Raw genomic sequence first — 72,089 nt, 5'->3', positions numbered from 1 at the left:
AGCCTATTGTGACGTATTCGTTGTGGTTTTGGTGAGATTCGACGTGCGAGGGGGGCGATTTGAGAGGAAAGGGCATAGCGAGCTAGAGTTTTGGCCGGCTTGAGGTGAGTAATGATTTTAAATGATGTCTTGAGGGTTTGAAACCCCGGATTGCACATCGTAGTGCTATATTGAGGTAAGATACACGCTGGATGACGAGTGTGGGGTCGTTTACTACTGAGGATTGTGACTTGGTCCGTCCCGATTGATGATTTTTCCGCGTATTTGACTGAAATTCATTTGTTATCATCATGATTTGGGTTGATTGCCATATTTGGGCTTCGTGCCAACTATTTGAACCCTTCAGGGATTTTTATCACCTCACTGCTTGACTTATTATTTGAACTCAGTCCTGTTGATATCTACTGTTTTACAAACTCAGCCATTTTTACTCAAATTTGAAACTTAAATGATATTTCTACATCATGTTTTGGGTTGAGAACTACTGTTTTACTAATGCCCAAGGGGCTTGTGATGATTTTTGGACTGAGTGAGGCCGAGGGCCATATGTGAGGATATGCTGAGTGATATGAGGCCGAGGGCCTGAGATACTTTATATGCCACGAGGTGGCTTGAGTGATGTAAGGCCGAGTGCCGAGTAATGTGAGGCCGAGTGCCGAGTGATGATGCCACGAGGTGGCTTGATATAGCGCTTGTGTCGCAAGGAGCCCCTCCGGAGTCTGCACACCTACAGTGAGCGCGGGTACCCATTATGATTTGAGAGTGAGCCCGAGGGGCTGATACTGTTTTGAGTGATTGATACTGAGCCCTAGGGGCTGATACTGTACTGAGAGTGAGCCCGAGGGGCTGATACTGTTATGAGCGATTGATATTGTGCCCGAGGGGCGGATTTCTACTTGTTATTTACCTGTTAAATTACCTGTTTTACTTGTTTTTAAAAAGGAATATCATTTGATTTCTTCACTGATTTCCTGCTTTAAGTGATTTTACTGCTTGATATAGAATTTCTTTGTGCCTTTACGTGTTTTCACACTTTCAGCCATTATTTATAATTATTACTCACTGACTCGGAGTACTCACATTACTCCATGCACCATGTGTACAGATTCAAGCATCGCAGAGCCCGCTCCTGAGTGTTGATTCTCCCAGTTCACGCAGTGATTCAGAGACTACGAGGTAGTTGTTGGCGTTCGCAGCCCCGTGCCTCCCTTATCTTGTCATTTTAATGTTTGTAGAACTATTGTATCGGATTTAGTGTTCAGTAGACTTGTATCCGGATTTCTTAGTTGCTCATGACTTGTGACACCCCGGTTTGGGCTGTGTCGGGATGGTTTCTACTGTTGTTATTGTTAATTCTGTAATTTATAGATATTATATCATGCTTTAGAACTATTTATGATATTTAACTATTTAAAAGGGGTGTTTTGTTTGGTCTGGCTGGCCTTGTATGCACGAGAGGCGCCATCACGACCGGGTTCGGGAATTGGGTCGTGACATTCATAGCTTTGGTAAATTCAAAGTTTAGACCCTTTATGTTGTTGGTCTAGCAAGCTTGATTTAGGCTTATTTCCCACTGATTATTTTAGATTTGTTCCTATATCGCTTGAAATACAGTACAGAGGTTTTAGAGTTGTCATTTTGCTCATGTAAACCTTGAATCTTAAAAAGACTTTCGAATGGGATTTGAGTCTGATTTTTGACTTGAAATTTTCAGATTTGGATTAACTCTTTATATTTAGTTTTCTTCATCAAGTTTCGATGTCGGGTGGTCTATTTTAAATGTGCTATATTTGAATTAGAATTTAATACGAGTTGGGGGCCTTTGAGTTTTGTTGTTAATTGGTGAATAATTTATGTAAAGGTCTGTTACTGCAACTAGGGATTGTATCTTCATTTTAGAACCTATGTAGCATTAAAATGTGCTTTGCATTTGATTCAAGGATTACCAGTATTTGTTCAACTCCAAATTTTCTTGAATGATATAATTTGCTTCAAACGTTAGTGCTAAATCGTGTATTGGGCTTCCATTATTGGCCCAATTGCTATTGTTTTTCCCTTCAGCGATCTGATTACCAAGTTGGGCTTCATGTTGAGACCAGTTGTTTCTCATGCCGGCCTGCAGTAACGGACAATCAGCCTTTGGCTTATGACCAGCCTGGGCTTTTCCACAATCAAACATGGGTTGTCAATTGCTAGCCCATTGATTATTAAATTTTAGCTTAGCTTTTGGCATAACATAAGTAGAAATCCTCCACGTCTTTTAATTAGACTCGAGGTGCTCCATAAACCAAACTAGATAGCCCATGGCTATCGGGTAATTAACTTTGACTCTTTAGAAATCGAGGTATGCCATTAGTGAATTTTCCATGGCCCTCGCAAATTTGAAAGTGCGTAGTTGTTTTAGGCGCGCTATTTTAAAAATTACTTTCCTAAGCTCAGGTGTGCATTTCATGTGACCCAACTCCAAATCTCAACGACGTTAAATAAAATGTGTCGCGGGCTGCAGGTGCATTTCATGTGGCGTGGTCCAAAGACGTGTTTTAGATAATGTTGAATCTTCCTTAAAAATAATTAAAAGTGGTTGATAAATTAAGATCTACCATAGGCTAAAACATGTTTTAAAATTAGATAATAAGCCAATAATAACAGTTGAGCGACCGTGCTAGAATCACGGACCCGGGAATGCCTAACACCTTCTCCTGGCTTAACAGAATTCCTTACCTGGATTTCTGTGTTCGCGGACTGTAAAATACAGTCAATCTTTTTCTTGATTCGGGATTTTAAATCTGTGACTTGGGATACCATAAAATATCCCAAGTGGCGATTCTGAATTTTAAATGAAAATAAATCCCATTTCGATTGTCACTTTAATTGGAAAAAACTCCCTTATGCCCCTCCCGGTAGTAGTAAAAAGGAGGTGTGATAGCTCTGGCGACTCTGCTGGGGATCGAACCCAGAATCTCTGGTTCAGGGTTCAAGAATTCGAGCTTGGAATATTTGTTATAGTTGGCTTTATTTATTATCTAGTTTTATTTACATGTTGGGGCCTAATATGCTAAATGTTGCTTTTTACCACTTTGATATTGTTGAACTGTATATAAATTGTTGCAAAATCCTCCTCTATTTGAGTCTTCTAAATCATCTGGGAAGTGTGCACTTTGTGTGACTTCTTTTCTGTTAGAGTCATATCCCAATTTTAGAATGAGGTTCGAACAAGTTGCAAAGCCGGTGAAGCTTCTATATTCCCGGTACGCTGCCCCCTCGGCTCGAGTTGTCTGCTCGGGTAAGCCAGGTCTAGAACAGTAAACTCAGGTTTTCAAACCTAGCATAACATAGCCTCATACCGGATCCCTAGTAGGAACGCTTGTTTGCATCATGTGCATTTTGACTTTGGGGACTCAACACAGGGGTTGGGTCCGTCTAGGACAGGTGCACCTGAAATCAAAAGACCATCCTAATGCATTTTGCTTGCTACGTGCGCATTTATTTGATTCGGACTGCATATTGACCGGCTTCTAGAATAAGGGAAAATTGAGAAAAACCAAATTGAGGTGAGAGAGAGGAATTTACCCATCTGTGAAAAACCCAGTGTCCAAAAAACCCCGAAACTCTGCCGAATTTTCTTAAAAAAAAGAGAAAAAGTTGTTTCAAAAGTTTATGTTTTCTGTTGCATCAAAATTTGCCGAACTACGCAAGTTTGATTCTCACCGGATGTGGAATACGTAGGCAACCCACATCGGGTCCAACTACTTTTGCAAAAATAACCCAAAAATATATGAAATGTTGTTGTTTTGTCATGAATAATTAGGTGGCGCTATTCTTGTCCAAAATAGCCAAAAAATGCCCCAAAAGGTGCCGGAAGGCCTTTTTGCAAGAACAGCTACTTAGGGTCCATTTTCAAATTTTAGTTGACTAACAAAACTAGCCCTAAAATTGTTTTTTTTTATCATGATCTTGAGGTGCTGAAGGGTTGTATTCGCAAGAGTGTTTTGTTTTAATTTTTTTTGAAAATGAGTGTTTTTCTCTGGAGTCAAAGTAAATCACAGTTTTTTAATCAATCACCTTAAATAAATGTGCAGGATGAGCACAATTCAAAATGAACCTTTCTCAGTCCGCGAGGAAATCCCATTAGAGCTACATATGTGGTGGCATGATTTGGGGGAGGACAGCAGAAAAGTTGTGATAAAAGCTTTGGGTGGTCTTGTTGGGCTTCTGAAGATTAAACCGAGGAAGGATACAATTGAGGCCCTGATACCTTTCTGGGACCCAGCACATAATGTATTCCACTTTGCTCATTTTGAGCTAACTCCTACGCTTGAGGAAATAGCAGGCTACGCTGGTTTTAATGGGAATCTTAGAAATCAATACCCGGTGGCACCTAGAACAGTAACTTCGCACAAATTTTTGAATCTGTTAAGCATCAATTGGGAAATTCAAGACGAAAATTTGGCCAATGGATTTTGTACCTTCTACTTCCTGTACCGACATTACGGTAATCCCCGCAGTTTTGAGATGCCAGATATCGGTCTTATTCACTAGGGAAACAAAGATAAGTGGGAGGCTCGGCGAGGATTAGCTTTTATAGTGGCATTCCTGGGTGTTTTAATTTGTCCCAGAAAAGATGGAAACATAGAGTTGGGGCTTGTGGGGATAGCCGACTTCATGACTAAGAAGGCAAATGGCACCATTGTACCAATGATCTTGGTAGAAATTTACCGAGCTATGACCCTCTGCCGAGAAGGGGGAAGGTTTTTTGAAGGATACAATATGCTTTTACAACTATGGATGGAAGAACACCTTTGCCACCACTCGGGGGTATATGAACTGTGGCATGACCGGTCTTGAATGCATTGAAAAACATGAACAACGGGTGGAGGGTTGTGAGTTCCCAGATGGTATGGAAGCATGGTATGTGCACTTGAGCTCCTTGATTGCAAACAAGATTGAATGGACATTCGGGTGGCTCACGGTCAGTGAACTCATTTATATGTCGGTTGAGGTGTGTTTTCTTCTACTGATGGGCCTCCAGAGCATCCAGCCTTATCCCCCGCATAGAGTTCTATATCAGCTAGGCAGATACTAGACCATCCCACACGATGAGGATTTGAGTCGGCAGGTCATTGAATTGGAACCGAAAGCTGCTTTCCCAGAAGAAAGGGTGCATCAAATTTGGCATCAATGTAGGTTCTTAGATCCCAAGACTCAGGTACGAGACCTATCTAGAGGAGAGTTGGAGCCTAGTTACACAACTTGGTACGGTAAAAGATCTCGAGTCCATCAAGAGCCCGAACGGCCCGCAAAGAGGCCTCATGTCCAACAATTCACCGATTGAGCGCAGGTGCAATGGGATTGGTTAGCCAAAGAAAATGAGTATAGGGCTACCATAAGCATGCTGGAAAAGCAAGTCAAGGATCTTCAATTTGAGAATGGTTTGCAAGCTACCGCAGATGAGGGTGAGAAGAAAAATCTAGCCAAAGAAAATGACGCCCTTCGAGCCCAAATTCGGGAAATGAAAATAGCAACCGAAAACCCCGTCAGAAGTGCAAAAGATGGAAAGCTTATATATAACCTTAGACAGAAGGTGAGTGAGTATGGTTTTGGTCTGAACAAGGCAGAGGGTGAATTAGCGAGGGCCCGAACAAAATTGGCTAAGAATGCGGAGGAACGGGCGCGCTTGGTTAAACAGTTAAAAGAGAAATACGACAATGAGGTTGTGGGGTTGGAAAAAAAAGATCACCGTCCTTGAGAACAAAATGATCAAGCAAGAAAAAGACTTTAAAGCAGAAAGAGAACACTGTTATGTAGCAATGGCACAGTTAGAAAGAGACCTGCAACAAGTTCAAGAACAAAATCATGCAGATGAACAAGCTTTGAAAGCTAGGGCCCAGCAGATTGGGCGTTTATTGCAAGAAAAGGGCATCATAAGAGAAAAGGTCAGAAGGATCGCCGACTACATCACAATGAAATGCAGTGAGTGTGAGGACATGACCAAATTCATGTTTTTCGCCACCGTAATGACCTTCGTCCACCAGATAATGGAAGATCTCTATCATCTCCCAGGATATTTGGCGTGTAGGCCCGTGGTGAGACTGACTGATGTCCTGTGGGCCCCCGGAGCAGTTGAGGCATTGATGTATTCATGATTTTATTTGAGTCTGTATTTTCGTCTTTCTGTTGGAGTCTGTTAGTCTGTTTTCGAGTCTGTATTTTCATTTTTCTATTGGAGTCTGTTAGTTCCCCTTTTTTTGAGTCTGTTAGTTTTTATGATTAAAATCGGTAGGATGAGTCGTTGTAATCAAAAAGTTTTTATTTTATGAAAATTTGAAAATCTCCAAAATGTTTTGTTATTTATTTATACACTTATCCCCCAGAACTATGCTTGGTCTGATTCATGCGCGGTCATGATACTTAGGCAATCCATATAGGATCCGATCATAACCAAAAAAACAAGAAGAAAAAAAAAGAGGGAGAAAACAAGAAACGGTGGGAAGGAAACAATGGCAAAACAAGAGAGAAAATGAGAGAATAGGGAACAACGAGAAATCAAGTAAAGAAAGGCAGAAAAAAAAGTTGCAAATTGGAAATTAAGGAAAGCCGGGATGACGCAAGCAATCGATCAAATGCATAATAAAAATGGTTAACTGTTTAGGTGCATTACATCCCCAATGTGTGATTGCCTATCTGTTAAGCTCTAATCACTAACAAGTTTGTTGTTGAAAAACAGTACATGCAGGTGGTTAGTTTGTTTGCATTCTTGTAACTCACTCGTGCAACACCAAATCCAAAAACAAGTTGATCATTGCTAACCAAGAACTGGATGCAAGTGTTATTGATCCGTTGAGAGAAGGGGAAGAGTCTGATATTAGTCTAAAAGAGGAAGTGTATAAACTAAAACATCAGATGGCAGAGATGTACCAGGCATGGGTGAAAGGGCATCCACCACCATCCCACCCTGCCAACCCTGCTTTCGTCCCACCGTTGGCTCAATCCCAGGAACCTCCCACTGTTGATTCATCTCCAAGCTTTCCCATTTACCACCATTACCACGGCACCACTTCCCAAACACCACAAGCTCTACCATCCAAACTAGTTCCATACCCTCCTCCACCAGTCACCCCTGTTTTTGTGGTACCTCCACCCGCTACACTCCACTGATCTTCCGGTGAGCCTTTATTCCAGACCCAAGATAACCATAACTATCCCCCAGATCCCACTTTCAAGGACCCAGAACCTTACTCCTACACTCCTCGTTTCGACCTCCCTGCTGAAATTGAGAAACCACCTAAAAATCCAGAACATGAGGAGATGTTCAAGAAGGTTAAAAGCTTGGAGCAGTCATTTAGAAACATGCAGGGATTGGGAGGCCAGGTGAGCGTGGTACAAGGATCTGTGTCTATCTCCCGATGTTCAACTGCCAGTAGGATTCAAGATGCCCAAATTTGATATGTATTACGGACAAGGAGACCTGGTGGCCCATTTGAGGGGATTCTGTAGTAAAATGAGAGGAGCCAACGGGAAAGAAGAGTTGTTGATGGCCTACTTCAGTCTGAGTCTAAGCGGTGTGGCATTGGAGTGGTACACTCGTCAGGATCACAGCAGATGGTATACATGGGATGATTTGGCCCAAGCATTCACTTGTCATTTCCAATACAACCTTGAGATTGTTCCAGATCGTTTGTCTCTAACTAAGATTGAGAAGAAGCCTAGTGAAAGTTTCAAGGAATATGGTTTTCGTTGGAGAGAACAAGCGGCAAGGGTTGACCCTCCAATGAAAGAGAGCGAAATGGTGGATTACTTTCTGCAGGCCTTGGAGCCCACTTACTACGGCCATCTGGTATTGGCCATAGGCAAGTCCTTCAACGAGCTAGTGAAGATGGGTGGCATGGTATAAGAAGGGCTTAAGTCAAACAAAATCCTGAGTTACTCGGCTATTAAGGCAACTACCTGATGTTAGGCTAGAAACCCGTGTTTTAGCCGTAGTATTACATGCCAATGACTGCATATTTTACGTGCGTTTGAGTTCAAATGATAGTGAATTGCACTTAGTACGTGTTTTATGCCTTGCAGGAAGTGATCCTGAGCTCAAAAGTTAATTTCGAGCTAAATTGATCAATTTAGAGCTTTGAAGTCTGAGTAAAAGCCCAATACATTAAGCCGGGATCGTGTTCGGAGGTCGTGTACCAAGTCTGGATGTTAAAAGAGGACGAAATAAGTTCACTCTAAGAAAATTACACTGCCGCACCACATGGGGAGCTGAAAGGCACGGCGCAGCAGTGTAAAATGCTTCCTGATGCGAAAAGTTGAGGCTACTAATAAAATGCACTAACGCGCTGCATAGTGCGGCGCGGCTGTTCAACTTTTACAGAGCGAAGTCCTAGTTCGAGAAGGAAAGGGTTTTTTCGTCTGGGCCCGACCCTACTTGGTATAAATACATGTAAAACACTATTTTGAGGAGGTTGGACATACTTTTGACATAGATTCGACCTAAGGAAGCAGAGACACAATAGGAGCAAGGCGGGAAATTCTTCTACGAGTCTTCCTCTTCCTATTTTTCATTGTTGGTTATGACATTTAGTATTGTAATTTTACATACTATTATGAATAGCTAATTTGTTATCTAGGGTTTTGATGGAACCTTTTGTAGGATAAATTCTTGTTATGTTTTTATATAATTGAGCCGCAGTATAATCTCTATTTGTTCAACTATGTTCTTATTGTAGTTAATTGATAGGATCATCAATTAGTTGTGCCTATTCAGTATGTATTACTTGGGAGAGAGTACATATTTAGGTAGTTGTTGAACAACATCACTCCTGACGTATGTGAGGAATCAATAACCAAGGGTTTAAAGGTGGGATTAGGGATAACGAAACATTGAGTGCGATCTAAGTGAGCTGTAATTAAAGCCAGCTAGCGTAATTCGGGAGAGTATGTCTAGTAAATTGTCATAATTACTCGGGAGATAATTACAACATGCAGAGCGCTTATGATCGGTAGAGAATACTTAGGCGAAATTATAGAAGATATAGCGGGAAGGATTTTGACAATTGGGAAAATCATAACTCTAGATCTCCTTAATCTTTTCTTTAACCCTTAGTATCTTTAGTTGTTAATTTACTATTTTAATTTGTTAGTTAATTAGTTAAACACAAAAATCTAAATATCTATAAGTTAGGAATTGTTCAAGCTTGTCTTCTTGGTAGCAGTGAACAGTTGTAGCTAAACCTTAGTTCTCTATGGGATTCGACTCCGGACTTGTAAACCAGATTATATTTGTAAACCAAGGGTTTAAAGGTGGGATTAGGGATAACGAAACCTTGGGTGCCATCTAAGTGAGCTGTAATTAAAGCCAGCTAGCGTAACTCGGGAGAGTATGTCTAGTAAATTGTCGTAATTACTCGGGAGAAAATTACAACACGCAGAGCGCTCATGATCGGTAGAGAATACTTAGGCGAAATTATAGAAGACATAACGGGAAGGATTCCGACAATTGGGAAAATCATAACTCTAGACCTCCTTAAACTTTTGCTCTAATCCTTAGTATCTTTAGTTGTTAATTTACAATTTTAATTTGTTAGTTAATTAGTTAAGCTTAAAAATCTAAATATCTATAAGTTAGGAATTGTTCAAGCTTCTTCTTGGTAATAGTGAACAGATGTAGCTAAACCTTAGTTCTTTGTGGGATTCGACTCCGGACTTGTAAATCGGATTATATTTGCAACGACCGCTTAGTCCTTTTTATAAGGCATAGTTGGGCGTGATCAAATTTTGGCGCCGTTGCCGGGGAACTAACGGTGTAGTTGTAGGTGTACATATTGCTAGGTTTCAAGTTTGAACTTTTATTTTATTTTTTAGTATTTGAGTTTTTATTTTAGTTTTTTAGTTTTATTTGTTTATTTGAGAAACATGGCATCATTGAATTATGCGAATTTTGATGTTGGTAACTCTACTTTTAATCCTCCTTATGCGTATTGTGAAGGAAACCACCCAGGGCAAAATTATCAAAATATTCCCGAGAGCGAGTTTTGTGCACCAACTCAATCTTATGTGTGGAATGTGTGTGATATGTGTGGTGGTCAAGATGGTCACTTTCACGGTTGTGCTTATATTTCTTACCTTCCCTCAACCCCTTACTTTGATGGTTCTTCTTTTTCTGGTGAAGTTAATAGGAACAAAGAACCCAGGGAAGCTGACCTAAAGAAGATTGACGATATATTAAAATGCATTTTTGGAATAACAAAGTAAATTACAACTGCAGATAGAAAGGCAGGAGGAAACTATTCACAATTTGAACATTCACATGAGTCAATTGGTTGAAGATTTTAATGCTCAACAAGCCAATATTGTGAATAGTATCCAAGAAGAGCATGAATTAGATACAAGAATTGAGGAGCTAGAGGAGAAGGCCAGAGTAGAACACCAACAATCAATCGAACTAGATTTTGAGGATGCCGATGTTGTAGAAGAGATACTAGAGTCAACCAAGGATATTGAGGATACATATTTAGTTGACTCTATTGTCATTAGTGTTAAGAATATAGACAGTCCCAATGTTCTTGTAGTTGAGCGCATTGGTCCGCACTCCAAGCATTTTCCCACATTGTGTTTGGATGATGATATGGAAATAGAGTCGTTTGAGCCACTTGAGGAGTCAAGGAATGAGGAACAAGGTGCCTACATTCTGGAATGCTTCTTGCCAGAAAGTCGGAAATACACATCTCATCCAAAGGCCAAGAAATGCAGAATACTACATTATTTTATTAGGCCAGTCAGATTCGTTCCACCACCCCATGAGCATGATCATAGAGCAGAATCAAAACTTGGGTTCCAATTCATAAGTTCAAAGTGGAGGCAAAAAGTGATTCACATCGTATCGCAACGTTAAATCAAGCACTTATTGGGAGGCAACCCAGCTTTACTGCTTTGTTTTATTTTTTTTAATTGTATTATTTTTGTAGTGTCAATTTTTTTATTTTCTAGGAGCATGGAAAGCAAAGTTATTGGAAGGATTCAATAGAAAATTAGATGGTTGGAACTAAGTGTGAGGTACCCGCACGAAGGACCAAGCTCGAGAGAAGTCTGAGTACCACATGAGCTGCTAGTGCTTCGGCCTTTGGCCTACCAGAGAGTTTGTAGGTGTGCATTGGGGACAATGCACAATTTTAAGTGTGGGGTGGGAAGATTGTCTATGTGACTTTCTATGCTATTTTAGTTATGTTAGTTTAATTGAATATTTTTTTTACATAGTAAAGATTGGACTTTTCCCGACGATGGATATCCTAGATAATTTTCTTGAGGGATATAAGTCTAAAGAAAAAAGGATAAAAAGATTTTCTTTGTAGGTAGTGTAGTAATTCCCCCTTGATTTTTCTTTGTGTCGCAGTTCTTTTCCAAGGGTTTTATTTGAACCGGGTGTAGTTAGTTTTTTTTTTTTGGAGTAGGAGCCATTTTATTGTGTTTTGAAATAAAGCAATATCTCTTGACTTTGTTATGCCTTGAGAATAGTGAGTACTTTGGTTGTGACGCTTAGGCTCGATTTTTGACTCTTGTATAAGTACCTTAAATTATATGATTTTAGCTTTGTTTAACTGCTTTGACTAGAGTGTCTTGATGAATCCAATCCTGAGTGAGTTATGTGCCATGTGTGTATAAGGTTTTATGTTATTCAGTGCATTGCATTTGATGTCTAGAACTTGCCCTGTGTGTTTGCAAAGCAAAATAGTAGTTTTGTTCAGTCTTGGAAGTGATATAGGCGTTTCTTTGTTGAGCCAGATATGTATATTTTACCCGCCTAATTGTTATGTATCGTAGTTAACCTCTTTGAGCTTGTAATCTTGTTTCTTTGGAAACCACATTACAAGCCTTACCCATTTGTTTGAATTAATCATATATTTGAACCTTTTCACCTCTCATGAGCACTTGAATTTTTATGAACTTTATAAAAGTTAAAGTGTGGAGTGGTTGGTTTGGCTTTTGAGTGGAACTAATGAAATAAGAAGAAAGGTGCACTGTTTTAAAAAAGTAAGAGCCACTTGAATTGAAAAAGAAAGAAAAGAAAAAAAATAGTTGTATTGTTGTGAAGAATATTCCTTGTGGTGGTGGCTTTTGATGTAATTGTGCTTAAAGAAGTATGGAGTTAATATACATTGATGTGAAGGTGGAGTTTTGGTTTGACCTAAGTGGGGTTTTAAATGTTAAATGTATGTATTAAAGTGCTTAGGGAGGTGTAGCCACTCTTATATCTAAATGTATCCTGCCCGTCCCTCAGCCTACATTACAACCAAATAAAGTCCTACTTGATCCTAGACTGAATGAGCTCGATTAGTAGAGTAATACACTACGGGCAAGCCTATGGTGCATCTTTTGTGGCATATGAATGTTATTTCTGAGAGTGAGTGAATTCTTTCTATCTTGAGTTCCTAAGTGCTCTTAGATTTTATTGTGTGGAACTACTCTATTTTGTTGTGTGAGGGCACTTGATTCATGAAGGAAAGGTAATGTCAGTGATCTCTACGTTAGAGTAAGTGGGTGAGTTACAAATAATGCGTGGTACTTGTGAGTCAAATCTTGAGGTGAAGATGTTATGCTTTTGTGCTTAGTCTATTTTAAATATTCTTGGTGTGATGAGTTAGGAGAATTGTTTAAAAAGGTCGTGTCTATATAAAGTGTAGTTTGATTGCTCGAGGACGAGCAATGGTTTAAGTGTGGGATGTTGATATTAGGCTAGAAACCAATGTTTTAGCCGTAGTATTACATGCCAATGACTGCATTTTTTATGTGCGTTTGAGTTCAAATGATAGTAAATTGCACTTAGTACGTGTTTTATGCCTTACAGGAAGTGATCATGAGCTCAAAAGTTAATTTGGAGCTAAATTGATCAATTTGGAGCTTTGAAGTCTAAGTAAAAGCCCAATACATTAAGCCAGGATCGAGTTTGGAGGTCGTGTACCAAGTCCGGATGTTAAAAGAGGACGAAATAAGTTCACTCTGAGAAAATTACACTGCCGCGCCACATGGGGCGCCGTAAGGTGCGGTGCAGTAGTGTAAAATGTTGCCTGATGCGAAAAGTTGAGGCTGCTGATAAAATGCACTAACGCTCTGCATAGTGCGGCGCAGCCTGCGGCGCGGCTGTTCAACTTTTATAGAGCGAAGTCCTAGTTCGCACAGGAAAGGGTTTTTTCATTTGGGCCCGAACCTACTTGGTATAAATACATGTAAAAACGCTATTTTGAGGAGGTTGGACATACTTTTGACATAGATTCGACCTAAGGAGGCAGAGACACAATAGGATCAAGGCGGGGAATTCTTCTACGAGTCTTCCTCTTCCTATTTTTCATCGTTGGTTATGACTTTTAGTATTGTAATTTTACATACTATTATGAATAGATAATTTGTTATCTAGGGTTTTGATGGAACCTTTTGTAGGATAAATTCTTGTTATGTTTTTATATAATTGAGCCGCAGTATAATCTCTATTTGTTCAACTACGTTCTTGTTGTAGTTAATTGATAGGATCCTTAATTAGCTATGCCTATTTAGTATGTATTACTCGGGAGAGAGTGCATATTTAGGTAGTTGTTGAACAACATCACTCCCGACGTATGTGAGGAATCAATAACCAAGGGTTAAAGGTGGGATTAGGGATAACGAAACCTTGGGTGCGATCTAAGTGAGCTATAATTAAAGCCAGCTAGCGTAACTCAGGGGAGTATGTCTAGTAAATTGTCGTAATTACTCGGGAGATAATTATAACACGCAGAGCGTTCATGATCGATAGAGAATACTTAGGCGAAATTATAGAAGACATAGCGGGAAGGATTCCAACAATTGGGGAAATCATAACTCTAGACCTCCTTAATCTTTTCTCTAACCCTTAGTATCTTTAGTTGTTAATTTACTATTTTAATTTGTTAGTTAATTAGTTAAACACATAAATCTAAATATCTATAAGTTAGGAATTGTTCAAGCTTGTCTTCTTGGTAATAGTGAATAGTTGTAGCTAAACCTTAGTTCTCTGTGGGATTCAACTCCGGACTTGTAAACCGGATTATATTTGCAACGACTGCTAAGTCCTTTTTATAAGGTATAGTTGGGCGTGATCACTACCTAAGCTATTCAAAACGGTACTGGGGGAGTAATTGGAAAGAAGAAGAAAGAAGATGTGGCAACAATTGATTCAAGATCATGGTTTTGACTCAGGGGCCCGTCACACCATTATACTCAGCCTCGACCCCATCACCAAACCTACACCCAAACCCCGTATAATCCACCCCAGTATTACTTCCCATCACTGGACCCTCATTTTTCTGTCCATCACCCCCAAACATATACTCAACCTCCTGCCCATGTACAATGACGTGCGCCAGCCCCACAAAATACCTACCCAACTCCACAAAATGCTTACAAACCCCCCACGAGCCTACCGAAACCCTGCGGGCCCATGTTTCCGGCCCAATCAAGCTTTTAAAAATAAGAGGTTGCAGCGGAAGAAAACCTTCACCTCGTTGGGAGAGTCCTATACTAGTTTGTTCCGCAGGTTGAGGCAATTGGATATGCTGAGGCCAATTGAGTCGAAATTGTCAAACCCTCATCCAAAGAACCTTGATTACTCTGTAAGCTGTGAATGTTGTTCTGGTACTCCGGGGTATGATACGGAGAAGTGCTGGCACTTGAAAAGTGCTATCCAAGAGCTCATTGACACAAACCGGATTGAAGTCCAAGCTCTAGAGGCACCCAATATCAACCAGAACCCACTACTAACCCATCAGAAAACAAACATGATCGAAATAGTACATAAGGGAGGGGATCCTAATAAGCCTTCACAGACCGTCATGATGATTCGGTCCAGTGGGGTCAATCCAGTTAAAAAACCAACAATTGAGGGATCAGTGAACAAGTTGAGCGGGACAAATGGTGAACCATCTGTGGTAGTCGAGAAAGGGTCCCCAAGTGATATTGCAGCAAAACAAGAAAAGTCAAAGGTGGTTGTGCTAGGAGTGGCAAACAAGCCTGTCATAATTATAGAGGGTGCCTGTATGGATCTTGTCATCATCAAGCCTATAACCCAGTTGCCGATAGTCAACAGCAAGGCTATCCCGTGTAACTATGAATGGGTGATAGTGACCTACAAGGGAAAGGAAGTGAAAGAAGAAGTCAATGAGGCCCATGGGTTAACTCGTTCGGGGAGATGCTTTGCCCCAAAAGAGTTAAGAAAAGCTAAAACCTCCAAAGATAACCCAGTTCTAGTGAAGAAAGTTGTAATTGAAGAAGAGGTGGAGGAGTTTCTGAGAAAAATGAAGGTACAAGACTATTCCATCGTGGAACAGTTGAGAAAGACGCATGTTCAGATTTCCCTCTTGTCATTGTTAATCCACTCAGACGAGCACTGTCGGGCCTTGATGAAAATTCTGAACGAGGATTACGTTCTCGACAAAATCTTAGTGAACCATCTGGAAAAGATCTCCACCAAGATATTTGAGGTAAACATGGTCACTTTCTCTGATGATGAGTTGTCTGTGGAAGGTACTGAGCACAAGAGATCCCTCTATCTTACGGTGAAATGTAAAGATTCTGTGGTTACCAGGGTATTGGTTGACAATGGTTCCAGTGCAAACATTTTCCCTCTCTCTACTCTGAACAAGTTGAAAGTGGATGATGAGAGGATTCACAAGAATAGTATCTGCGTTCGGGGATTTGATGGTGGAGGGAAATATTCAGTTGGTGATATAGTGCTTGAGTTGACAATAGGACCGGTTGAATTCACCATGGAATTCCAGGTGTTGGATGTAGCCGTCTCCTACAATCTGCTGTTAGGTCGACCTTGAATTCATGCCGCTAAAGCAGTCCCGTCCACTCTGCACCAGATGGTCAAGTTCGAATGGGATAGACAAGAGATCGTCGTGCACAACGAGGATAACTCGTGCACTCACAATGATGTCGTTGTCCCGTTTATTGAGGTTGAAGATGAAAAGGGGCCTTGGGTCTATCAGGTTTTTGAAACAATGTCGGTCGAGAAAATTCCAGAAGGGAAATGTGTTCCAATTCCAAAGGTAACCGCCACATCAGTCATGGTGGCCTTCGAAATGCTGAAAAATGGCTTTGTTCCTGTTAAGGGTCTGGGTGCATCTCTGCAGGGTATCATATTGTCGGTGTCTCTCCCTAAAAACTTGGGTACATTTGGTCTGGGATTCAATCCCACAGCCGCAGATGTGAAAAGGGCTAGAAAGTTGAAACAAAGGGCGTGGGCACTTCCAAAGCCAATCCCACGTCTCTCCAGGTCGTTTGTCAAGCCTGGTGCTAGGAAATGCCCAGTGGCAGCAGTTCCCAGTTCTATGGTTAACATTGATGAAGAGTTAATTGAAAGGTTTGAGAGGTTGTTCGACGATATGAACATGGAGGAAGTTAGAGAAGGTTCTAGCAAAGCAGATGTGCAGTTTGTTGGGCCGAGTGCAAAGCTTAACAATTGGGAGACTACTCTTCTTCCTACCCGGAAGGAGTTTTGGTAGTTTTGCTTTAATTTTCTTTCAGTTTATCTGGATTATTCCAGGGTTGTAATTCAGATTCTATGTTCCGTCCGTTTGGATGTATAAACCTTGTTATCTTTATTTTCAATGAAATGCAATTTCCCTTTTCCATCATTCCTGATAGTTTTATTTTTGTTTTTCTTTTCATCCCTGTACAGTTCTTTTTATGCTGATTTCAATGACATGACATGTATGAGGAATCTTCGGCCCAGTCTTAAAAGTCAATCTCATTTTGAAATAATAATCCAAAAAATAGAGTGTGATGATGAATCAGAATATGATGAGGATAAGGCCTTTGAAGAGATTAGTAAAGAATTAAGCCATTTTGAAGAAAAACCCAAGCCTAACCTGGATGATACAGAAGCAATCAATTTAGAAGACCCAGATAATGTCAGAGAAACTAAGATAAGTGTCCATCTTGAACCGCAAATCAAGAAAGAAATAATTAAAGCATTGTTCGAATACAAAGATATTTTTGCATGGTCATATGACGACATGCCGGGTCTAAGCACTGACTTGGTGGTTCACAAATTTCCCACTGACCCGGCATTCCCTCCCGTTAAGCAGAAGTTGAGAAAGTTCAAAATTGACATGAGTGTGAAGATTAAAGAAGAGGTCACAAAGCAGTTTGATGCAAAGGTCATTCGAGTCACACGGTATCCCACTTGGTTAGCCAATGTTGTGCATGTGCCAAAGAAAGATGGCAAGACCAGAGTGTGTGTTGATTACCATGATCTCAACAAGGCTAGTCCAAAAGACAACTTTCCACTGCCAAATATCCACATTTTGATTGATAATTGTGCCAAGCATGAGATTGGGTCTTTTGTGGATTGCTATGAGGGTTATCATCAGATCTTAATGGATGAGGAAGATGCAGAAAAGACGACATTCATCACGCCATGGGAACATATTGTTACCGGGTCATGCCTTTTGGCTTGAAAAATGTTGGGGCAACTTACATGAGGGCAATGACGACCATATTCCACGACATGATACACAAGGAGATCGAGGTTTATGTGGACGATGTGATCATAAAGTCCAGGAAGCAGTCTGACTACGTCAAAGATCTGAGAAAGTTTTTCCAGAGGCTCCGCAGGTAAAATCTTAAGCTCAATCCTGCAAAGTGTGCATTCGGTGTTCCATCGGGGAAGCTGTTGGGATTCATAGTCGGCCGGCGGGGTATTGAATTGGATCCATCAAAGATCAAAGTTATCCAAGAATTGCCACCTCCAAGGAACAAGACCGAGGTGATGAGTCTGTTAGGGAGATTGAACTACATCAGCAGGTTTATTGCTCAGCTCACGACAACTTGTGAGGCTATCTTCAAGCTGCTGAAGAAGGACGTTGCGGTTAAGTGGACAGATGAGTGTCAAGAAGCATTTGATAAGATAAAGGGGTACTTGTCAAACCCACCTGTGTTGGTCCCACCAGAACCAAGGAGACCATTGATTCTGTATTTGACGGTCTTGGACAATTCATTTTGTTGTGTATTGGGTCAGCATGACATCACCGGCAAGAAGGAGGAAGCCATCTATTATCTCCGCAAGAAGTTCACATCTTATGAGGTTAAGTACACTCACCTTGAAAGGACATGCTGCACCCTAACTTAGGTAGCATAGAAGTTGAAGCACTGTTTGTCATCTTACACTACTTACCTCATTTCTTGTTTAGACCTGTTAAAGTATATCTTTCAGAAGCCTATGCCCACAAGGAGGCTCATAAAATGGCAGATCTTGCTCACAAAATTTGTCAACGTCTATGTGACTCGGACTGCGATGAAAGCACAAGCATTGGCCGACTATTTGGCTAAGAACCCGGTGGATGAAGAATATGAACCTTTGAAGACTTATTTCCCTAATGAAGAGGTGATGCACATTGACGAGTTGGAACAAGTTGAAAAGCCAGGTTCGAAACTTTTCTTTGATGGGGCGACTAATATGAAAGGAGTTGGGATAGGAGTTGTACTTATTTCTGAAACAGGGCATCACTACCCTGTTACGGCTCAACTTCGTTTCTACTGTACTAACAACATGGCTGAGTACGAGGCATGCATCTTGGGTTTGAGGTTAGCTGTAGACATGGGTGTCCAGAAAGTCTTGGTCTTGGGAGACTTGGACCTTCTAGTGCACCAGATTCAAGGAGAATGGGAAACACGGGATTTAAAGCTCATACCATGTCGACAATGTTTACATGAACTTTGTCAACGGTTTTGATCAGTAGAGTCCAGGCATATTCCAAGGATCCATAATGAGGTTGCTGATGCTTTAGCTACTTTGACATCAATGTTGCACCATCCGAAAAAAGCTTATGTTGACTCTCTACATATTCAGGTCCGCGATAAGCATGCTTACTGTAACATGGTGGAAGAAGAACTTGATGATGAGCCGTGGTTCCACGATATCAAGGAGTATATCAGGATGGTGGTGTATCCAGTACAAGCCACAGGTGATCAAAAGAAAACAATTAGTTGTTTGGCAACTGGATTTTTCTTCAGTGGAGGAGTTTTGTACAAAAGAACTCCAGATCTTGGATTGTTAAGATGCATATATGCTAGACAGGTCACGGCTATCATGACCGAAACATTCCGGAGTCTGCGGACCGCATATGAGTGGCTATGTTCTAGCAAAGAAAATTCTCCGAGCGGGTTATTATTGGCTCACCATGGAGCGAGATTGTATCAGTTTTGTGTGCAAATGTCATCAATGCCAAGTACACGGAGATTTGATTCATTCTCCACCATCTGAATTGCACACAATGTCTGCACCATGACCCTTTGTTGCTTGGGGCATAGATGTCATTGGACCAATTGAGCCAACAACATCCAATGGGCACAGGTTCATTCTGGTAGCCATTGATTATTTCACCAAGTGGGTTAAAGCTAAAACTTTCAAGTCTGTGACCAAGAAAGCAGTGGTCGATTTTGTTCATTCAAATATCATCTATCGGTTTGGGATCCCAAAGGTAATCATCACAGATAATGGTGCTAATCTTAACAGCCATCTGATGAAAGAAGTCTATCAACAGTTTAAGATTACGCATCGCAATTCCACCCCATACTGCCCCAAAGCGAATGGAGCAGTTGAGGCAGCCAACAAGAACATAAAGAAGATACTTCGGAAAATGGTGGAAGGTTCTAGGCAATGGCATGAAAAGTTGCCCTTTGCGTTGTTGGGTTATCGTACTACTATTCGCACTTCAGTATGTGCGACTCCTTATTTGTTGGTATATGGCACAGAAGCGGTGATACCTGCGGAAGTTGAAATCCCATCCCTCCGGATTGTGCTGAAGCCGAAATTGATGATGATGAGTGGGTCAAAACCCGCTTGGAGCAATTGAGTTTGATCGATGAGAAAAGATTGGCAACAGTATGTCATGGCCAGTTGTATCAAAAGAGAATAGCAAGAGCATACAACAAGAAGGTACGTCCCCGGAAATTTGAAGTGGATCAGCAAGTATTGAAATGCATCCTGCCACATCAGGCCGAAGCAAAAGGCAAGTTTGCCCCAAATTGGCAGGGGTCGTTCATTGTAACAAGAGTGTTGTCCAATGGTGCATTGTATTTAACAGATGTAGAAGGTAAATGTGTAGACATGGCTATCAATTCTGATGCAGTCAAAAGATATTATGTATACTTTCTTTGGTTTAAATTGTATTTGTTTGTACTTGGCATGTTTTGAAAATTGGAATGACGAAGACATTTTGTTCTGCTATCTAAACACTTTATCCGTTGTTACCCCTTTGAGCCTTATTTATTTCCTTTCATACCCCTCTTTTGGAATCAGTAGCAAAGTTCAGAAACACGAGCACAAAAGGTGAGTAAAAAAAGAGAAAGTAGAAGAGAAAAGAGAAAGAAAAGAATGGAAAAGAACGAAAAAAAAGAAAGAAAGAAAAAAAAGAGAAAAGAAAAGAAAAGAAGAAGAAGAAGTAGAAAAGAAAAGAAAGGGAAAAGAGAGAAAGAAAAAGAAAAGAGAAAAATCACAACAGAGTAATTTCTATGACATGAACTACATTCGACCTGATTCGTTTTAAGGATATGTAGGCAACCTCACGGTTCGGTCCCATCGAAATAAATTCAAAAAGTCCCCAAACAAAGAAACTAGGGCATAAGTTGTGGTTGTTGTAAGAAATCTGATTTGAAAAGTTTTAATTTTTGAACCCAGTTGAGTTGTTTTGAGCCTTTTGATATCCTTTCTTTCTATCCCTATCCAAAAGCCCACATTACGGTCCAAAGAAAGACCTTTCGATCAGTCTTCGAGAGAAGCCAAGTCGAGCAAGTAGAGGTGATTCATATCAGGGGCAACACTCCGGTCCAGGAAGGAAATGAAAAATGAGAGAGTCTTATTGGTAAAAACCCTCACGGGCACCTTAAGGCGAAAGTGAGCTGAGAGATGAACAAATGAGAGAGGTTTGTTGGTAAAAACCCTTCAGGGCACCGCAGGCCGAACAAGGTCAGTGATTTGGTGAAGAAATTGGGTTTTGAAGATTTTGGGGCATAAAGTATGACAACTGAAAGTCGATTGGTTGAACAGACTGGCCTGACTAATCCGAAATGCATGTCGTGATCATTGGTACCAGCTGCTCCACTCAGATAAGTCTCTTTTCTTTTCCCCTTCAAACAGTCATTCATGTTTTGGATTTTCCTTCCTTATTCCTAACTCTCAAGTCATTGCATTTCATTTCTTTCGGGTTTATTATATAAGATGTTTTCAATGTTAGTTGTGTTTAAGCAAATAAGAAAGTATTTCAAAGCTCACTACCAACTTTCAAAATTGCACAAAGCATAGTGTGGCCAAAGCATGCCGGAGATAGTAGGATATAAAGTGGGACATAAAGTGTCAGTGAAAGTTCTAACGTTGGAATGGTTTAGTAATTTCATGGGAGAAGCAGCAATTCTGATATAGGGGACGGAAGTGTAATACAACGGTTTGGGTATAGAGCATTTGGGTCATCCAGGGTCCTACGGTTGAGGGTCAATCAGAAAGTCAAACAATTCGGGCCAGTTCGGGGCAACCAGTCAAAGCAAAGCACGGCAACGGAGAGGCCACCTTCAGCAAGAATGCCACAAACTAACCACCACATTTTAAACTGACAAGATTTTTCTTTGATTTGAAACAGGGGCAGAAAGTTTCTCTTATTTCGGAGAAACCCTCCCTAAGGAAAAGCAAGTTTTAGACAGGTTTGACCATAAATTCTCAGGACCTCCCTGGACAATGGGACCTAGTTTAAAATTTAAAACATTCATGAGTAACAAGATCTAGCATAAGTCTTACCCTAGAGAAATAAAAGTTGGCTTTGAAGTTTTCATTCTTAGGATAAGATTCAATTCAAAATTTTCAGGACCATCTTGAATAATAGGACTTAGCTTTAAGACCTCCATTAGATAACAAGACTTAGCGTAAGTTTTGCCATAGGGAAATATAATTTAGCCTTAAAGTTGTCACTCTTAAGATGAGATTTGATTTTGATTTTCAGGACCCTCCTGGATAATGGGATTTAGTTTTAAGACCTTCATAGATAACAAGATTTAGCGGAAGTCATACCTTTAGAAAATATAATTTAGCTTTAAAACTATCATTTTACTAGGAGTTTTCAGGACCCTCCTAGATAATGGGATCTAGCTTTCAAATTCTTGGTGATATTTGGTAACCTGATTCAATTAACACTCACATATGTGCCCAACTACCAAACTGGGGCAGGAAATTTTCTTTGTTTTGTCTATTTTGGTAAAATCAGGCACTCACGAACAACACGAGTTTTAAGGATAGAAAGCAGTTCAGGGTCGAGCAATCAAGCACCCATTTGGGGAAATAAGGAAAGATAATTCAAAGGAAAAGCAGTCGCAAGAGGAAGCAATTCAAGTATTGGTAGTCAGGAGCCCACCTATAGAACGAAGGGAGAAGCAGTTAAGTATTGGTAATCATGAGCCCACTTGGAGAACGAAGGGAAACTGCAAGGTTCAAAGGAGTTCAGCAATCAGGAATCCACCTGAAAAACGAAGGGAATAAGTTTAAGTTTTGTAGCGCAAGTTTTGGTAATCAGGAGCCCATATGGAGAGAACAAAGGGAAATAGCAAGGTTCAAAGGAGTTCAGCAATCAGGAGCCCACTTGAAGAACGAAGGGAAGCAGTTCAAGTTTTGCAGCGCAAGTGTTGGTAATCAGGAGCCTACCTGGAGAACGAAGGGAAGCAGCAAGGTTCAAAGGAATTCAGCGATCAGGAGCCCACCTGGAGAACGGGGGGAAGCAATAAGGTTCAAAGGAAGTTCAACAATTAGGAGCCAACCTGAAGAACGAAGGGAAGCAGCAAGTCAGGTGTTGGTAATAGGGAGCCCACCTGAAGAACGAAGGGAAGCAGCAAGTCAAGTGTTGGTAATTAGGAGCCCACCTGAAGAACGAAGGGAAGCAACAAGTCAAGTGTTGGTAATCAAGAGCCCACCTGAAGAATGAAGGGAAGCAACAATTCAAGTGTTGGTAATCAGGAGCCCACCTGAAGAACGAAGGGAAGCAACAATTCAAATGTTGGTAATCAGGAGCCCACCTGAAGAACGAAGGGAAAGCAGCAATGTTCGAAGGAAGATGGTTCAAGTTCGGCAATCAGGCGCCCGCCTGGAGAAAAAGGGAAAGCATCTCAGATTACAATTCAAGTCAGCAACAAAGGAATTTCACCTAGAGAGTACGAGTCAACAGAGCAACAGAAACTGCAAGATCAAGTTTGAAGATATAGATAGGATTCTTGTAATGCATAGGTCGTAGTTTAGTCTAGCTTCTTTCATTTTGTCTTGATGTAATAAGGAGTTCAGTAAGCAGTAGCAGCAACAACAACAACAGTGAAATCACAGCTTCCTGGTAGTCTCAGCTACCGAAACTTCCCGAAATACACTGACTTGATTCCTTTATAGCCAAAGATATGTAGGCAACCTCGGAAGCAGAGTGCGGTCAAATCTTTCAAAAATGCTTCCCACAGAGTATTCAAACGGGCAAAAATCGCTCGTATCTGCTCACTTTATCTTTGCACGAAAACTCTCCGTGTTTCCGAGCAAAGAGAGGCAGCTGTGAGCACATGATTTTTGCCTTACATGAATTATTCCCATAAATTCAAACAAAATAAATTTTTCCCATCGTTTGCAATTTCGTGATATTTTGTAGCATTTTTTGTTAATTGTTTGCATTTGTCTGCGCATGTTTAATTTTGTTTAATTCATGAAAATACAAAAAAAAGCATTGCATTTGCATGTAGGACTTAATTTTACATTTTAGATTAATTAGTAAATTAATTTGTTTGACAAAATAGAAAAAATCACAAAAATAACTCATTTTTGCATTTAGCTTCAAATTTTGTAGTTTCTTTTAATTTGATAATTAATTAGTTGTTGTAAATATCTTTTTTGGTAATTAAACTAATTTGGTAGAATAATTTGGGTTCAAAATTAATCTAGGTTTTATTTTAATTCAAAAAAGAAAAAAAGATTTGAAATTGAAAAGAAATTGGAAAGATAAAAGAAAGAATTGGAAAAATGCTTGTCTTGTGAAATTGGGTCACTTTAATTAAAGACCCATTCAAATCCTTCCCAATCCAGTCCCAAAATCGATCCCCACCCGGTCCAAATCAGTTGGTCTTTCAGACCGTCCAAACGACGTAGTATAAGGCCGGTACTACGCCGTTTTGAGTTATCTAACTAATTAAATCCTGGCCTTTCATCTTAGTGAATCCAACGGCCGGGAATACTTCCCCCACTTTAATTAAATGTCTGAAGACCTTCAGTTTAACCTAGACTTCTGTCTCTCTCAAACACCATCTTTCTCATCGAACTAGTGTTGCACTAAGGAATTTCTACCATTTCCACCGGCGAGGGAACTCCAAGCAACCCCAAATTAACATCACACTCTCCCTATAATCCCTCAAACACTAAACCACCATCAATTTTCCCGAAATCCTCTTTGTTTTTCATTAATTTCAGATCTTAAGACGGAACCCTAATTCCTTCCTCGCCTCTGATTCATCATTTAAGGGTCTGGTTTGATTGTTCTCCAAGCCTTGAAGATTTTTTGACTTGAAACAAGTGTTAGACGAGTTGTTCTCACAAGAAAAACCCGAATAACACTCATTTTGGGTTCAAATCGAAACTGCCGAATAATCCGTTCAAACCCATCGTCCATTTATCTCTTTCAGGTATTTCAGGTCCTTTGGTTTTTTGTTGTAATTTCATTCCAAGCTTCGTTTGATTCCTTCCTTTCTCTGATTTTTCTATTTTTTCACATCACGCCTGTTAATTTTAGTTTATTTTTTTTTTTCAGTTAGGGTTTATCTTAGTTTGTTTGATTTTGTTTTCGTTTAAATTCCCCTCCCATTTTTGTTTTAGTTGAAATCCTTGGTTTCAAGTGTTCGTATAACCCTGGTTGCCCTATTATTGAATTTTTCTGTTGGGTTCTGGATTTGTTAATTGGGTTCTGAAAATCAGAAGCCCAAAGAAGAGGGTCAGTCCGAGTGGCAGGCCCAAGGTTTGGGCTTGAGTCTTGGGTCAACTTGACCCAGGGTCTTGAGGATAAATAACCTAAGCTTAAAGGGTAATTCGAGGTTTTTAAGTAGGAGAATCTTCAGTAACTGATTTAGGAAGCTACTAGGAAGGTGAGTTTGGGGCTGTTTTAACAAATAACTTTTCAAACTAAGGACTCAATAACAAAAATGAAAATTGAAAAAGGATTAATGAGCAAAGTTTGAACTCATTTCTGCTACCCTAAACTTCCCTATAAAAGGCCCTTACTTCTAGTCAAGAGGGAGGGGATCAGACCTGGAGAAATTAGAGACGGCTAAAAGAAAATACTATACACTGAAAAGGTCTGAAAAATCAGGAGAAAATACAAAAAAAACACCACAATACACTGTTACATTAAAGCTTTGTGTGTATTTCTTTGGGTTTTTAAAAGTTGGAAGTAATCGTGGATTCATTCTAGGTTTGAAATGGATTAAAGAAGCTGAATTTGCTGTTGTCATTGTGCTGGAGTGTATATGTTTCTACTGTTAAACTTCTCATTCTTTCTTCTGCTCTAATTGCACCAGGTACTCTTCTGAAACTATGGTTGGAAATGAAGCCTGATTGAGTTTCGTGTAAAGATCTGTAAATCGAGCTGAAGTTGAATGAAAAGCATTAGTCCCTGTTGTTGGTTGCTGCTTGATTTTGCCATATTCTTATTCATGTTTTAGTCTAGCTTATTGTGAATACTCCATTTCCTGATATACATTTGGTTTTGAGTGCTGGATTTAGACCTTGTGTGAATACAGCTGATTCAAGAGTGTTTTGGACTTGGTAGAATATGTATTAATTAAGGACTATGATTCCTAGTTTAATTAGTTAAGGCTGGCTGGTTTGGATGTATGTTTCATAGCTTTGGTAAATTCTAAGTTCAGACCCTTTATGTTATTGGTCTAGCAAGCTTGATTTAGGCTTATTTCCCACTGATTATTTTAGATTTGCTCCTATATCGCTTGAAATACAGTACAGGGGTTTTAGAGTTGTCATTTTGCTCATGTAAACCTTGAATCTTAAAAAGACTTTCGAATGGGATTTGAGTCTAAGTTTTGACTTGAAATTTTTAAATTTGGATTAACTCTTCATATTTAGTTTTCTTGGGCAAGTTTCGATGTCGTGTGGTCTGTTTTAAATATGCTATATTTGAATCAGAATTTAATACGAGTTGGGGGCCTTTGAGTTTTGTTGTTAATTGGTGAATAATTTGTGTAAATGTCTGTTACTGCAACTAGGGATTGTATCTTCACTTTAGAACCTATGTAGCATTAAACTGTGCTTTGCGTTTGATTCAAGGATTACCAGTATTTGTTCAACTCCAAATTTTCTTGAATGATATAATTTGCTTCAAACGTTAGTGCTAAATCGTGTATTGGGCTGCCATCATTGGCCCAATTGTGATTGTTTTTCCCTTCAGCGATCTGATTGCCAAGCTGGGCTTCATGTTGAGCCCAATTGTTTCTCATGCCGGCCTGTAGTAACGGACAATTAGCCTTTGGCTTATGACCAGCCAGGGCTTTTCCCCAATCAAATATAGGTTGTCAATTGCTAGCCCATTGATTATTAAATTGTAGCTTAAGCTTTGGCATAACATAAGTAGAAATCCTCCACGTCTTTTAATCAACTAGTCACGCTCTTTTAATTAGACTCTTGGTGTGCCATAAACCAAACTAGATAGCCCATGACTCTCGGGTAATTAACTTTGACTCTTTAGAAATCGAGGTATGTCATTAGCGAATTTTCCATGGCCCTCGCAAATTTGAAAGTGCGTAGTTGCTTTAGGTGCGCTATTTTAAAAATTACTTTCCTAAGCTCGGGTGTGCATTTCATGTGACCCAACTCCAAATCTCAACGACGTTAAATAAAATGTGTCGCGGGTCGTGGGTGCATTTCATATGGCGTGGTCCAAAGACGTATTTTAGATAACATTGAATCTTCCTTAAAAATAATTAAAAGCGGTTAATAAATTAAGATCTACCATAGGTTAAAACATGTTTTAAAATTAGATGATAAGCCAATAACAACAGTTGAGTGACCGTGCTAGAACCACGGAACCCGGGAATGCCTAACACCTTCTCCCGGGTTAACAGAATTCCTTATCCGGATTTCTGTGTTCGCGGACTGTAAAACAGAGTCAATCTTTTCCTCGATTCGGGATTTTAAACCGGTGACTTGGGACACCATAAAATATCCCAAGTGGCGACTCTGAATTTTAAATAAAAATAAATCCCGTTTCGATTGTCACTTTAATTGGAAAAAATTCCTTATGCCCCTCCCGGGGGTAGTAAAAAGGAGGTGTAACAGTACCCACTTTTTCACGTAACTTCAGCATACGAGACTGAAGTAGCAAAGTTAATTACGCAAAACTTCAGCATTCTAGTAGACGGGACTAAAGTAGCAAGTTTTTGTTTTTGTAACTGGCGAACTTCAGCTCTAGAGCTGAAGTTTTTGTTTTTGTAACTGGCGAACTTCAACTTTAGAGCTGAAGTTTTTGTTTTGTAACTGGCGAACTTCAGCTCTAGAGCTGAAGTTTTGATTTGTAACTGGCGAACTTCAGCTCTAGAGCTGAAGTTTTTGTTTTTGTAACTGGCAAGTTTATGTTTTGTAACTGGCGAACTTCAACTCTAGAACTGATGTTTTTGTTTTGTAACTGACGAACTTCTAGAGCTGAAGTTTTATAACCCCAAATACTCTCTTTTTTCTTTCTATTTCTACTGCAACTTTTATCACACATGGGTCAACTCCATTTCTTCTTCTTTCCTTTTATGGCTCGTGGCCACATGATTCCTACGTTAGACATGGCCAAACTCGTAGCTTCACGTGGTGTTAAAGCCACTATAATCACTACCCCTCTCAATGAATCTGTTTTCTCCAAATCTATTGGAAGAAACAATCATTTGGGGTTCGAATTGGATTGTAAAGGAAGTTACAATAATAAATACCAGAAGAGTACAATGGAAATAGATGTTGGTGGTGGTGGCAGTTCTTGCCCTAGTTTGTTGAGATGAACTTCAACAAACAATGGGATGTGATCATACTGGTAAAGATCATTGTCTTTGTTGCTCCATTTTTACATATTCTTGGCTTCTCTCAGAAGGGGTATACGTATCACTATAGAAGAAGAAGAAAACGAAGGAGGAGAAGGAGGAGGAGAAAGAGAGCTGAAATTGTTTAAAAAGTGGGTACAAGTTAAAACTTTAAAAAAAATTGGTATAGATTAAATGGGGGCGACCAAATAGGGCGCCCTGTACAATTTTTACTAAATAATGTGCCCGCTTTTTAAGCCCAATTTGTCATCTTTCTAAAGGCCCACTTTACGCGTAGGGCCATATCACTTGACACATGACACTAAACTGTGTCCGTAGGGAGATGAAATCTTGGATTTAAAAGCGAGCTCATCATTTGTAGCCTAATCAAAGAGGCTAGCCCAATGAATTTGGACTTATTCATACATACTAAACTCGTATCATTAATACCATTATATAAGCTCATGCTATTTATTAACAACCATCCTAACGAGCTGTTAAACTCGAAAAATATAACGCTCCTCCCACTAACAGACCCGCTTGGAGTAAAAGAGGAGGGAAGGGCTTAAACAATTTTCAAAGCCCCTCCCCACCCACCCCCGTCAAAGTACCCCCTCGCTTTCTGCTTCAAATTGAAGCTGTCTTTTTTTTTTTTCCACCCTTCTTCGTTCTTCAAACATATAATAGAGAGAATACATGCTTCCTTCACTCTAGGGTTCCATCCGTACTGTTCCTGGGAGTTTTTGAACTTTTGGACTTGTAAATTTCTAGGGTTTATCACTCTTTGAAATCTCTCTCTCCATGGCGGCGGAGAAGCTTAGGGATTTGAGCCAGCCTATTGATGTTGCCTTGCTTGATGCCACTGTTGCCGCTTTCTATGGAACTGGATCTAAGGAAGAGGTAACAACATATGCATCTGCTAACTCTCTTATTGCCTTCATTCTCCACTTCATTTGCTATGTGTCACTAATGTGGCTTAATTCTCCAATTTGTAATTTCCAATTGCTTACCAAACTTTTTTGACTACTAGAGTTTATTTCAGTACAGTTAGCCACATGTTAATTGAACCATCGGAGAGGAATGAAGAATTTTTGGATGGTTTGGTATGTGGAAAATTGTTTTGCTTTACGGATTGGTGGTTGGATACAAAAGTTTGTGATGTATGGTAATTGTACAAGGTGAAAGATTGGGTATACTAAGCACCCAAGGATGTGGCCTAGTGGTCTAAAGTAGGAGGAGAACCATGAGGTCTCATGTTCCAATCTCAACGGAGGCAAAAAACATTAGATGATTTGTTCCTGTCGCCTAAACCTTGTTGGCAGAGCTACCCAGTACCCGTGCTGGTGTGAGGTAGTAGATAACTAGATATTCAATGGAATAGCCGAGGCTAGCACAAGCTGGCCAATAGAGTATAATGATAGTGTTTTGAGGGTACAAGGATAGTGTTCCACTGATATTATTGATTATTTGAGGGTTGACAAAAATGTCTTAAGTGTCTCCGTTGAAGAAAGTGATGTGGAGTAGGAGTTTGGGATATTTATAAATTAAAATGATTTCTTCCCATAGGTGAATGAAGTCATTTTACTCTTTTTGAGAAATTCTTACTGATTTTTCTGTTTTGCGCTGCTAGCTCTGCATTTTGTTTCCGATTGAGGGCCAAGGAGTTTTGTATTCTTTTGGAGCTGTTTATCTCTCTGTATCCCCCCTTTTTCACCCCTGCAATTCATGGGCATGTGTTTTTTTTCTCTTTTTTCTGGAGTTGTTTTATAATTATTCTTTTGTTTCAAAAGTTATTCTCTAATGTTTGTACCATCCTGAGAATTGCGAGTTTCAGAAGCTTCTTATTGACCTTCCTCTCCCTTGCCCCCCCGCCAAAAAAAAAGAAAAAGATGTAGGGGGGAATAGAAAAACTGAAGAAGCAAAAGGCCACTAAAGTTTGTGGAGAGTCGGGTGAGGTATTGTAGTCCACATACGTGCAATGAAGAATAGAAGCTTAGTGTGAATGTGGTTCTGATGAGGTGTTGCCATGATCCTTAACTTCTTTCAGCCTGAAGCTTTATATATATATATGTGTGTGTGTGTGTGTGTGTGCGCACAGATTTAGGAATATGAACTCAGAGACACCACAGTAGAAGGAAGAACATATCAGCAATTGATTCTCCATTTTGGAGAGTGAATAAAAGAGAAGGGTTGAGATCTGTAGTATTTAGTTCTGGACCTTCTTTCAGCAGTATAGAATTAGGTTTGGTAATTTTAGGGTATGCATTAGTTACTCAGTTGGTGTATAATGGCAACTTGTTGCTAGAGCACATCAGTGTACTTGCAATTCCAATCGTATTCCACATCCTATGGGCTATGCTTTGTTTGAAATTTGGAGGATAATTTATTTTATCTGTATTAGGTGAGGTTCGCAAAAATAACTGTTTACATTCCCTAGCATGAATTGCATTTCGCTCATTAGTGGCTCAGCTGCTCTAAAAACCTGTGTGATTATGTGACCAAACAAGTCTACTTCTCGTGCATCACAGATTTGGGCTATTTTTGTTTAGGGGGTTGTAGTCGGACCCAGTGAAAGGTGACATTTGGCGTTATATTGATATGCTTAGTCAATTTTCAAGTTTTAATATGTTTCCTGTTTGATTTGAATGTCATAGGAAGCTTATTGTTTCTACACATCAGTTGATATCATGGTAAATTTTCTTGTCTTAAGTAGACTTGTGATCTTAGATGGTAGCGGTTAAGAAGCAGAATGGGATGAAGGGGATAGGAACATATATGACTCTGAATGGTCTAGCTAGAAGGCTGAGTATGGAAATTTTTTGGCTTGCAATATTAGTACCTAGGCTGAGTGAGTTGACTAGAATAACAATTATGGTAATTGACCTAAGTTTCCGTCCTTGTACTATAGTGAATATTATATCCACTTTCTTTTAGCAACCATTTACATGCACACGCACAACTTTTAGTAATTATTGGAAGTCAAGAAACTCAGTGTTATCAAAAGCGAAAAACGCAAAAAAGCTCTAAGGTCTGTTGGGGCTTTAAGTGCAAAGCACAAATAAAGTGCGGGCTTTAATGAAAAAAGGTACAAATGGAAAAAAATAACAAATATGTATGTGTAGTCCAAGACTAATATCTATAGGCATGAATACCAAGTATATGGACAAAGAAATTGAAGAAAATTTATGATAAAGTGAAAGTATCAATTGCTTAGTGTCCCTCTTCAGGATTACGCTCATTGGCAAGGAAAAATATATCTTAGAGCCTTGATGACAACACTGAAGCGCCTGCTAAGCAAGGCGAAGCGCTCAACATGTTTTGAGTCTCGCTTTAGGGCTTACATACGCCTTTGATAACACTGATTAGAAACTGCAAGGATACATACTCCCATATCAATATAGAGTATAAATTAATACTCGCTCCATTTCAATTTAGATGATGTAGTTTGACTTGGCACAAAGTTTAAAGGAAAAAAAGAAGACTTTTGAAACATGTGTTGATAAATGCTTAAGGGGCAAAATCTTACTGGGACCATAATATTTGTGTGGCTATAAAAGCTTCTCATTAAGGTAAAGTGGGTAGAATGAAAAGTTTAAAGCTAAATTGTTTCTAAATATAGAAACGTGTCATTCTTTTTGGAATGGACTATTAAGGAAAGTGTATCATCTAAATTGAAATAGAGGGAGTATACGTTTTGATAAAAAAGTTAATATTTGTTTGAATAAAAGGCACTTCATAGATTCTTGAAAAAGAATGAACAACAAAAGATGCATTGGCCAAAAAGATCATATGTGTAGGCGTAGCTTGTTAATTGATTCCTTGTACCATTTAATTATCACACAAATTTTTTAGGACAACTAGAATTAGCTTTAAAGCTGTTCTTGTTCTCCATTTTTTACTCTTCTGTCGCCCACTTCTATCTATTTTGCTGTGTAGAGAGCTGCAGCAGACCATATTTTGCGGGACTTGCAAAATATCCCAGATATGTGGCTTCAAGTGGTTCACATTTTGTCGAGCACGCAAAGCCTGAACACCAAGTTTTTTGCTTTGCAGGTCAGTTTTTGGAAGTAATTCTATTCGTATTTCGGATATATAAGTTTTACTTGCATCTGTGTTTATGGGCTCTTTACCTCAGCGATTAAACATTTGTATACATTCTTACTAATATCAATTTCATGCTTATAACTTGGGCGAGCATGTTTAATATATTAGGTTTCGTTAATATAGTACAAACGTATGAAAAGTTGTAACTGAGTACTAATCTTTGATCCAAATTGGATGTTCATATTTTATAGAGTATGTCTCAACTGTTATGCTGATTTTAACAGTGTGTTTCTTTTAAAAATGACATGTGAGTATAAATTTACCTTTTGATTGTTTTAAGAATAGAAAAGAGTTATAATGAAGTTGACATTTGATCACATCTAATAAAAGGGAAATATTCAATTTAGCATTGATGAAGAGTATTGCTTTTCTTGGTATAGTTATGTAAAGATTCAATTTTGCACTATATCACTTTTCTTGGTGTAGTATGTATTGTTGTTTTGAACAAAAGCCAAATGACATTAGCATTTTAAGTCGTTGGACAGTGAGAGTATTAGAAGCGATCCAAAAGTTTGATGTTTCGTTGTGTTCTTTTAATTGATATTTGATACTCCTTCTATTTGTTGCTTGTCTTGGTTTAAGTTGGCATGATTTAAGATGAGAGCTAAGTTTGGAGTTTGTTCTTTGATTGTGAAGGTAAAGGTAGGCTGTGAGACAACCCAAATTGTGATTTTTTTTTTTTTTTTTTTTTTTGATGAAGTAAAAGAATTGCATTAAAGGCATCAAGAAGATGCAAGAAGTACAAAAGAGAGATACATAAAGACATAGTCAGCTCTACAGACAAAAACTAGGCTAAAGCTAAGGAGCCGACGAAGTCCAAAAGATTAATAGGACAATTTGCAGGAGCTAAGTTCTGCCAACTATATAACCATAAAAGACATCTAGCCTTAAGTGCGTAGGTTGGAGTGGACAATTTACAGGAGCCAAATTGTGAATTCTTCGGATGTCAATAAGTTTAAAATTGAATCAAAGTAGAGGAAGAAATTACTAAAGGATGCTTTAATATTGTCTTGAGAAGATGGATATTTTATTGACATCACTAAAACACAATATGGCGACATGTTCTCCGTATTTGCCCAAATTTAAAATTAATTGTTTTTGGTCACTGTTTGACGGGATTAGTGGATTACTGTATTGGCTTCATACCTGCAGGTTCTAGAAGGTGTTATAAAGTATAGATGGAATGCATTACCTGTTGAACAAAGAGATGGGATGAAAAATTACATTTCTGAAGTTATTGTAAAGGTATAACTACACAATTGATTGTCATATTGGGGACGTTGAGTTGGATTTTCTCATTTCTTCTGATTCTTTTAACTATTTCATGTATGTTTATTTTCGTCTTGATCTCAGCTTTCTAGTGATGAAGCATCACTTAGGCGGGAAAAGCTATATGTTAGCAAGCTAAATATAACTTTGGTTCAGGTAGTTTTAACATTGCAAATACTGAGAGTGACTGTCACTCAAGCTACACATGATTTTAAATGGTTTAAAGAAGGGGTTTTATTCTTGAATATTTGCATCTGCAGATTTTGAAGCATGAGTGGCCAGCCAGATGGCGAAGCTTTGTTCCAGATTTAGTTGCAGCCGCAAAGACAAGTGAGACTATATGTGAAAATTGCATGGCCATATTGAAGGTCTTTGCGCACCTCTTTTCTTCCTTCCGGTGAAACTTAACAATCAAGTACACACTGATGACAGAAAATTTTATTCTTCAGCTTCTTAGTGAGGAGGTATTTGATTTCTCGAGGGGCGAAATGACTCAACAGAAAATTAAAGAGCTTAAACAATCTTTGAATAGGTACTTCCTGGTGTAATCCTTAGTTTTTCTATCCAATTTTAAAGCTCGTTTGTTTATTTCAATCTAGCACATTTTTCATTTTAATATTTTGCTGATTGTATTGTATTATAAGATTGTGGATACGGGGTGTAACTTGGAATACCTGGTTGCACATGCTTATGTTTTGTAGCATAGGAATTATATGTTAGAGTGAATATATAGGGGAAAGTTGTAGGGTAGGGGAAAGTTGTGAATATTTCTACAGCACAATAGAGTGAGACTAGCCAGTTAGGAGTTAGACTAAGAATGTCATTGGTCGTCTGTTGATGCAGGGCTTTACCTGCTAGTTTTACTATACCAGCCATCTATTTCGTATTTCGTATTCTGTATTTCATATATCTTATATTGCTGTTATTTTATTATGCATTTTTATGGTATTAATATATCGGCTCATGTTGCTTTTTTGAGCCGAGGGTCTCCTGGAAACAGCCTCTCTACCCTTCGGGGTAGGGGTAAGGTCTGCGTACATATTACCCTCCTCAGACCCATACTGGGTCGTTGTTGTTGTTGTTGTTGTGAATTATATGTTAGAGGAGAACATTTCTTCAGCGCTGGTTTTGTTTTAATTCTGGAATCTAGGGAATAAAAGAGAAAAGAAGAGAAAATAAGAAAAGGAAAAATGGAAGAGGAGGTGGAGTCTTTCCTTGGTTTGGTTGGGATAGAAAGTGAGATGGGGAATAAGAGTTTTCCTCATTTTGGGAACAACCTCGTGATTCCAAGAAAGAGATGTCTTGTCCTCTATATTTTTCATTCTCTTTCCATTTTGCCACCAAAAGATAGAAGAAAATTTTCTCTCCTCTCCTTTTTCTCCTTTCTGAACTAAGCATAATCACGCTGGATCTTTTCAATGAATATGTAGTATCTGATTCTTGAAACTGGACTTGTGCTTGGTATGTGGTCTAATTTTTTGACATGCATTGTCTCTTCTTCCGTTTAGATCTCCTTTTTAGTTTTGTGTTCTTTGTAATCGGATGCCATTGGAACCTGACTTTCCTTTTCTTACCATGCCTTGCAATTGGTTGGTTTTGAGACCACTTGGATTCTAATAACAATAGTAATGAGGAATTGAAAGATGGTGCACACTGTTGAATGAATTTTAGACTCGTTCAAAGGATTGATACAATTTTTAATCATTTCAGTTGCTTGATCGTTTAATATAACTATTATCTTGCTATTAACTAGGATTAAAGTTCTATTTTATATATGCTTAATACAAAATGCCTATATTCTTTGATACCAAGATTGTTATTTTTGGGACAAATTTTACTGATAGATTCTTTCTTCTGATCCCAGCGAGTTTCAACTCATCCATGAGTTATGCATGTATGTGCTATCAGCATCCCAAAGAACCGAGCTTATCAGGGCTACTCTTGCAACATTGCATGCTTTCCTTTCATGGATTCCTGTGGGCTATATATTTGAATCACCATTGGTTTGTATTCCATTGCTACGTATTCTTTATCTTATTGATTGAAGCTTGTCACTATATATGTTACCTGTTGTAATGTGAATGTCTTTGAGAAAAAAGATTGAAGTCTGTCCTGTTTGTTTTTACAGCTGGAAACACTGCTTAAATTTTTCCCTATGCCAGCTTATCGGAATCCCACTCTTCAGTGCTTAACAGAGGTATATCATGGGGATCTCCAGAAAAGTTCCTTTTTCTGATGCTTGATGTGAAGTGATTCAGGACACTTATTGGCTAGTTTGTATATCTAACAGGTTGCTGTCCTCAATTTTGGGGATTTTTATAACGTCCAGTATGTCAAAATGTACAATATATTCATGGTGCAGTTGCAGGTGAGTGAAAAGGAGTGTAGAATTTGCTTGTATGGTTTTTAATTGATCTAAGTCTGTCTGTAGCATTAATGAAGGAAATCTATGATGTGCAGCCATGCGTTCAGTATTCTTTCTCCCTTGTTTTTCGTCTGACTTGATAGGAATACATAGATAGCTCTACACAATTGTTTAAGCAAATGGTGGTTACATGGTTATGTGGTTTTTGTCCAAAGCTACGATTATTCTTTCTAACTTGTCAAAAAAAAAAGAAAAGATAAAGCTTTTATTATATTTGTCCTGCTTAAGTATAGTTTACAAGAAATCATGTTTTTTCTTGGGCCCAAGTTCTGTAGGAGAATTTTCCAAAGTGTTTTTAAGCATTGAAGTGTTGTTATTTTTGTGTGATTATGCAAGAGAAAATATGTCTTTCACTTCCTATTTGTCTAAGCAATCATACACGCTACTGCTACAAGCAATGACTCTCGTGCAACTGTTGCGCCCTTGCTTCTTGCCTTTCTTGCTTAGTAAAGCAGCATTTTGCTCTAGTATTTTCTTTTTGCCCATATTTTATAGTTCAATTTCACTGATAGTTCCCGAAGGTGAAGTTTATCTTTGTGTCTTCTAATAATTTTTGTAGAAACATTTGTATATTTTTTTACTTGAATCGATACTATTCTACAAGTTAAAATTTTAAGTGATGATGGATGTCAATCTGAAGCAACGCCGACAACTGCATTTCATTCCCAAGCTTGTCGGCGTCAACATGTGAGTCCACACTCTCTATTTCACTCTATTTTGATTCATTTCATGGAAATATTAAATAATTTGAGGTTTTGAATCACTAGAGACTCTGAATTTCCTATGACATCCAAATCATTGGACAAACTAAATACTCCTAGCAACACTAAGCATAATGTAAGTTTTGTATCATGACTAAGCGTTAATTCCGACTAGTTTGATTTCCTAAATGGTTCTTTTGTTTCCATTGATAATATTTTTGTTACATCTACATGGATTGCTAGAGATTAAGTAGGCGTTTGGCCATAAGTTTTGGAAGTTTTTTTAATTTTTTTTTTCCAAATCTGTGTTTGTTTATAGAATTAATCTAGTTTTTGAGAGATTTTGAAAACCAAAATTTCAAATCCCAAATATAGCTTAAGACCTCTTTTTGGGCCAAATCATGATCATTTGGGACTTTTTAACATGTCAAAACTTGTCCCAAAATTTATATCTAAACACATTTTCAATTTCAATTCAAACTTCATCCAAATAAGTTTTTTCAAAAAATATTTGGGAATCTATGTCCAAACGGGTTCTAAAGATCTTTTGCAACAACTTCCTATAATGTGATTTTAGGTCTGCCCTGTTCTTTTACCTCATCTCATTTTGTAGGTGTATGCTATTTTTTTCCTTATACTCCCTCCGTTTCAACTTATGTGAACCTATTTGATTGGGCACGAAATTTAAGAAAAGAGAGAAGACTTTTGAACTTGTGGTGTAAAATGACGTATATATATTTTGTGTGGCTATAAATCATTGCATAAAGGTAAATTATTTCCAACTAAGAAAATGGGTCATTCTTTTTGGCACAGACTAAAAAGGAAATATGTTCACATAAATTAAAATGGAGGGAGTATCAGATTAGATCATTCCTAATCTTGTCTAATCTTGTAAGGATTTATCAATTTTAGCATTTGCAACCGTCATTTTGTGAATAAATTGTTCCTTAGAAGCCCTATACGCCCATATAACATTGGTGGTCTTACAATCGTTCTATGGAACTTGCTTTCCACTTTTGTAGGATTCCTTACATCACTTTCCACAACATTCCTCTATATCATCCATCCTATTTTAATTATATGTGTTACATCTTCATCCATCATACCATTCTCCTGGAGTATAAAACCTAGATCTGAATTTTTTGATAGGTAAAGCAAGGTTCTGAATTTATTTGCATTTAGGCAGCGAATCTCATCTAATCTTACCTCAATATCCCGGTTCTTATGTTGGCGGAACATGCAACATGTATATTCTGTCTTACTTCTACTTATCCTAAAACTCCTACTTTCTAGAGTGGTGCTCCATAGTTCAAGCTTTTGATTAACACTTTCGCAGATTTCATCAATTAACACAATATTGTTTTCAATAGCATACAATACAGGCTCTCATCATATATACTATCCACTAGCGCATCCATAACTAGGATAAATAAGTACTGGGCTCATTGCAAATACATAGTGTAAACTCGTAGCTATGGAAAAGTCCTACGTATCTCCTACTACTATTTTTACACGTGATGACGTCTTCGTACATATTTGTTATGAGCTTTATATTCTTGATATGCTTTTTTTTTCTTCTCCAACTTCCACCATGGCACTATAAGAACTTTCTTGGTACCTTGTTGTACATTTTTTCCCGGATCAGTGAATATGATGTGTAACTGCTCTTTCCTCTCACTGCAAACTTGTGTCAACATTCTGAGCCAAACTGGTGCATTCGTTGTAAATCAACCCGGTTCTCTGTCATCCCTATAACATCCTCAAGTTTATGTTTTACCATACTTTCTTGATGTCGATCAGTTCTTTCCATGATAGTTCACAAAATTTTGAATATCTTCTTTTGTTCTTATCTATTGGAATTAAGATACTCTTCCTCCACTCGTTTGGCTTCTTTCCGCCTTCTGCCTTTAGTAATTTCTTATAACACTCTCCTTTTTGGCGTTAATAACTCTTGGCATCTCCTCATTCCCCACCTATATTTCTTACTGTTGATGTCTTGGGCCTAAAGACACATCTAAAAATTCATTATTAATGCAACCTGACATTTCCTTTCACATGGTATTTGCATCCTCTTCTGAGTACCATGCTCCCTCCTTTGGTAAATAAGTTTGAAGAATAACATTCAGCTTGTATGGTGTAAAGTAGAAACTTCAGTTTAGAAGAGTGGACAATGTTGAGGATCTTGAGGGAGGTAGGATAATTGAGTAGGAGAAATATTTATTATAGTTATGTGTAGGTCAAAGGTGGTACTGCGGTAGCACAAAGGCTACAAGCTATCATTCACTTGTTATTTGAATTGGAGCTGTCTTCACTTTCTCACACCGATCTTCTCTGTACGCTTGCTTGTGTCCCCTTTGTCCATGAGTAGTTGCTATGATGAGTCTGAGCTTGCATTTCAGTCAGTTTATCTGAATCAGATCTATTTAACGTGTCAAAAGTTACATTAATTTTGATCTTAGAGTTGGCAAAACTGTGTAAAGATTCTGTTTCGTGGAACATAAACATCCTAGCGTGTGGATGACCTTGATTTTTCTGCCGTCCTTGTTGTTAGTAGTTTGTAGAGTTTTTTTCCACCATACCTTATTGTATGAGCCATTTGTCTCTGATAATAGTGCTCATATATGTTTATTTTTCTTCCCATGTAGACTATTCTTCCTCCCAATACGAATATTCCTGAGGCATATGCAAATGGAAGCAATGAAGAGCAGGTTTGTTAGTTGCAACAAATGATTGGTCACTTAGCTTGTGATATTAACACGTAACCTCATCTCTCTTTCCTTTTTAACCAGGCATTTATTCAGAATTTGGCGCTGTTTTTCACATCATTCTTTAAGGTAAGTTTCTTCACCTTTTGATTTGGTGCATAGTAGCCTTGATTTTACCAGTTTGACTTGAGACGTATTAGTAAGCATATTCTCTAATGAGCTGCTTCACGTGCAGTCTCACATACGGGTGCTAGAAACGTCACAAGAAAATGTAAATGCCCTCCTACTGGGGCTTGAGTATCTAATTAACATCTCATATGTGGATGACACTGAGGTTTTCAAGGTATTATATCTACTTTTGGTTCTTGATAAGATATCTCTAAATAAGTGTCTCATTGTTAAGCTGTGGTTGCACAGGTTTGCTTGGATTACTGGAATTCCTTGGTTCTTGAATTATTTGAAGCACATCATAATCTAGACAAATCTGCTATGACTGCAAGTTTGATGGGGCTTCAGGTATGACAAGTTACTTGAATCCCTTTTGCCTTCATGGAGCACACACACGTGCTTCAGGGCTATTTAGCCTCGTAGGTTATGTACCCTAATTATCTAGAACATAAGTGGATATCATTTGTTGTGCTTTGGTAGGAACACCTTAGGTCACCAGCAAAATGCATTTACTTGGATGAATTTGGTTAATGTCACGACCCCAAACCGGCCCGGTCGTGATGGCGCCTCTCGTGAAGAAAAGGCCAGCCGACACAACACTCACCTTAACCCTTTAAGCATTAAGAGTCATTTTAAGTCTTTAAATTAAACAATGTTTCATAATAAAATCCTAGAATAACAGTGCGGAATAAAATACCAGTCCGACATCGGGGTGTCACTAGTCATGAGCAACTATCAAGGTCTGAATACAACAAAAGTCTAAAAATGTACTAAATACAGTAACAACAATGAGGGGAAGGAAGTGGTGCTGCGAACGTCATGCAGCCACCTTGCTAACTGTGATGACTCCGCGGCTGAACTATCAATACCCGCTACCTTCCTTTCAAAATTGAATTGCGACCTTACATATGCCAATCCCCGCCCTACACAACATACCACATATAACATGCCATCCTATGATAAATATTAGAACTTTAAAATCCCTTTCCGAGCCACAATCAACTACATATTCACTAGTCACGAACCTTCCATTGGTCCCACCTAGAAGGAAAATCACTATACATCCCATGTCCACAGAAAATATAAATTCCCAAACCGCGGTAAAACCATCAAGAACTTTCCGAGTTCTCTTTGCACAAATCAGACATGTCAGGACTGAATCCTTCTAACTCGATCAAGCTAAGCAAGTCATCAAAACCTAAGAGCATCGCCGCAAAATACCTGAAAGAACTCATTACCTCGAACACACGCACGAAACTAATCATATCCTTACCATACCGATTCGGTCTACTATCAAACTATTCCATCTATCTAAATTTCCTTCTGATTCATTTTCAACTTGATATTCTCTCTTGCTGTAGCACCACAATTTCTCAACCCAGGATTACCACACGAGACCCAAGCATAAAACCATATTGTCTAAGACTCATAAGCCGTTGAATACTCTCTTAAATATTCCCAAAAGCACCACATTCGAAATACTTCGCTCTGAAGAACTTCCTGCGGATCTAAATCCGTTACCTCCTAAGACGAGAACATAGAATCCCACAATTAATATAGAAAACACCACAAGTCTTGACGTCTTCCAAGGAAAATTCAGTTTCTATCCATAAGTATAACTTGAAAACCTCCAATTATTGCATGTAAAATTTGGAACACAATAGGACCATTCTCTAGAGGTATCCACTCTACTCAAACCGCAGTTAGATTGATTAAACAAACCGAACAACCTGCTTCATTTGCACTCCGACACTGCAGAATGTGACCTCATTTCAATATAACCAAGCAACTTCCTGCCCTATGCACCGAGCATTTCTTACCAACCACAACTCAAGTCATTCCCCGATTCTCGTACACCCATAAAGCATAACATAACCTTTATTGAAATTTCCTTTACTCGAGCCATAACTGATTCACAAATACGCCTCAAACTGGAACCATTAGAGCACATAACCGTGCAATCAACTATTCAATAGCGGACTCCCCCACTTGGCTCGAAGCCATAGATCAACACACGCTCAATAACTCATAACGATTATACTCTATTGATGCTATGATACCATAATGAGATTAAACTCAAATCTTTTATAAGCTTGTGAAAACTCGGATCATCTAGAATTTTAACTCTTCTGCAAATCTCGCATTCCAGTCTCGCAACAGTTACACCCACTCACTAAGCGACCCAATTTAAGTTGCAACACATATCCTTCACTCGCAAATCTAACAGACATAAGCATCGTACAACCTCAGAACACTTCGCATGAGATAACCCACCTTCTTTGCCTTACACTAACATTTATGTATACCTTTCACCGTCATAACCATTACGCAGTCACTTAGTCTTCCTGAGTCTGAACTCATACCGCAACATGAAATTTACTTCACTCCCAACTAGGACACATGAAAAGACTCTTTGCACACCCATAACTCGGGGCTATACCTCAAATCAAGATGGATACATCTCACAGTACTAACATACTCATCACATAGTTATCCAGCCATCACTCCCACTAATAGGGACACTACCGAACATATAAGTTCAAAAATACTTGCTCACACAATCAGCACCTCGGTGCTCAAGCCATAGGCAAATATTCGGCCTCAAGTCCTCCAGACTGGCCCAACATCAAACTCACAAAGATCACATCTCACCCCTCGATCGGAGAATCACACACCATCAAGGCACATCTGATACTGAGCGCTCATGCGCGCATACGAACGCGTGGAAGGAATTCAAAGAGTTACATTTCAAGCTGAATCAAAGGACGCACGATAAGAATTCAAGAATGTGAAGTTTTCCTAAAGGTTCTACAGCCTCTCGAGGATAAATACAGACGTCTCCGTACCGATCCGCGAGACTCTACTAAACCTGCTCATGATTTGTGAGACCTATGTAACCTAGGCTCTGATACCAACTTGTCACGACCCCAAACCGGCCCGGTCGTGATGGCGCCTCTTGTGAAGACAAGGCCAGCCGACACAACACTCACCTTAACCCTTTAAGCGTTAAGAGTCATTTTTAAGTCTTTAAATTAAACAATGTTTAATCCTGGAATAACAGTGCGGAATAAAATACCAGCCCGACATCGGGGTGTCACTAGTCATGAGCAACTATCAAGGTTTGAATACAACAAAAGTCTAAAAATGTACTAAATACAGTAACAACAATGAGGGGAAGGAAGCGGTGCTGCGAACGTTATGCAGCCACCTTGCTAACTTTGATGACTCCGCGGCTGAGCTATCAACACCCGCTACCGGGTTCCGATATACCTGAATCTGCACACGAGGTGCAGGGAGTAATGTGAGTACTCCAACCCAGTAAGTAATAAGAGTAAATAAAGGCTGAGTAGTAGGAAACAATGAATCCACATTCACATAGGCTCAATAAACACAACAGGCCTTCAAATCATAATACGAGTCAATCTTCCCTTTTAAAATCCAGCTTTTAGTAAAAATCATTTTGAAATACTTTCCAGCAGTTTCGGTAGGGGTTCAATACCATTTAAGATAATAATAGAGATTAAAACCATAATCGGCCCCTCGGGCAAAACATAGTTTGTAAAACAGCCCCTCGGGCAAAACAGTAATCATAAACACTTCATAACTTAAAAATCTCAGTGGAAATAACCAATGCCAAATCAGTGATTAATTTCTGAACATCTCATAAACCCCAATTTAAATAAAAGTTGTTTTAAAACATTTGTTCAACTTTCCGACAGAGGCTCAATATAAAGATGAGTGAAAACAGTCGATAAATCAACATATTCGATAGAAATTCACTTTAAAGAGCAGTGAAATCAATAAGTCCATAAACAAGCCTCTCAGGCAAAAACATCACTCATATGCATGTATATATCTATCGTCCCTCGGGCTAGCCTCTCTGTCACTGGTGACTCAACTCTTTCCAATCAGTACTCGCACTCAGCATTCACTCTCAATTGGTACCATATAGTAACCGCTGCAGCGTGCAGCCCGATCCGTATATCTCTCACAATAACTGAAATCAAAGTAACCGCTGCGGCGTGCAGCCCGATCCAGCATCACTGTGGCGCACAACCCGATCCATATAAATAGTCGACTGCGCTCACTGGGGGTGTGCAGACTCCGGAGGGGCTCCTACAACCCAAGCGCTATATTGCTGCGGCGCGCAGCCCGATCCATATAAGTATCGCTGCGGCGTGCAGCCCGATCCATATACATATATATATATATATATATACATACACACATTGCTGCGGCGTGCAGCCCGATCCATAGATATATAATCCTCACAACTAGGCCCTCGGCCTCTCTCAGTCATTAACCTCACCATCAGACTCTCAGTCTATCTCAGTCATCAATCTCACAATCAGACCCTCGGTTTATCTCAGTAAAACAAGGAACTTAGCCCAAAACAATTTGCACATTTTAAGAATATAGTGATAAAGCCAGATTTGAGCAGTAAACAGGTAAAACATGACTGAGAATATGCTTTCAAACAAATAGAGTGAGGAAAGATAGTAAAAATGCCCCTAAGGGTCTCAACAAGTCGGCACAATGCCCCAAACATGACATACAGTCCAAAAATATAATAATGTCAAATAATTAACTATCAAATACGCATTAAAATATTCGTTCAGGATGGACTAGGTCACAATCCCCAGCGGTGCTCTACCCCACGCTCGTCATCCAGCGTGCAAGTCACCTCAAAGTAACACAACGACGTATAATCTGGGGTTTCAAACCCTCAGGACAGTATTTACCATCATTACTTACCTCGAACCGGCTAATCCTCTAGCTCGCGATACCTTCGTCTCTCAAATCGACCTCCGAATGCCTCGAATCTAGCCACAATAATTCGATTCAGTTAATAAAAATTATAGGAATTAATTCCATATGAAATTCTACACTTTCCATTAAAAATCCGAAATTGCACTCAAAATTCGCCCATGGGGCCCACGTCTCGGAACCCGACAAAAATTACGGAATATGAAACCTCATCCAACCACGAGTCCAACCATACCAATTTTACTAAAATCCGACATCAACTCGACCCTCAAATCTTCAAATTAAACCAAGAGGGTTTTCAAGATTTTCCCAACTAAAATCACCAATTAAATGCCAAAACTAGTAATAGATTCGGGTAATCTAACCAAAATTAAGTTAAGAACACTTACCCCGTTGTTTTCTCTGAAAATCTCCCGAAAATCGCCTTTCCCCGAGCTCCAATTTGATAAAAATGGAAAATGGGACGAGTCGCATTTTCAGACCTTAAGAATCTGCCCAGAAAATGTCGGGGCACTGTTCACGCGTTTGGGTACTGTTCACGCGATACTGTTCACTACACTATTCACGAGGTACTGTTCATATGTACTATACACGGATTCTATTCATGTTTACTGTACATGGTACTGTACACGGATACTGTTCACGCAGGTGCTGTTACTGTTCACACGTGCGAAAAATGCAGAAACTGCCCAGAAAATTGCAACAGCTTTTCTTTTCACTAAAAAGGCTCTAACTCCATCATACGAACTCGGAATTCGATGATTCTTGTTCCTATGAGTCACAAATAATAATACGAACATAGCGCTTCAGTCGAAACTCAATTCGGAGCTCATTTGCTCAGTTCAATACCCATTTCGCTTGTTAAACAATTAACTCATGTTTCGTGTCAAAAACCCAATCGTGACTTGATGAAATTAGACCAGACTTTCCAGATAAGTCCTATAATTCATTATCAAAAATTCGGAAGTCTCGAAATCAAATTTCGATCTCTAGAACTAAAAATGGACCTTTGGATCATTACATGCTTATGCTCAAAACGGCAAAATCTTCCAAAAACTCTTCCAAAACATATCCGAGCCTCATGGGACCCCGACCAAACATGCCAACACACCCCATAACATAATTCAAACTTGTTCCAACCTTCGAAACGCTCAAAACAACATCAAAACATCAAATCACCCTCGGATTCAAGCCTAAGAATTCCAAAACTTCCGAAATCCGAATTCGATTAAAAAGCCGACCAAACGACATCTAAATGACCTGAAATTTTGCACACACTTCACAAATGACATAACGAAGCTACAACAACTTTCGGAATTCCATTCCGACCCTCGGATCAAAATCTCACCTATCAACCGGAATTCGCCAAAATATGAACTTTGCCAATTCAAGCCAAATCCTTCCACGGACTTCCAAAATGCATTCCGATCGCGCTTCTAAGTCATAAATCACCCAACGAAGCTATCCAAATCATAAAATTTCCTATCCGAGCTCATATACAAATAAGTCAACTCTTAGTCAAACCTTTCAAATTCAAAGCTTTCAACTGAGACTGTTCCTTCAAATTCATTCTATTTTTTCTGAAAACCAAAACCAACGATCTACATCAGTCATAATACGTTACACGTGGCAAGTAATGCCCGGGAACTGGCGATCAAAGTGCAAAAGTTCAAAATGACCGGTCGGGTTGTTACAGTTAAATGCCCTTATCTCATAGGATTAGAATTTCCCACCGGATGGGCTTGTTAATCTGTCTGTTTGTTGGTCATCATCAAGATAGTCCTACCCAGATCAAGTCTTATTCATCCAACTTCCTCCTTTTTGGAAAACATATGGCGTCTATACAAAAAAATATAAGTGGGTGATTTGCTTGCTATTATTGACAGCTTGGTATTATGTTGGAAAACTTTTATGCCGTTTTAAGTATACTTCAAAACCCTTTTTTGGCACAGTAAGAAAGAAGGATCCCTTAAAACTTTTTGCTAAGGATAGGTTGCTATTGCCTATTTGGATTATTACTTGTTAGTTGTGTATTTCTCTTAGTTGCATGTCGGTTTCTATAAAGCTGCTGATGTGCTAGTTTTTGTGTTGAATAAGCAGATGCCCATGCTTCCTGGTATGGATGATGGACTTGGTGCACAACTTATGCAGAGGAGACAACTTTATGCTGGTCCAATGTCTAAGTTGAGATTACTTATGATCTCTCGGATGGCAAAACCTGAAGAAGTTCTCATTGTTGAAGATGAAAATGGGAACATTGTCCGTGAAACAATGAAGGACAATGATGTCCTTGTGCAATACAAGGTCTTCTATCTCTTTTTAGAATAATCTGATAACTCGCATAGGATGTTGCATGCGTCGGATTAAACTATTTGTAAATGTGGTTCTATAAATTGTATGGATTATGATAATTGAAAATCTAATACGAGCCAAGATAGCCTTCATGCGCTTTAGATGTCAATTGATGGCTGCTCCCACAATTGGGCGGCTACATGTAATTTGGCCATCAATTGAAGACTACATGTAGTTGGAGGCTATATTTGTAACAAGTGACTACTTAGATTCCTAGGTCTTTAGCTTAGGGGTATTTAGGTCTCTTGTTAGCTAAATACCCTCCTAGTATAAATAGCTCTTAAGGCTTTCATTTTTAGGGAGACTAGTTTTTGTTTGATAATGTGTTCTCTTTGAGAGAGTGAAATGGTGATGGCTGTTGTTGAACACATCTTGCAAGGGTGTTTTTCAAGTGGATTTCTTCCACTTGAAGTTGTCCTCAAGATTAGGTTCACTTTGTTTTGCTAATTAGTGGTTGGTCTTTATCAATTGTTTCTTAATTGCTACTGTTGGTCTATTCTCAATTTCTATTCTTTTATCCTCGTTTCTTTAATTTCCGCATTCTAATTTGTATCAAATTCTTTTTTTTTTGCTGATAAATTAGTGAAATTGAAAATTTCTTCTGGAAATTGTGTTTCTGTACCTGTTATTTTTTCTGGGCCGGTTTTGAGGAGGTGTATAGCATTAATTGACTAAAGTGTACAGAGCTAATACATGTTCTTTGGGTTGCGTATTCTCCATTTGTTTCTCATTCATAACAAATGTCTAATGCTGCAGATCATGAGGGAAACATTGATCTATTTGTCACATCTTGATCACGAAGATACCGAAAAGCAGGTGTGCTTCCCTTAGAGCTATCTTTTTTGAAGTATTAAAGTTGTCTTTGGCATGCTGAAATTTTTCTAAAAGCATAATCAATTGTAATTTGAGAAAGGTTAATTTTCAGTTGAGTGCTATTAATTGTTCATTGTGGAGGGTTCAATAGCTACCCTAAAACTCCTAGCGTCATTTGGTTGATGTATTGGAATAATTAATTTCAGTATAAACATCTTCATAAGGATACAGTGTTGGTTTGCCGTATAAGGAAAAATAATCGCCGCATAACTTTAATGCACCGTTTGGTTTACAATATTAAATAATCTATGTATTATTCTGTGCACGATAGAATGTGAAATAAGTATATGTGTATTAGCGATGCTAGGATTAAGCTATTTACAAACAAAAATGCCCTTTTAAAATAAGTTATTTATGTATAACAATCTGTTCATTATTAATCACCGCAAAACAATTTCGTCATCATTACTTTATAAAAACAAATTCTTTATTATTAATCATTGCATAAATGATACTTGCATTATGATCCCCACTGACTAGTATGTGAACCAACTGCTACAGTTCGTTTTGTTTAAGGGCTAGTTATGTAGGGATATTATTTATACGCGGGCAAACAATGTGCTGATTGTGGTACGACCAATAATAATGTAGGTTTTTTTCTATAGTGAGTAATGATATTGAGATTGTGTTATGTAGGGATTGCATACTTAAAGGGCATTTATTGCTAATACTGGTATTCTTGTTCCAATATTCCGTCTTGCATTAAATATTAAACAGGCTCCCACATAAGTAGTAAGCCCATTTGTTCACTTAACGGGGGTCAGAATCTGAATTATTCAAATCTCAGCCTATTAAGTGCATTTATTTTTATCCTTCCACAATCACTAATTAGCTTGTGAAGGTTCAAACTATTCATATCTTGTACAGTCTTAAAATTATTAAGATGTATACTTAAACATTCTTGTTGATGTAATCTTTTACTACTCTATTTATTACCACCAACTATCGCCACTGTTAGCCACCACCACACAACCACCCTCGCTAACCTCTTCCACCACCAGCCACCTCTACAACCTGCCATTATTTTCAACCACCATTAGCCACGACGATACATCTATCACCTCTATCCACCATTGCACAACCACAGCTCCTAACCATCTCCACCAACTATGACCGCCGCCAACCATCACCTTACGACCATCATGGCCGATTACCCAGCTTTTAGAGTGTGATTCATCAAAGAAACAATTTATACAACACCGCGTAAATTTATAGTTTCTCTACCATTTTGTGGATATAATATTCATTATTAACTTATTTAAATTCTACATTTATTAGTTTCTAAAAAATAGACACATTTAGATTTTGAGAAAACAAGCAGTTTTAATTGTCCAATGTTTAGATCTAGATACAATGTCTTTATAATCAAGGATATATTCAGGTTCAGACATCTTAATAAAAGCAAACGGGCCCTAGTAATGTGCGGTTTAATACTGTAAACCAAATGTGCTGTAATTATGCAATTGACCAGAAATCAATTGTTGTATTATATGGAAAGTTTACATCACAAATCCAATAATTTATTAGTTATATGAAATTCTATGATGTGATTCTTTTATGTGGCCAACCAAATGACCTATAGATGAATGGTATTATCCAATGATGAGTAAAATTACTCAGCAAATGAACGCATCATTGTTTACCGACTACTTTGTGTTGGAAAAGAGGTCTGATTTGTTCCAATTACTTATCTGTAATTTGTTTTCTTATTTTTGCAATTTAGTTATAGTTTTTGAGAAGGGGAGCCTTGGCGTAACTGGTAAAGTTGCTGCCATGTGACCAGGAGGTATCGGGTTCAAGCGTGGAAACAGTCTCTTGCAGAAATGCAGGGTAAGGCTGCGTAAGATAGACCCTTGTGGTCCGGCCCTTCCCCGGACCCCGCGCATAGCCGGAGCTTAATGCACCGAATCCTGGTCATCTTTATATTCTGCTTTACACCAAAAACTAAAAAGAAGAATGCAATTCATTTTGATCTCCTGTACAGGGCTACTTATATCTTCAAAACACCTTGCATTCCTCTCCTTCCAAATTGTCCACCAAATTAGTGGCTTTTCTGAGATGTTAATTATAGATCTGTTCTGTTTTGGGATTCATAATGTTCTCTTATGCCTATTATTATTGCTGTTTTTTGTAGGTTAGGGTTTCATGAAATTTTGTCTTGTCGTGTGATGTAAATGTGCTCTGTGCTTCTGGATTCATAAAGTTCTAATATGTTTGTATTGCATCAGATGTTGAAGAAACTTAGCAAACAACTCAATGGTGAGGACTGGTCATGGAACAATTTAAATACATTGTGCTGGGCAATAGGATCCATATCTGGGTCTATGATGGATGAGCAGGTACATTTTTTAGTTTTTCACTTCGAGTCTTATATGAGTTTCACTGGTTTCAGACATCAATCATATGATTCTCATTGGTGGATTTCTGTTTTCACTTTTGGACAAGCAACCTCTTTTTTATCATATGCGACGATTTGGGTTATAATTTTACTTTTTCTTCATCTGAACCCCTAAACTCTCTTTTATCTCTTTTGTTAGTTTTTTTTTTTTGTGGTTGTACAAGAGTTAAGTTAATTCAGTTAGAATGAGAATGTCTGATTGGCCTTTGAATTCTCAACCTTATTTAATGATAGGAGCTCTTATCATCTTTCCTTTTCTTCGTAACAGAAGGTTGTAACTAGTAATGAGTGCAAACCTTCGGTTTTAGTGTTCTTTTGAAATGTTTGAGGCTTGTAACTAGTAATGATTATAAATGTTCAGTTTTAGCGTCCATTTGAAATGCTTTTCCAAATAATATCAGTCTGTGCACATTATAGGCAACGATTTGGCTGAAAAAGCTGTAATAGCAGTATAGCACGTGTAGACTTTGGTTTATTGGTTTGGTTGCCCTTCAATACCTTTATTGACTCTTATTTGGCATCTTTCATTTGATTGATTGATAGGATTCGCCTTTTTATGTCGTAGATTTTCCTATACTAAGATTTCTCTTCTTCACTACTTCTGTTGAGTTATCTATTGGCAGGAGAACAGGTTTCTTGTGATGGTGATACGTGATTTGCTAAATCTCTGTGAAATCACCAAAGGAAAAGACAACAAAGCTGTAATTGCTAGTAATATAATGTAAGAATAAAGTTCCAATTGTCACTTGCTTTATGTGGTTACTTAGCAGTTAAAATGTAACTTTTGCTCACAATGTGGTTTATCCTTAATTTTGATAGTGTTTGTGGCCTATCAGTAGCCTGAATTGTTTCTGTTATATGGTGCATGGTTCATGACCTTCATTGGTCCATTGCCAGGTATGTTGTTGGGCAATATCCAAGATTTTTGAGGGCTCACTGGAAGTTTTTGAAGACGGTTGTGAACAAACTGTTTGAATTCATGCATGAATCACATCCTGGAGTGCAGGTTTTGTTTGGCTTCTTTTGAATCAATTCAGTTGCTTTTCTACTTCTTTGTGACTCCTTGCTGGAATCTTCTCTTCTATTCTATACTAGAAAATTTGATAACTTAAGGATTCCCTCATTTGCTAGTTGTAGTCTTTTTGTTGTTCTTAGACTCTCAAGTCTTTTGTAATGCTTTAAATTGCACAATGGTTGAGTGGTTGGTTCACAATGATTGTTGTGGTAGTGCCTGTATTTTAGTTTTCATTTTTAAGGGGTAATCCTGAAGCATCTAATGCAATAATACAGAGATGGTATCAGGAATTTGATGCCCCAATTAGAATTTGGTTATTAATTAAGTGATGGAATGTGTCAGGCACTGATCTGTGTGTCTGTCCTGTTTATGGTGGAGGGGAGGGTGGCTTGCATGGTTGGTTTCTATATCACCATGTGGTCTAACACAGGATTGAAACCAACTATTTCTTTTCATGTGCTTTTTAATTTTACCTATGGTTTACTGAGATAGCATCATTTCTGGTATTTTGGATATTGACTCTCTCTTATTTTATAGGATATGGCATGTGATACATTTTTGAAAATAGTCCAGAAGTGCAAGCGCAAATTTGTTATTGTTCAGGTAAGAATATTGTCTCATCTATCATTTTTCTTAGAATCTGAGGAATAGATATTATAATGTTTTCTTTCCTTGTTTTCAGGTTGGAGAAAATGAGCCATTTGTTTCTGAACTCTTAACTACTCTTCCGACAACAATTGTAGATTTGGCGCCTCATCAGATTCATACCTTTTACGAATCCGTAAGGACTTCATTCTAGAAATTAAGTTCTCGTGATAAACTTTTGCTCGTTTGTTCCCTTGTTCATATAAAATCGCTTATTTTGTAATGATCGGGTGTATCACTGTCATTTGTTTAGGTTGGTCAGATGATTCAAGCAGAATCAGATCCCCAAAAAAGAGATGAGTATTTGCAGAGGTTAATGGATCTTCCGAATCAGGCAAGACCCACACTATATAATTCAGATTGAAACTTGGCTTCAAATGCTGTGTTTTTTGTGTGTTAACAATGTGGTATATTTATGGCTGTACTTTAAATATTCTTGGAGCTTACACTTTTTTATGACTTATGAATACCTTTTCTCTGGGCTAGAAATGGGCCGAAATTATAGGACAGGCGCGGCAAAGTGTTGATTACCTGAAAGATCAAGATGTTATTAGGGCAGTGTTAAATATATTGCAGGTATGTTTCTTATAGAAGTTAAAATCTGTGGTTCCTTCTCAATATGTTTCAGTTGCCATAGTGGCGCGTTTTGCTGATTGCATTTTCTTAAAACTGATATTCCCCTTTCTCAGCATTCAGTTGGGGATTTGAATTGTAAAAGTTGTGTATGAAGAACGTCCATTTTCTCCTTCCATGTTATATGTTCTGCACAATGACCGGTACTGTATTTCCAGTGAACGATGCATAAAGACCTCCAATTCATTCCCCAACATCTATGTATCAAGTGATCCTCATGCCAGTTTCAATTTAACATCTCGTTCGAGTTCTACCTTGGTTATGTGGTAGTCACAAAAATGTAGTGCCTTTTGACACATTAGGCACTATGAGAATCTAATGGACTGTATTGAACACAATATAAGCTCTACATTGTGATTACTAATGCTGGCCTTTTTTAGTACTTTCATGTTACTTTTTTTCTCTCCAAAATTTGTGCAAACAAAGGTTCTTGATTCTGGAAATATGATTCTTTTTGTTCTCAAAGCAAGCAGTATTCTTCTGAGTCCAAATTTTGTAGGGGGTGTTTGTTTTGTACTTTTGTGTACCTCCTTGGCACATTTATTAATAAAATCTTTATCTTTAAAAAATAAAAAAATTGTAGTTGCTTTTATAGTTGTTGGATTGGTTAATATTATTTTAAAAATTGATCTTCACATTTTCTATTTCATATTTAACGATTTTGGTAAGAACTAAACTTCTGTTTGAAAATCTCTTATTCTGAGCATTTGCTTCTGTGTTTTTTTCTCTTTCCTGTGCAGACAAATACCAGTGCTGCTAGCTCCCTTGGGACATATTTCTTGCCTCAAATTACTCTCATATTTCTGGACATGCTCAATGTTTACAGGTACATCATTGGTTGTGTCCCTCTTCCTTTATCTTGTTGGGTTATTCTATGTTATATGATGTGGGCCCTAATTTGGTGTTTCAATGTACATGTTGCTGCTTCACTTAGTGAGGTTTTATTCGTTGGTTTTTAATGGCGAGCTTTTATAACTGCAGAATGTACAGCGAGCTGATATCAACAAGCATTGCACAAGGAGGGCCCTATGCGTCTAGGACATCCATTGTGAAACTTTTGCGGTATGGTCTAGTTATTTAGTTTGCTCCTTTTTTATCCAACTTTTTGTCATGCATCTCACTTGGGTTTTGATGAGAGACAGCTCAGTAAAGAGGGAAACGTTAAAGCTTGTGGAGACATTTCTGGACAAGGCTGAAGATCAACCACATATTGGAAAGCAATTTGTGCCGCCCATGATGGATCCAGTTTTAGGTGACTACACGAGAAATGTTCCTGATGCCAGGGAATCTGAAGTTCTCTCTCTTTTTGCTACAATTATAAACAAGTAAGCTATTCATTCCCCTTCCAACTGGCACTCTGCAGGGCAGAAAGATTAACAATAGAAAATTGAATCTGCCTTTATTAGAATGAACCTTCCCACTCCAAATGTTAAATGTGATAGTTTGCTCCCATATGAATTACCTGCAACTTTTTAAGTCGCACTGAACAGAAGTGATGTCCATGAGTTACTGCTTTATGCTATATTTGTCAGTAATGGCAAACTATGCTAAATTTGCTTCTCTATTTTTTTCCTTGTGTAGGTACAAGGGTGCTATGATAGAGGATGTGCCTCGGATATTTGAAGCTGTATTCCAGTGTACTCTGGAGGTTAGTGAATTGTGCGGTAAATTTGTATGTAGTGTTTGTCTTTACATCGAGGAGTACTGAAGCATTACATTAAGCTACAAAGTGCTATTTGAAGCTATAGGAGCTTTCTGTTGGCTGATTTTTGTTGCGGAACAATGAGAGAGCTTACAGATGTATGATTTTATTTTATTGATACCTCCATGTGCATTAATTGGAGTGATTCTGCTCATATTCACAATCTTTTCTTGTTTGTCAATTGCTTGCTTCTGTACTCAACTGCTGCTTCATCGGTTGATTATATTGAGGATATATGACTAACACGGAGCCAATGAAGTTTTTCTGCAGAGATATATGCATAGATGACAGACATGTCTACCAACTGATTATTTTTGGCGTATTGCAACTCCGCTCATTCCCATAGTCCAAATATTTTCCTATTACTGGCTCATAAGTTCACATACACCTAAGAAGAGTATCTCTCCCCCCCCCCCCTGTTTTTTAGGAGTATTTAACTGGTCATATCATCATGATTTTCTTAGGTTAAGTTAGTTGTGTCCCTTGAACTAAATGGTAAGTTGTGAGGATATAATGTGCCCCACCAGCACAAGGCTGTCTAGTTGCTTTATAGATAATGTGATTTTTGTAATAACTATTAGGGAATTATCAGTTTGATCATTCGTTTACTGGACAGCAGATGATCACGAAGAACTTTGAGGATTATCCAGAACATCGGCTCAAGTTCTTTTCGTTACTTCAGGCAATTGCTACACATTGTTTTCCTGCTTTAATACGACTATCAAGTGAGGTATGTGATCCCATGGCTCATTCTTGGTGTAGTGTATTCAAAGCACCTTTTTTGTATATTCAAAGCACTTTTCAGAAATACATTGATATGGCTGTCATTTCTTTCTCTAAGTTAATATGAGCTTATGCTGGATTTTGATGTTTTTTCCTGATTGATGATCAGCAAGTAAAGCTTGTTATGGACTCTATTGTATGGGCCTTCCGGCACACTGAGAGGAACATTGCTGAAACTGGGCTTAACCTTTTATTGGAGATGCTCAAGAATTTTCAGGTGCTTGCTGATTATTGGCCCATCTATAATGATTTTTGTTCTATGTGACTGGGTGGTGTAACCATTTTCTATCTCTTGGCAGGTATCCGAGTTCGCTAACCAGTTTTACAGGACTTACTATTTGACAATTGAGCAAGAGATTTTCGCTGTGCTGACGGACACATTTCATAAACCTGGGTTTAAACTGCATGTATTGGTGCTACAGCATTTATTTTGCCTGGTATGTATCTGCCTGACAAAGTGCTCTGCCCAGTTGCATTAGCATGTACGTCACATTAGTGTTATTCTGGTTACAGGTTGAGTCTGGCAGGTTGACTGAGCCTCTATGGGATGCATCAACAGTGCCTTTTCCTTATCCAAATAATGCGACATTTGTCCGTGAATACACCATTAAACTTCTTAGCTCATCATTTCCGAACATGACATCGGCCGAGGTGAGCAAAACCTTTTAGATGATGTTTCTCATATATTTTGTGGTGTACATTATTCCCTAAATTTTAGAACTTCTGTTCCTTTTCAGGTTACCCAATTTGTGAGTGGGCTATTTGAATCAACGAATGACCTGCCCACATTCAAGAATCACATAAGAGATTTCCTTGTTCAGTCCAAAGAATTCTCTGCTCAGGTTATTATTTCATGGAGACCTTTAAGTTTCCAATCACCCATAGTTTCTGGCGGGGTTTTGTGTAGTGGGGTTGTCTTCCATTTTGCTATCCTCTTCCAGTAAAGTCATTACTAAATACATATAAGCCATTAATCTAGTGATTGAAATTTGTGTTTGGCTGGTGTGTGTTGTTTTCACACACAGTGGGATTTACTGGGTATGTTGTTGTTGCTGGTGTGTGTTGTTTTCAATCTGTAGCAATTAATGTTAACTGCGAAAACCACATTTGTTACTTGATCTGGTTTGTGTAGTCATATTCCTTCTCCTTTTTGGGGTTGCAAAATTGTGGGACATGTATTGGTTCCTCGACCTCGAGGGATGGAATAAGGTTGTCAAGCTATTCCATATTGACTTAATAGCAGTGAAGCTATTAAATCTCTAGCTGTTTTGTTTCAGACCTCTACTTTTATCTCTTTTCCTTTTTGGTCTTCTGTTTTTAGTTTCCGGATTTCTGATGTTCTAGTTTCTTCAATATGTCGACTTGATCTGCAGGACAACAAGGACCTTTATGCTGAGGAAGTTGCTGCACAGAGAGAGACGGAGAGACAAAGGATGCTTTCCATTCCAGGGCTTATCGCACCGAATGAGATACAAGACGAAATGGTGGATTCATGATATGGAGAGTTTGCGCAGAAGCTAATTTGACTCCATTAATACCCAATAGGTGGTTTGCATTCATGGAGTTTGTTATCATGAACGATCCTGTCCAGCTGATCCTAGTTTTTGATTTTTTAAAAATATTTATTCTCAAAATTCTCACAGTAGAGAACCGCTCTTTCTTGGAACATTGGCTCATCTTCCAAGGGAACGATTGACTGGATGTAGAGTATTTAGATCCTAATGTAGGGAATATATCCAGTGTACGGGTTATAGTTCCAGCTTGGGCGTTGTAGATCCATAGAGGATTCAACAGATTTTAATTGGCTTAGTAGTTTACAGCCATTGAGAATAGTGTAATGTATGCAGGTATCGGCCGGTTGTGCATAGATCATTTTGTTTGTTGGTGGAACATTGATGTACGTCCAAATGGATTCAGAATTATGTTTTTTGGCTCGTGGTAATATGAATCCTTGGTCCAACTCTCTATTTACGAAAGGATTCTCTTAAATCTCTCTTAATATGCCTAATTGGGCTGTTTCTGTAAAATGTCCCAGTTTGACCATTAAGAATATTATTTTACATCCATCTTAATTGTAGTTCATGTCTGTACAAATCAACTAACTTTCTTGAAAGTTACACTGTCCAGGAAACTGATTCAGGTAAACTTCAAATAAAGGGAAGCCAGTATTGACAGCTTCAGCTTGCTCTTCCCCTAGCATAAACCCATGTAAAACAACAACAAAAAACCCAGTAAGTTCACACAAGTTGGGTTTGAGGATATGTAAAACAGAATTCACAAAGTAAAAAAGAAAGAAAAGAGGTGTTATGTTATAAGATACAAGAGTGGACAAAAGATGATACACTCGACACCTTAAGATACGTGCTATAGACCGTCATATTTTTAACAAATTGTGCCATCACTACTGAAGCAATTAAAAAAGAAAAAGAAAAAAAGAAAAAATAACAAACAAGAAATTTTATGTTAGAGTTGGCAAATAGAACAAATGCTGCTAACAGAAACTGTATGTGCTCTAAACATCTGTCTCTTTGTTCTTGCAAGGTTTAGGGGCGATCAAGTAGACAGCCTTCTCATGTAAGTATCTTCATGCACAAAAACTGGTTCCTAACTCGTCTGCGGATGAAACTGGGGGTGTCCCATTGCAATGCCACCTTATCTTGGTGCTGGTGGATGCCATGGATCGTTACTGCTTTTTACGGGGTTCTGGGAAAGATAATAGACAATTCCAAGAGCAACACTAGCAAGGTACAAGATAGCTGCTCCAGCAAAAACTCCAGGTTTTACAACATAGCAATAGTAGTTTCCAAAGTATATACTCTCTTCACCATGCTGATCATTCAGTGCTGCTGTCACACCCCAATCTAGTTGAGGCGTGGCTGGCATCCGGTGCCGTACTGGCCCGAGCGAACCACTCTGCAACTCTTGAATGCTGGATGTAACCCAGAACATACGTAGGCCAACATGGCCAAACTCTATCATACTATAACCTATCATGGCCGCAACTCGTAATATATCGTAGGCGGCCAACCGTTGTATCAACTAGACATCATACTCAAAACATCAATACATGTTCGGGCCGAGGAGGTCACTATGAGTATCAATACTGGACAACCCAGAAAGAAAACATAAATGAGCCCCGACAAGGCCATTAAGATACTGTACATACTGAATCTGTGTCTACAAAGCCTCTAAGAGTATATGACATCAAAATATCGTTGAGAGTTGGGACAGGGCCCCGACCTACCCGTAAGTCTATAACAAAATCTGATATCATGACCTCTAGACTTGACTATACTCCGGAAGAGATGGAGTCTCACCGATTTCCTAGTGAATATCAATCCTATCTACTTTGAGGGCTCGTCATGATTAAAAAACTTGCACTTGTAGGCATGAAGTGTAGCGCCCCAGCAATAGGACGTTAGTACAATGAGATGTACCAAGTATGTAAGGCAGAAAGTAATACATATAAATAAATTCTGAAAACTCAAAAGCATTAATGAACACAGAAATAGTCAAGAAGAGTGAGCTTACCACGTACTCTAGATCGACTTACTAGATCACTATCACTTGGACCATTTGGTCCTTCAATCTGATTGAACAACTCAACTTATCATAAGATTCTGAACTATTTCTATCAACCGTTGCTCGGTGATCTCTTGTTGCATCGTCGTTTTTACTTATTATTAGAACACAAAGCGGCTCTTACGCATAGCAAGGTAGACCGTCCGTAAGGCACACTACAACATTACTATCTGGTGGCACGTAGCATAACAAAGCAGACCGTTCGTACGACTCAAAATATTCGGGTCGGACTATACGTACACATGTGACCGTCCATAGCCAACCTTTATCTTACCTATGCATTTCATAGACAGTCCATAGGTTAACCTTTATTACCCCCCTACGCATTCATAGATCGTCCATAGGGAATGTACTTATGCATAAATAACATTACAACATGCAACAGTCAATATCTTTCAAGCTAGTTACTCGTGTCTATAATGTATAACTTATTCTAGTACTTTCGGTAACTCTTAGTTCGTATTCGGCAACTAGTACTCCCTACACATTAGCTTTAAGGAAACTCATACTCTCAGATTTATATATTCGTCGTGACATACTAGCAAAAGGCTTTTGAGATTCGTATAACTTACCTTTACAAATTAATTTGGTACATTATAGGGATCGTATTTCATATTGTTTCAAGCGACTCATCGCATTCGTTAACTCAATCTCTACTTCTATTAACGTATGTGTTACGACCCAAACTGATGGGCCGCGACGGGTACCCGGTACCTTACTCAACCAAGTACCAACATAACGTATTTTTCTTATTACATCATCATATACACGTGGCATACGGGCCTAATAGGCCAACATGACCCTTTATAAACTCAAAACATAGGCCGACAAGGCCGTACAATCTTTCACGTACACGACATATGTCTACAAGCCTCTAAGAGTACATAATTATTATAAAGGTCGGGACAGAGTCCTGCCATACCAAACAATACACGTCTAAATCATACTAACCAAACACGCAACTCCGAAGCAAATGGAGTGCACCAACATCTTCTGTTGAGCTGATAGCCTACTTGGAGGGCTCTCGACCTGTCTATCTGGACCTACGGGCATGAAACGCAATGTCCCCAGGCAAAAGGGACGTTAGTACGAATAATGTACTGAGTATGTAAGGTACATAAATAAGCACATAACAAACATGGAGGAAATATAGAGTAAATGACTCCACCTGTAAATCTGAAAACTTTGTAAATCATGAAATAATTATAGTATCATGCATATGCGTATGAATGTCATGCTGTGCATAGGTACATGTCTCATAACATCATCAGCCTCTGAGGGCATCCCATCATATCATCTTGACCACTGTGGGCAAAATCATCAACGTATACCAGCTGATCAGATGGTGGTGCGTATATAACGCCATAACCTTTCCCATATCCCATATACATATATATACATACATATATACGCGTATATAATGCCATCTGGTCATGAGTCAATGTACATGAATGCAATGCATGAAAAGTACGTTAATAAAATCTTTCGGAACGTCATAAGACCATTTTGCCTTTGAGTAATATCATAAAGTAAACTCTTTTCAACTTTCGTATTTTTTTGAGACCCATGAATAGATGATAAAATATTTGACACATGGAAATTCAAGAACATATATATCTCTAATACTTCTATGAATAGAGTCATTTATGGAATTTGTGTATTTGCACGTTTCGTTTGTGTCGTATAGATCATGCCAAAAGAAAGAAGGGATAACCTTAACATGCCTGGAGTAGGAAAAAATTCGTATAATATTCTTGTAGTAGAATTGATTGCAAGAAATCTCATTGCTAATGTCTTGTTTCTAACATCATGTTGGTGTCTTTCTTTGCAAGAATTGAAAATTAAACTTTGAAAGCTTGAAAATAACCAACGTTTTCCAGGAAATGCTAACGTTTGGTTTGGATGGCAAAATGCTAATAATTTTGACTTGTAAATTTCCAAAGGATCAGATTGTTGAAAGCTTTTGAAAATAGTTAACTTTCTTTGAATTGTAAGGATTTGTATAAGGAACATAAGAAATGATGTGTCTCTTGATTTACTAACCTAGTTGCCACCTATCCAAGAAGACTAAAGAGTCACTTGTCTTAGATTGTGGTTAGTTGCCATATTTTTGGAGGGGTGGGGTGGGAATTATTAGTCATTATCCTCTTATTTGGTAATTAGGTAATGCCCCATTACCCGGTAATTAACCAATTACCCGTATAATTAAACATTATCTCAACTTACTTAAAATACTAATCTCTTTTAACATACCTTATACACCTTACGGTTATGTAGGACCTTCTATGGCGCTAATCCATAAATACCGGGTATTTTAGCTCGGGCCGTATTTTAACCCAAAAATGCCCAACTTTGACGAAAATTCATTTTCTTTGACTTGCTTCCCCTTTCACCTTCACGAATTTACTCATCACTTGTGAAATAGCATAATTCTTATAATCTCTAAATAATCTTTACTTGGACCGATGTCAATTACCTTACGACTAATTCAACGTACAATACTACAGGGTGCAACATCGTCGTAGCTTAATACTGCGAAGCGTAATATCACTGTAATATAATACTGCAGGGTTCAACATTGTCGTAACTTAATACTGCGAAGCATAAAATCATCGTAATGTAATACTGCAAGGCGTAATATCATCGTAATATAATACTGCAGGACGTAACACCATCATAATATTGCGGGGTGTAACATCATTCTCCCCTTTGGAACATTCGTCTTTGAATGTTGACTGATGCTCTTATCATTTTCAAAACTTATAGCTCTTGTGAATACCTTAATATTCTCCTTGCCATTTAAGTAGTTACTCTGTAATAATTCCAAAGTCTAGGGTATTCTCCCCTTTGGTCTTGTTGCTCATATCATGACTTGTGGTCCAAATCTTTCTAATCTCGCAACTGCTGCTACCTTCTGTCATGCAGCCTGTATGACCCTGGCTTTGTGAGTGCGCTTGTGCGATTCATCTTTCCTTTTTCCTCTTAGCTTTTAATCAATCTCTAGTCCTTAGTTTGTAAACATATACAAAGCTTAATAGGATGCCTCTCTGGGCAGCTATAGGTGTACTGGAGTTCTTAGCTCGATACTTTGTAGAAGTTGCGAATATAGCCATATCTTATTTCATAGATCTTTTTATCTATTCGTATGACTTTACTACATCTACATGGGTTATACTATAGTGTAATTTTTACTTTAATTTATCGTTACTAAGGTCTGCAACCAACTTCAGGTTACTCTCGTTGCTTATCCTTAAAATTGATGGTATAACCTCACCCCATACTATTGGACTTTTATCTATTTATTGTTGATTCACCCTAAATGCTGACTCATCATCTACCACTACTTAATCTTTTATGTAACACCGCTGCTAGGGCTCGAGTCTCATCAAGGACATCAGGAGTAATTAGGTTGAACCTAGGGGTGATACTATACTTCCATAACCGCATTTTATAGCATCCCACTGTGACTCACCTTATATGGGTATTTTAGCCCCTTACAATTCATGCAATCCTCTTCAAGTCATTACTCAATCGAAGGCCCGAACGTCATCCTTTATCTATCACAATTACACCCTTATTCCACTACTAGGGCATCATTTCATCTCTTCTAAATGCTACTAGTCTTAGACTCTTTTGTGTTCATTCTGGCTATACTGAGCTTTCTATGACTTAGAGAAACCATTAGCTCGCTTGTTTTCATGGTTAAATCCCGAGGACTTATCCATTCTCGTCACCTTCTCACTCGCCCTTTCTTATCCTTACTTTTGCCTTCCCAAAACTTTATCGCTTTACCATACTCTAGCTTGTGACCTACACATATTCTTTTATACCACTCGCAACCTTCCTTCAACTTGCTTGCACCACAGATTTCCTAATGTTATTCCGGAACATCAAACGAGACAACACATTGTCTCTAACTCTTCTTTTACTTTCTTAACTAGACCTCTCGCCATAGGCTATAATATATGCCACTGAAGATGCCGCTATCATTCCTGGATATTGAATCCCCGTGTTTCTGGCCTTCTATTCAAAGTATGGACTATTCACAACCTTCTGAAGTTGAGTATCTCGTACATTGTTTACCTTTGCCTTAAGATCTCGCATCATATCTTCTATTTCTTTCATGACCTCCCCTCCACATAGGTACAATTCACATCCACGTCTTGAACTTTTTATAATACATGCAACTTTTTACACAATCTCGTGAGTGCTTCACACTAACTTCTTGTGCGGTTGGGACACTTCTAACTGGCTTTATTGTAGAGCTGTTATAGAATATGGCTACTGCATTATCTCTCTTGTACCTTTGATAGTAAGAGTGGTTTTGCAATGTTCTCACTCACGAGTTCTAAAATTTTTAGGGTCCAATAATCAGATTCCTGATTTACTTCGTTGATGTATCTCTTTAGTTTCCTCCTTCTTCAGATCGGCCTTTACGTCGGCTTAAGCTATCTTTCGATCTGTGGTTCATGGTATTAGTTATTCTGTTTAGTCTTTCATGGGCACTGAGGAATATGCGTGATACAATCCTTTAATAATTTAATCCTTAGTTTATTACTTGGGCTCAATTCTTTCTTTTAACATATACCAAATTCTTCTACGGTTGTATATGCTGCATGTATAAAACTCCGAACCCTTAAGTGCATTCATAACGTAACCAACTATGGATCATTGATCGAATAATTTCTTTTGTTCCATCTTAGCTTTCTTTCAACATAAGCTATTACTTTTTCTGGTTTTTCTGCCCCTTATTGCGTCCATCCTTAGCTTATCCTAGTCCCCACACATGCTAGAGTTTCAGTGCAACTCATATGATATCGAATATTACTTTTAATTTTACTTCCCATTCATTAGCCACGGTAGGTTCCACTTTCCTTTGGAGTGCTTACAATGTTGTTGTGAGACTGTTGTTACACGACCATTTCCTCTTTAGGTCGTTGTGCTTAAGTTGAAGCCTTCTTCCTTATTTCCTCAGCTAGTCTTTCGTTGTTGTACTTAGGGAGAACCCTTGACCCTTGTAAAGCTGTGAGCTTATTACGGACCTTTTGATGTCCTTCCTTGCCTATAATTATCCATAGTTGCTTACCTCCGTGTCCTTGTGCTTGTAGGGTTGCTTCTGAACTGACATTTTGATTGCCTTCTCGGTGACACTTTCTTTTATCCCCGTAACACTCATACGATACGTTTAACTACCCCAACTCCTATTTGAATATATCTCAAGTATTATAATGACATTACCATGAGGCTGAATTCTCCATGTAGGGGTTTACTACATTCATCTTGCATGATCTGCTGATTTGTCCGTAACTTCTTATCTAGTCATGACTAGGCTCTTCCTGAATCAACTACTAATTACTCATCGGCCCATTCTCATATCCATATTCTGCATAATCTTTCTTGGGTTATTTCCTTATCTTGACTTACCTCACGTGTTGGCTTCTTATTTATCAATAACATTCCGAGCAGGAACCCTTACTTCCTCCTTTTTTTTGACTTCGTGCTTACATAACGTCCTGGAATCATAGCATATCTGTAACATTTAGATAAGTGTAATCTCATCCCTTTCTCATTTTTATCGCATTCTTCCTTTATCATTCCATATTCCCCCCTTTAGGGGAGTACTACGACTTGGAGCTATGACAACCTGCCTATAGATGTTTTTCCTCTTCATCTTTGGCGTCCTTTCACATCATCGATGACCCTTACTCACTAGCGGAAATCTTTTTGTACCAATGATAACAAAGTTCCTCACTCGCGATGGGTACATTTAGTGTAACAGGCACATACAGTCACTTAAGCTTAACTTTTCTCACATTGCTTGCTTTAGGGAAGCGTCTTCCTAAATGATCATTCTCTGAATTTCTCATGAATCTTCTTCTGTTGTCCATTCTATCATTGCCGGCACGAAATCTGAAATTTTCATGATGTCGATCATTATCAAATTACTTAATCCCTAATTCATGTATACTTTGTCTTATTCACCAACCCATATTGATCTCTATTATTCTGGGGTCTAGCTTTTCCTATTGGTAATTACGTTAGAATCACGAACTTACTCCTTAAAATGAGGATATGACTTCATGGCCTATATGTTTTTGTTTTCCTAAGGCCTGTCACCTCTCGTCTCTTCATTCACTTGACTAGACTCTGTAATACTGTCATTTCTTCTTCTTTTTTTCCCTACCGTCATTATCCATGTATCATACCTTATTCATAATGCTTCCTTATCTCTCTTCTCATTACTCTGATAATATTTCTGCATATCCATTTTCTTGTGAAAACTTCAACACGACATTCTTTCGCTTTTAGCTCTCCTTGCTTCATTCATCGACTCTTTGGGTTTCTTAACATCCTCGCTCTACTAGGGACGAGAGTCACACTAAGGTAATATTTATCCCATTCAGGCTTTTAGTGCCTATCTTCTGAATGCTAGTATTCACATCTAATCGTAATATTCTAGAGTGCACCATCTGGGTGTCTCACAAGAAGATCTATTGGCACATTTGTAATATCCTTTGAAAATGTCAACTAACACAAATAATCCATTCACCATTTGGTTACTCTAACCCCAACCGGATCTTGATATCCCGTCTTTATCTTAACTATACCTGTTAGCCCCATAGGGCATAACTGAAATGGATGTGACCAATTGTACATACCTTTGTTATTGTTGAATATAACTCAAAAAGCTTATGTTCCTCTGCCTAAATTATAAACATTGTTAACCTTCATTAACTGGGAACCTCGTATCCTTCTTTATCTTGCTTCTTTTGCTTATTGAAACTTGTATTTATCTTCTTAATCTCTCATTGTCTTTCACCATAAAGATGGATAGGCATTCTTGCATTAAGGCTTCTTATCAGGAAGCTTACACCTTTCAGTACACCCATGATTTGCTAAAGACCTCACATTTACTTATCGTAGGCATCATAAAAAAATCCAATTCCTCTGACTCAACTTTTCCACAACAATCTCTCTTTCCAACCTTCTTTCCGGATGTAGGTATCGCCTTATTATGAATAAAATAGAATTTTGAAATTTGAATTCTTATAAGTGAACTCTACCATACGATCTAGAGTAAGAAGAAAGAGCGACAATCATAAATGCCTTGTAGCCTCCTGCTTATAAGTGTGGTGCACGACACACCCATAAACAAGACTCTACTAGACACGGCTTGTAGACTCCATAGGATAGAACTTCTTTGATACCACATTTGTCACGACCCAAACCGATGGGTCGCGACGGACACCCGGTACCTTACTCAACTGAGTACCGACATAATGTATCTTTCTTATTACATCATAATATACATGTGACATATAGGCCTAATAGGCCAACATGATCCTTTATAAACTCAAAACATAGGCCGACAAGGCCGTAAAATATTTCACGTACACGATATATGTCTACAAGCCTCTAAGAGTACATAATTGTCATAAAGGTTGGGACAGAGTCCCTCCATATCAAACAATACACGTCTAAATCATACTATCCAAACACGCAACTCTGAAGCAAATGGAGCGCACCAACATCTTCTGCTGAGCTGATAGCCTTCTTGGAGGGCTCTCGACCTGTCTATCTGGACCTACGGGCATGAAACACAGCGTCCCCAGGCAAAAGAGACGTCAATACGAATGATGTACTGGGTATGTAAGGTACATAAATAAGCACATAACAGACATGGAGGAAATACAGAATAAATTACTCCACCTGTAAATCTAAAAACTTTGTAAATCATGAAATAATTATAGTATCATGCATATGCGTATGAATGTCATGTCGTGCATAGGTACATGTCTCATAACATCATCAGCCTCTGAGGGCATTCCATCATATCATCTTGGCCACTGTAGGCAAAATCATCAACATATACCATCTGATCAGGTGGTGGTGCGTATATAACGCCATAACCTTTCCCATATCAATATACATACATACATATATATATATATATATATTCATATACACGCGTATATAACGCCATCTGGTCATGGGTCAATATACATGAATGCAATGCATGAAAAGTACGTTAATAAAATCTTTCGGAATGTCATAAGACCATTTTGCCTTTGAGTAATATCCTAAAGTAAACTCTTTTCAACTTTCATATTTTTCTGAGACCCATGAACAAATGATAAAATATTATGACACATCGAAATTCAAGAATATAGATATCTCTAATACTTCTATGAATAGAGTCATTTATGGAATTTGTGCATTTGCACGTTTCGTTTGTGTCATATAGATCATGGCAAAAGAAAGAAGGAATAACCTTAACATGCCTGGAGTAAGAAAAATCTATATAATATTCTTGTAGGAGAATTGATTGCAAGAAATCTCATTGCTAATGTCTTGTTTCTAACATCCTGTTGGTGTCTTTCTTTGCAAGAATTGAAAATTAAGCTTTGAAAGATAATCAACGTTTTCCAGGAAATGATAACGTTTTGTTTGGATGGCAAAATGCTAATAATTTTGACTTGTAAAGTTCCAAAGTATCAGATTGTTGAAAGCTTTTGAAAATGGTTAACTTTCTTTGGATTGTAAGGATTTGTATAAGGAACATAAGAAATGATGTGTCTCTTGATTTACTAACCTAGTTGCCACCTATCCAAGAAGACTAAAGAGTCACTTGTCTTAGATTGTGGCTAGTTGCCACGTCTTTGGAGGGGTGGGGTGGGAATTATTAGTCATTATCCTCTTATTTGGTAATTAGGTAATGCCCCGTTACCCGATAGTTAACCAATTACCCGTATAATTAAACATTATCCCAACTTACTTAAATACTAATCTCTTTTAACATACCTTATACACCTTACGGTTATGTAGGACCTTCTATGGCACTAATCCATAAATACCGGGTATTTTAGCTCGAGCCGTATTTTACCCCAAAAATGCCCAACATTGACGAAAATTCATTTTCTTTGACTTGCTTCCCCTTTCACCTTCACGAATTTACTCATCACTTGTGAAATAGCATAATTCTTATAATCTCTATATAATCTTTACTTGGACTGATGTCAATTACCTTACGACCAATTCAACTTACAATACTACAGGGTGCAACATCGTCGTAACTTAATACTGCGAAGCGTAATATCACTGTAATATAATACTGCAGGGTTCAACATTGTCGTAACATAATACTGGGAAACATAACATCATCGTAATGTAATACTGCAAGGCGTAATATCATCGTAATATAATACTGCAGGACGTAACATCATCATGATATTGCTCATTCATAGCCTTTAAATTTACGGGGAGGTTCTTGTTAAACAACTTGTCACATCTCTTAATTTACATCTCTCTCTTACTAGCATTAGGGATCTTCCGTAGCTACCTTCACTAAACAATAAAAACTACTTCGGCCATTTATTAAGACCATAGGTTCTATACGTGATTTCTACTCGTGAGCCACTTATAGTTTACCATTAAACGAAGGCTATACTTCTCGCTGTAGACTCAACATAAGTTCCCGGATGTGTCTACTTATATCTAGGAATTATCCATGGATTACAACTACGAGTAACTCATTTCTTATCTATATTCACTTTTGAACTATTAGAGGCTCATAACCCGTCAACATAGAACATATGCTAGGACTCATCCACTTGAACCTCTTATAAGGGTGACGTCACTATGGAATCATGCTAGAAGAAGAAAGGGAAAGTCTTACATACCTTTAAGTCGACCCTTCGATGAAGATGGCGGGAAAGTCTCCTCTTCAATATAATCTACACCAATGAAAATAACACTACTATCAACAATAGTAGCACATCAACTAGCTACCATGCGACAAGCTTGTTCTACGGCAAATCCGACAGCATCTCCCCCGTTTCTTTCATCTCCCTCAATGTCACAACATCAACAATAACAGCCCACCCTTAATCCATATATCTAGTACCTTAACAATACGAGAACTTCCCAACAATACAATATAACAACAACAATAGGGCCAATGTTAAGCTTAGAAATAGCTAGCTTACGATACATCGAGCGACAAGCTTGATCCTTAACTAGCAACACAACACTAATCTACACTTCTTCTTCTCTTCAGATTACATATTAACAACACCAATAGCACACACATATATGTGTTGGGTTCAATGCTGGTGATGTTGTTATATCTGCTTAATTTGGGTTCTTCTGTTAAGAAGTAAAAATGGTTAGTTAAAGCAAATTAAAAGGTCAATTATGTTATATCTCTCTTAGCACAAAAAATACAAGGGTACACTATTTGTTAAATAGAAAATGGAGCCTCTTCACTTTCATGCCTAGAAAAAGACTAATAGACCTTATGCATCTTCCTTCATATCATTGAACTCCTTCGTTTATCAAGAACACAAAAAAACAAAGGCTTAAAAAGACAGTATGCAATGTTTTTCATAATCACTTGATCATTTAATTATTACATAAGTACTTTGTACATGATGAGTAACAAAGTTGGTACTCCTCAGAAGATTTAGCATGAATCAACAAATATCATGATGGAACAAGGTTTGCTTTACGCTGCTACATATTTATTACAAAAGCAGGTCTCTTCTGTCACGACCCAAACCCCACTAGAAGTTATAATTGGCGCCCAACATTGTCGTTAGGCAAGCCAACAATAAACTATCAACTTAAATATTCATTTTATTATTTTTGAAATCATGAATCTTATTAGATATAGACATACAATGCATTAAAAATCGTAAATACATAAAATTTAAATAAAATATAAAGTAAAAGTGTGTTGATGTTAAGCAAACTATAAACAAATTCTAGAACATCCCAAAATTCAGTGTCACAAGTGCACGAACAATTATTAAGGAGTACAATAATAGTACAATATCTGTCTGGAATGTAAATTAAATAGGATAAAGTAAATAATACGATGAAGACTCTGTGGGTTGCGATACGTAACCTAAAATGCAGCTCAACATAAAGACTCCTCAGTAGCTGCATCTACACGCCAAGATGACCATCAAATGAATCTGTCAGATCCTGCATATTTAGTGCAGAAGTGTAGCATGAGTACGTAAATCAATGCGTACCCAGTAAGTATCTAGTCTATCTCCGGAGAAGTACTGACGAGATGTCGACGTCGACACTTACTAGTGGTCCAATAAATCTGTATGATAAAATCATAAACAGATATGAATCACAACATTAATAATGACATAAAACGGTAACTAGCGTAATCCTCCAACATTTCTTTGACGATATAAATCTCTCAAATATCTTAAGCTATCTCAACAAATCAGAATTATCAAATGCAATCACAAACGAATAAGGGATACCATATAAATGCCATGCCTCAAATAAAGGGGAATCTCGTGAATATCCGGATTGTTAGCGGTATCACGCACGATTATGCCGAGGTCGTATGGTCCGATCTAGAGTGGTGTGTACACTGCCAAAGGTCGACTGGCATGAACTAGAGATGCATCTCAATATATTGCCGAGACGTTCGTCCCGATCCACATGAAAGGAAGAAACTTATCAAACTATGAGCTATGTGTTTGCAACACAAGTGCAGGAGCATAAAGTAAACATGACTAGCATAAAGTAAACATGATTTTTACCGTCTATCAAATATCTCGTCAAACAACTCAAGTGATAAAGCTCAGCCTAAGATATTCCCAATTAATTCCAATTATATTTCAAGTAATTAAGCTAGCAATTGAGTTCAAGTAAGTCAAAGATTACATGATAAGTCCTAAGTCTACCCGTACCCGGACATAAACATGCTTTTAGCTACGTACGGACTCTCGTCACCTCGTGCATACATAACAATCACAACTAGTAGCATAATACAATTTAATATACCTATGGGGTAATTTCTCCCTCAGAAAGTTAGACATGAGACTTACCTTGCTCCGAAGTTCCATAACAGCTCCAACGCCTCTTTAACACCTCAAACCGATGCCCATCAATCCGAAACTAGTCAAACAACATGCAACCCAATAAAAATATACTCCAACACCCATAATTAATCAATTTATAACAATTCTCAACTCCGCTCGAAAAGTCAATAAGTCAACTCTCGGGCACACGTGTCCGAATTTCAAAAAATTTCGAAGATAAACTTTACCCATAACGCCACGAACTCAAATATATGATTTATTCCAAATTCCATGTCCAATTCATGGCCAAAATTCAAAAATACCAAATTTTAGGTTTCTTCAAAAATGTCACGATTTCTAACAATTTCCATGTTTAAATCCTTATAGAATCCATGTAATTAACTTACAATATGTGAGAATTACTTACCTTGTCATAGGTGATGAAATCCCCTCTTGAAATCGCCCAAACCATGTGAGAAGTGGAAGAAATGAACTAAAACCCAAAATAAAGCAAGTCCACCCAGCAACTCCCTTCTTCGCGATCGCGTACAAGCCCTCCCAATCGCGCAGACCAACCTCGACCAGCTACCAAAACGATATTCGCAAACGTGACACACCAGTTGTGAACACGGTGGTCAAATCACCAGTCCTACGCGAACACGACCAAATCCTCGGGAACACGTATAATAAATCACATCTTGCCCTTGCCGCCTAAGCTTCTACGCGAGCACGACATCTCCCTTGCGATCGCGATACATTGCCGCCCAAAGCTTCGCGAATGCGAAGTACAAACTGCCTAATGCCCAAAAGACCTTCGCGAACGATCCTTCTTCCTGATCGCGAAGAAGGAAGCACCATACACCAGAAACAACAGTCCAAACATGACGAAATGGCCCGTAGCCCACCTGAAACTCATTCGAGGCCCTCGGGACCCGTCCAATCATACCATCTAGTCCCAAAATATGACAAAAACTTGCTCGAGGCCTCAAATTATCCCAAACAACATCCAAAATACGAATCGACGATCAAGATCCTTTTTTCAACTTTCAAACTTTGTCGAACACGTCCGAACTACACTTAAACATTCCGGAATGACACCAAACTTTATATGCAAGTCACACATTATGATACGATCCTATTCCAAGGCTTGGAACTTCAAACAGACATCAATAACATCAAAATCCACTTCAAACTAAAATTAGAAAATTCTAAAACCTTTAAAATGTCAACTTTCCATAATAAGCGGCAAAATGCTCCCGGACCATCCGATACTCAACCCGAACATACGCCCATGTCCGAAATCATAGTACGAACCTATTGGAACCTTAAAATATTGATTCCAAGGTCATTTACTCAAAAGTCAAACCTTGGTCAAATCTTCCAACTTAAAGCTTCGGAATAGAGAATTTTCCATCCGAATCAACTCTGAACTTCTCGAAATTTAATTCCAACCACACGTACAATTCGTAAAACATGAAGTGAAGCTACTCAAGGCCTCAAAATACCAATCGATATGCTAGAGCTCAAAACGATCGATCGAGTCCTTATATTCTCCCCTACCTAATCATACGTTCGTCATTGAACGTGCCAAGAACTGCTCCGGAGTTTCCCAAAATCGTTGTTTAATACCTCATGTACCTACCGTGACACCACAACCCATATGAGCACATTATCCCGAGCCAAACTGAAGATCCTTCCAGCCACCTTAGCCCTCAAGCCTTAGAACCAAATTCCAACATATGGAATTCTCTACCAGGTCTGATTCTAACTTACAAATGCCGCATCAATCTCTACACGCTTTACCAAAACATGATCATGCCCTCATGCTGAAATCACACCATGCACCACATAAGTCGTATAATTATATGCTCCAACCACAATAGCTGCAATTTCACGAATTCGATATTACACCTCATAACGCATATAAGCCCTATTCAAACTCTCACAATACTGCCACAACGAAAGAGATGTGTAGAAACTCATAATCACCTACGACATCAACCACTCTGAGAGTATCTCTGCTTGAAAGAATCACTGTCTTATTCTACTCTAATTAGTGACATTTTCC

General features: G+C 38.4%; 1 protein-coding gene across 2 annotated transcripts; it reads left to right on the top strand.

Annotated features, from left to right (window-relative positions):
• Positions 1-28,658: 28,658 nt before the first annotated feature.
• LOC104230338 (protein EXPORTIN 1A-like) lies at positions 28,659-56,587 on the top strand. 2 transcript variants are annotated; one of them, XM_070159967.1, is made up of 34 exons: positions 28,659-28,971; positions 32,008-32,124; positions 33,328-33,420; positions 33,529-33,600; positions 33,705-33,812; positions 33,894-33,976; positions 35,309-35,447; positions 35,573-35,641; positions 35,735-35,812; positions 36,510-36,556; positions 36,637-36,706; positions 39,216-39,278; positions 39,360-39,404; positions 39,511-39,618; positions 39,693-39,791; positions 46,311-46,514; positions 47,319-47,378; positions 49,664-49,774; positions 50,457-50,554; positions 50,731-50,839; positions 51,386-51,451; positions 51,531-51,629; positions 51,747-51,827; positions 51,980-52,069; positions 52,867-52,952; positions 53,108-53,188; positions 53,269-53,451; positions 53,708-53,774; positions 54,448-54,558; positions 54,721-54,828; positions 54,911-55,048; positions 55,125-55,262; positions 55,349-55,453; positions 55,985-56,587. In XM_070159967.1, exons 1-34 carry the CDS (start codon positions 28,873-28,875, stop codon positions 56,105-56,107), a joined length of 3,348 nt encoding a protein of 1,115 aa, XP_070016068.1. In that variant the 5' UTR covers positions 28,659-28,872; the 3' UTR covers positions 56,108-56,587. The 2 variants fall into 2 exon arrangements, with proteins under 2 accessions (XP_070016068.1, XP_070016069.1); XM_070159968.1 differs by lacking the exons at positions 36,510-36,556; positions 36,637-36,706 and having other exon boundaries at positions 28,660-28,971.
• The last annotated feature ends 15,502 nt before the right edge of the window (positions 56,588-72,089 follow it).

The sequence above is a fragment of the Nicotiana sylvestris genome, chromosome 10 (assembly GCF_000393655.2).
Source record: "Nicotiana sylvestris chromosome 10, ASM39365v2, whole genome shotgun sequence".
Lineage (NCBI taxonomy): Eukaryota > Viridiplantae > Streptophyta > Magnoliopsida > Solanales > Solanaceae > Nicotiana > Nicotiana sylvestris.
The sequence above is the reverse complement of the archived record's forward strand: the minus strand, read 5'-3'. Positions and strand labels throughout refer to the sequence as shown.

What these genes read in the sequence shown, in the direction of transcription:
- LOC104230338 (XM_070159967.1), top strand. Translation starts at nt 28,873, where the DNA reads ATGGCGGCGGAGAAGCTTAGGGATTTGAGCCAGCCTATTGATGTTGCC. An exon ending in GACATGCTCAATGTTTACAG is followed by an intron (nt 52,953 to 53,107) that starts GTACATCATTGG and finishes TTATAACTGCAG; the next exon opens with AATGTACAGCGAGCTGATAT. An exon ending in TTTGCTACAATTATAAACAA is followed by an intron (nt 53,452 to 53,707) that starts GTAAGCTATTCA and finishes TTCCTTGTGTAG; the next exon opens with GTACAAGGGTGCTATGATAG.